The 72,089-nt window shown below is 40.4% G+C and overlaps 1 protein-coding gene across 1 annotated transcript; it reads right to left on the minus strand.

Moving 5' to 3' along the window:
- Positions 1–3,945: 3,945 nt before the first annotated feature.
- LOC124794972 lies at positions 3,946–54,692 on the minus strand. The gene is made up of 3 exons (XM_047258702.1): positions 54,563–54,692; positions 17,291–17,449; positions 3,946–4,810 (listed from the first exon to the last, which is right to left on the minus strand). Exons 1-3 carry the CDS (start codon positions 54,630–54,632, stop codon positions 4,584–4,586), a joined length of 456 nt encoding a protein of 151 aa, XP_047114658.1. The 5' UTR covers positions 54,633–54,692; the 3' UTR covers positions 3,946–4,583.
- Between the last annotated feature and the right edge of the window lie 17,397 nt (positions 54,693–72,089).

Consider the following 72,089-nt stretch of genomic DNA (forward strand, 5'->3'; position numbering starts at 1 on the left):
GCAGGATATGGATCGATGAAGAATCTTCAATTTCAAATGTAGTGATGATGATGACCATCACAATACTGATGTACTGAGAATACTGAGAGCAACCAACTTTGGGTGTTTATAAATATGGTGCCAGGTACCAACTGTACTTTTGTACTGGAATGAGACTATGGTGAGTTGTTTAGCTATTCTTGGACACTGGACCAACCTACTACGGCTAATGCTCAGATGTGATACTGCAAAGAGTTGGACTTTATAATGCAGCCACGTCTTCGTAGTTATAAGCTTCAATCATGCAACAACCTTTCCTTAACGATTTTCCCATTATTTTGTTGACAATTAGGGATATTCTTTACTCTTAGTATTACTAATGTTATGCATCTTCTAGCAAAATGATTTTAGAACATTTTGTATAGGAATGATCAGAGTTTACATTTGCTACTCACGCACCAGAGCACCAGCTTGCATGACAGCTCAATGATTTGTACTGTCTTCAGGATTATATTCTAATGAGTATATAATACCAATTATTCAGATTGTAAGTTCTGATGTAAAAAAATAATTTGCCATATATTTGGTGTCCATTGAACATCCAAACCGTATGGCAAATTTAACAAACCTTGCTGGAAGGTTATGTGAGGGATCCACTTATATGTAGAGCCCAATTTTGTAATATAACTTCATGAAAAATGACATGAAATGACTATCACATGTAGAAGAGATTGTATCTTTGACACCACTGAACCAAGGATGTTGCCTGAGTGGTAGAATCGATAGTAAGTAGGGGCGAGGGAAGTGCAGTAACAGGAGCAGTTGCCATTGCACTCTGTTAAAGGTAGGATGTAAGACTTTAAGCAGGTGGCTAGCTGTGAGAATTTAGCTATTGGCCTATGGGGGCAGCGTAATACAGTTTTTGTATATTTAGTTTGAAGTATGTAGCAGTGCAATGTGGATTTTGCTAATTATAATAGTACCATCCCTTGAATGTAGGAACCAAGTATCTTCCATCAGATTTAATGTATAGATTGATTAGGTATGCCTGATTTGTAATTTTGTGTGTTTTGTAATCCTAATACAGACAACTTTAATTTTGGAATCTGTTTTGTTAAATGATATTAAACTTTGTCATGTAACAATCCAAGTGTGTTTAATTACATCAGTAAGTGAGAACTGTAGAACAGTTGAGAAGTTCACTGGTTTTGAAGTTAATGTAAAATGATTCATGTTAGATTCTGTTAAGGATAAACTTAATTTTGAATACAATTTTTGAACTGAATCACTTGGTCTTAGCATATCCTGTTATCATTACCTCATCCTCTTCCATGTCGTATTTTTTTTTTAAAGAAAAGATTTCTCGATCAGAGTCAGTAAAATAGTAATGTGCCAGAAACAGAAAAGTATTTATGTTTGTAACAGTTGCAATGCAGGCAGCATTACCCAGTGCTAAGCCAATACTCAAAATTATCACTGTAAATTTGCAAGGTTATTCATTTATCAACTAATCTACTGACATTATTTGTATGAGGCTATTTTACAGCCGGCATTGCACGTCACTGAGCAAAGATTAAATATTTTGTATGCCTACTGTGGAGAGAACAGAATACCAAGATTTTATGTGTTGTGACTCAAGATCAAATTTAAATGTAGTTCATTGTTTATTTGCATAGGGAATCAGTTTATTTCACAGGGTCGTAGAACTCAGTGCTCCAGAGACTGAGTAAATTTCAGAGTGATTGATTTCGTTATAGGCATTACATACTGGTTTCCCAGATTAAGTTGTTTAATTTTTGTTTGGATTACAGTAAAACTGTTGAAACACACCATTTGCTCAACAACACATTACACAGTAAATTTGGATAACACATTTATTTTTTAAAGAACGTCACACTTAGATATTAATAAAGAACGTTACAAAGCTTATCGTATGGTACCATATGAATCACTTGCATAATGAGTCAGATTTACGGTTCCAGTTTTATGGCACCAGATGATAAGCTTGTTAATTCGAAATTATCATATGTGCCCTGAAGATGATACTATTGAGTTGCCGAAATTGGTAGCATTTGATATATAAAATAAAATAACCCAGAATATACGGCTGTTGGTAAAGTTCTTTGAATCGAGAAAGCATCCCACTTGTCACTTCACATCGACCTGCTTTTTTTTTGTTGATGAATTTGGTCAGCTGTGGGCCGCATACAACTTAAGACTGGACATAGTGTTCCTTTTTCTTCCTTTCTTCCTAGTACTTCTTCATTTTCTCTCCAACCGCAATCTCTTTGGTCGATGTTTTGGCTTATCTTCTTCATACATTATGTTTTCTGTTAGTAGCCTGAAGCGATTCCTGTCACGTATTATTTCTCCTGTAACACCTACTTTGTTTGTGTCTTTCTTCAGTGCTTGTATCCACCCTAGAGATTTCTTCAGTTTGTTAATCCAATCAAAAATTTTCTTTGTAATCTGCTCATTCCTTTCTTTTTAAATGTCCATACAATTTTAATCATATCTTCCTCACTGTGTTTGTGATATTTTTGTATTTTTATATATTATCTTTTTAATCCTTATATTTTTATTTTTCTCTCAGGACATAGCATTTTTCTTAGTATTTTCCTCTCTTTTTTTCTAGTCCGCCTTTCTTATTCAATGTTAGGCACTCTGATCCATATGTTGTTTCTGTCCTAATAAATCAATTATAATGTCTAATCCTTGCTTGGATTGATGTTGATTTCTTATTGTAGTACTTCTGTGTTAATTTATATGCGAATTCAAACTTGTTTACTCTCTATTTGTTGTATTCTCCAGTCCATTGGCGTGGGTCCATTTTCTGGTATTTAAATTTCTCAACTCTTTTAGTTTTTATATAATTCGTTTTCATACATTTTCCTCTATTGTGGTTTTATCATACATACTTGGCTTTCTCATGAGATATTTTTAGCCCAGTCTTTTCAGCAGTTTCGTGTAATAGATCAAGTATAACAGTTGTGTCTCTTCAGTTTTCAGTTATCAGTGATATATCATCCGCAAAGGATAAAGATTTTACTTCAGATTTATTTCTTTGTCCCATGTTAATACCTTTTATGCCTCTGTTTTTCCGATATGTTTTCCCCTGTTTTTACTATTTTATCTGAAACCAGGTTCAAAAGAATTGGGGACAGTCCGTCTCCTGCCCTGTTATGTGAGATCCTTACCAGATAGGATCAACGGAGTACACTGAGAAGGTTAAAAGGAGGACAGCACGGTTTGTATTATCGCGAAATAGGGGAGAGGGTATCACTGAAATGATACATGATTTTAGGTGGACATTATTAAAACAAATAAGGGAAATCAGAGCTCACAGGGAAAGATAAAGGTGTTCGTTTTTCCGCGTGCTGTACGCGATTGGAATAATAAAGAAAAATTGTGAAGATGGTTCGATGAACCCTCTGCTAGGCTCTTAAATGTGATTTGCAGAGTATCCGTGTAGATGTAGATGCGGCCATCATGCATAAATGTCATTCCAAACACTCGTCCATTCAAGGGTTAAAGTTAATCTTCATTCTATCCACGCCCCTGACGGTTCTTCTTCATGTTCTCCATGAAACTGGATGGGTGAAGGAGAGTTGGATGGTTTGTTATTGAATGACATCTTTGTTTTTAGGGTGGCACAGCCAGTAAACATTTTCTTGGCCAGGCTCTTTTACTTAGGCCACAGTTTTATAACTAATCTCAGACGCACAGTTAGTAGAGAGATAGGTCTCTTTCTTTGATTGGCTACATCACCACGTACTGAATGACGCAACTTAATGTAGTTACAGTTCACTTGAGAACTGCAAGTCATTAATTAATGTAGGATTTTCATTAAAAATTGAGTTTGGCATGCTGATTTGTGAATTAGAGTATGTTCAGGCACGGGATAACATTAGAGTTGCCACCATGACGTCTCTCTTCTTCTCCACTAGCATGGTAGTGGGTATTCTATGAAGTTTCATCAAAAATTTATTTATGGATTTATATATGCTTACATTACAATAGTTATAGTACAATTTATCATAATTTAATTGTTATGGTACAAATTGATATTAGAGTTGCAATTTATAAAACTTCTACAATTTCACCATCAACATAAATTTTCATGTCTTGCAAAACAGAAAAACAGTTTCAATGACAGTGATATCGTTGGGGTAAGGGGATATGTTCTAAACTGACATTCAGCTAAGTTCTAATTGAAATGCAAGAAACCTACTTACACTTTACGAATTGGTACTAAATATCCCACAAACAAGAACTTACACAGTGGATTACAAGTAAGGTACAAGTATTACAATCATCATCGAAAAGTTATGCGAGGTAGGAATATTAGCAGTGGTACATTCAGAGAGAATGTGAACGTAACAAGTAATAAGACAATGGAAACATATCACTGAGAAATAATCAAGCAGCAGTTTCTTACAACTTGAATAGTTAACAATTTCAATAAAAGATTCGCATAGAGGCTCACTTTACACGGCCATCTCGCGCTAAACTCACGTAATTGCTGTAGTTTTATGTGTAAATGACTGTACAACAATGAACAGGTGTTTCTAAAATGTTTGTATTAGCCTGAAGCACAAACAATTTTAATGAATGTGTGAAAGGATGAGACTGATAAAGCAAGGAAGCAACAACAGCAGGAAAGTCACTGCAAAGCGATTACTGTTGTTGCAGAGATCACCTTCGCACGTGCCACAGTATATAATAGTGTGTTGTGGATTCTCTCTGGAAACAGCTTCACAGGGATTCGGCTCCTCAGACGTTTCTGGTATACATCTTCGCAATAACAACTTCGCGTCACCGTGTATAATATCTGTGAAAACAAAATAGTACCATCTGAAAGTAGCTTTCTGAATAAAGGAATATCTGAAAGCGCATTAAAAAGCACATGGAAATCATTGTATGAGGTCACTGACTGGTTTGGTTTTTTTTCTCTTCTTTCCTTTTTCTTAAAAAAAAAATTTCAGTGTGAAATGATGGCTGTATGCCACTCATTATGAATCTTTTTAGTCTTAATCTACTATAACATTTCATGAATATATCCCAACCACATACATAGTACATATTCAGAAATTCTGCTATTTGGAATATAAGAAGTTGTCAAGTAGAAATGATTTCAATTTGTCTTTTTAAACAGACATCATAAACCACCATCTTTAATTCACAACATAATTGGTCACATATTTTTATTGTTGCATGCCCTGCTCCTTTCCGTGTAAGAGTAGGGTTAAATTTACGATAGTGGGGCTATTTCTGTTCCTCATGGTACATTTACAAATTGTAAACGCGAAATCTATGTTAAGATTTAGAAGCAGTGCCAGGACGAAATTAAGCCACAGTTCGCTGGCCAAAGCCCCTGCAAATGCAGCAAAGTCAGCAGAGGCGCCACTTCTGCAGTCGACGATTCTATGAGTCGAAGGGTGGGGACGTCACGTAACCATGGCGGGTTGATCGACCTGCTGCCGGTTATGCTACGCCCGGTCATCGCCCCGATGCCTGTGGCGGGCTTTCTATTAATAATGAATGAAATGGTGTGATGTGGTGTGGCTCTCAGCTACGTACCCTCAGACTCAGAGTTGAAATATTAAAAGTTTTGCTGGTTTCGTTGTCTAGGGGCTGGGATACGTAGTTGCCGCAGTACAAACCAAATACTGCTGAGTCTACAGTATACAATATGAATATACACATGAATCGAATGGTTATAGGTTCTTATCACTCGGCAATTGCGAATGTAATGTAGAAATTTATAAATGAAGATTGCAGTTAAGTAAAATCTGCAGGTACTATCTTAAGGACGTTAAATGATGAGTACGGTAGTACAAGTACTTCTGAGAATGTGGTATATTTCTGCAAAGACTTATTGGTGTCGATGGTCCAGCAATTAAATAAAATATACGTTAAATAACAGGGAAACAACAGATTCCTACTGCCCGTAATTAGTAATGAACAACAATATAGCTCCCAAGATATTCACTTCTAAACGCATACAAATCTCACAAGTCCACAAGTCTGCACTCCGAAGTACGAGGCGTGTTTTTTAAGTTAGTACCGTTTTGAAATTTAAACAAAGACGTGCTAAGATATCGCAATAATTCTACTTTTACATGAAACCCTGTACCTTAATCTACGCACTGACGCCATTACAGTCTGTTTCTTCCTTGTTTACGTTGTGTACTCAGTGTTTAAGATGCTTACGGTAATCGTGAGAGCCGCCGACTGTGAAGTACGGGCTGTTATAAGATTTCTTAGTGCTAAAGGCCTAAGAGCGTTCGATATTCATCGTGAGATCTGTGCAGTTTACGGAGAGAACATTATGAGTGATGGAATGGTAGGAAAGTGGGTGAGAGCATTTAAAAATGGCCGCACAAATGTGCATGATGAACAACGGAGTGGGCGTCCTTCGGTCGTTAATGAAAGTTTGGTGCAGCATGTGGACAATAAGGTGAGAGAAAACAGACGCTTTACGATTTCCTCCTTGCAGGATGACTTTCCTAATGTTTCTCGTAGTGTTTTGTATGGCATTGTGACCGAGCACTTGAATTACCGAAAATTATGCGCACGTTGGGTACCGAAAATGTTGACAGATGTGCACAAAACCAAACGTTTAGACAATGCATTGACTTCCCTTGAGCGGTACCACAACGGCGGTGATGATTTCGCAAGCCAAATTGTTACGGGCGATGAAACATGGGTGGCCTACGTCACACCAGAATCAAAGCAACAGTCCATGGAAGTTGATCAAGGGCATCGTTTCGCTGCAAGACAATGTCCGTCCGCATGTGGGGAATCAGACCAAAGATCTCATCACATCTTTTCGATGGGAAACTCTAGATCATCCTCCGTACAGCCCCGATGTTGCGCCCAGCGACTACCATCTGTTCCTGCACTTGAAGAAGCACCTGGGCGGTCAGCGTCTTCAAGACGATGACAAAGTCAAAACAGTGGTGATGCAGTGGTTAACAAGTCAGGCGGCAGACTTGTATGAGAAGGAATTCGATAACTGGTACAACGTTACGACAAGTGCCTCAATATTGACGGAAATTATGTAGAAAAGTAGCTTAAGGCACAGGCTTTCATGTGAAAATAAAATTATTGAGATATCTTAGCACGTCTTTTTTAATTTCAAAACGGTACTTACTTAAAAAAAAACACGCTTCGTATTTCTATCACCCGCGACCACGCGCCAGCCGCTCCACACTCTCCAAGTCTCTCTTGCGACTGTGCGTTCGTCGCGCCGTACTGTCCCGCACTTCCTGTGTCCTGTGCCGTACTGTCTCTGACGCTGCATTCTTCCGAACTCCTCTCGTGTCCTCTCCCGTACTCCATGCTCCTCCCCCTCTTTCATACAGTCTTTCCGTTAACGATGTGAGTGGCTAGAGTGCTCACGTCATATCTTCAAACGAACGCACACTCACAAACATATTAAAACACATTCGGAATACTGGATTTACATTTAAATCACTTTAAATTGAATAAATTCTTCTACGGCTGAACCATAAACACGCTCTAACACACATTATTAAATACATAAACAAATTAAATAAACATATGTCAAAGTAATAGCAAGCGAAAGTAGGACAGTAGCCTAATGTCTCTGTGCTTTCTAAAACACAGTAAATATTTGACCAATTTCTTCTTGAATAGCAAATATCGGATATAAACCAAGACATAGATGAATAAATATATTTATAAACATGCTGCCACCTTTTTTCGTGTAACTGTGGAGTACTTTTGGCCTGACGCGATCGATAGTAATTGGCCACTTTGACCTCCAATAACTGTGCGTTACATGTCTTAATTCATACCAATTTAGGTTTACACTAACAGCTTTTTAAAGACACGTCGATCGACAAAATCGGATGAACCATTTAAATTTTGGAAATCCATTGCTGGTGTTACTTGTATAATTTACAGTCAGATATTAAACTTTAAACTAATAAAGATATTGAAAATCTGATTACACCATCAGAATCATTGTGCAAATAATGGTAATGTACATGTTTCTTTTTGAGATATCATGATTCATCTGACTACTATTAATTTCTATATGAACTGTGAAAAGTCTACCCTTAGGGTTTCACAAAGTCCGCCATCTTTGACACTCCTGGCGTGTCTCATTCATCGACACAGCATCACCATGGAATTCCCAGCCATGCAGGTGATGGACCTCGGCTAACATTCGGCACCACGTGGCCGCAAACGATCCGCGGCCCGCCAAGAGGCCCCAACGCGGACATGCCAATTCCGAACATAAAATATTTCCAGGGCGCCACAATTCACCTGTTACCTCACACAGTGTTTTCGACGCAACCCTGAATCAAGGTTGTCTCACAACAGTCAGCACTGACCAGCAGTTTGGTCTGTTGGCTGATTTGCGGGACGGGACGAAACAGTGAAGTCATTGGTCCTATCAGATTAGGGAAGATGAGGAAGGAAGTCAGCTATGGCCTTTCAAAGGAACCATCCCAGCATTTTCTGACCAGCAGGTTTTAAGCCACCAGGTCCTGTGAGTTATCATTCAACTAGCTAGGCAATTATGTGACGCCCAATCTGTATCAATTGGAGCTATTGTCGTAAGACTGCAGCTGCTGGGCCGTGGACGGAGACCCTGTCCTTCTGCTGAGGCCGTACTGCTGACACTGCACCAGCTGCCTGCAACTGCTCTTCAGCATCGATCCAGGCTTCGACCACGGGCAACATCATTGCCTTGTAGCTGGGACACCACACCCTTTCACTAGAATGGTCAATCTCGCCACCCTCGTCCACCGCTGAAAGCCACGACAGGCACTTGCCTTCTGTTGTCAGCACAATAATGGCACGCTGGAGATACCAACACAGCACGCTGTCTCTCGAGCAGCTACATTGCCTGTCCCTAATATGCCAGAATAATATAAGAAGACAGAAATGCACTCAAATATCTGTATGAGTTGGTTGGAGTGGTCAAAGACGTATTGTATTCACCCTCATGCCTGTCCACAGCCCCTCCAAACTAGTTGCATAGAGGAGTCCGAGCTGCATAAATTAGTATAGAAGTAATAAAGAAGTTTTTGGTCCTCATCAGGTTCTTCCTCTGCTGCTGCTCGTCCATCCCATCTTTGGCAGAACGACGCCCATGCCCATCGAAACCTTTCTCCTCTGCAGAACGGTACTACTAGTTTAAAGTCATACCTAATTCTTCAAAACAAAATTGAGTCAACGTATTGTTAGGCTTTTGTTAGCACGCCATTATTTTAAGCGGTTGCCTCGTTACATACAAGAATAGACACCAGGGCTGCCCTGACGGCACACATCTGTGCAATGAATATTTTGGATCTATGTGTGGAATTCCACATAAGATTATTCCGTATGACATCAGTGAATACAAGTAAGCAAAGTAAGCTAATCATGCTTCGATCACCAAAATAAGCTAATCACAGAGAGGAAATGTTGGGGAACTCAGTCATTTTCAAAGATTTGCGATATGTGATTTCTAAATCAAGTTCTGATAAAAATGCGGACTCAAAAATTTTTAACACTCAGTTTTACGTATTTCTTCATCCCTGTGCTGTGTTGTCATTGATTATGATATGTTTTCCCTTGCAGAGAATTGTTTGTATTCATTTATGGGTTTGTATTTATTATGGATCCAACCACAGCACAAAAATCATTAGATGTAATATATTTTTATTTTGTAATTAACTATCAAATCTTCAAAAGAGTTGTGACACTAAACCTGTCTCATGCATATTTGCTATTATGGCAGCAGAAAACAGCTCAGTTCCTGTTTCTTGGTTATTAATGAAGTTATGAGAATGCAGTGCAATTTTTTTCATGATTCTCTGTTCAGTATTTCTCTAGGTGAAACGGAACGTAAATATCTTTATATGAGCAAATTAGAAAGGAGGTATTTCAACTTCGAAATGGAGATATTAACCCTCACATACAGCATGGTATACTACAGCGGTTTTAATGGGTCAAAAGTAGCTTGATGTGAAAAAGTTAATCACTTCACGCTGTACACGGCAAGAAAAACAGTGCCCAAGAAGTGAACCCTGAGAAATGCCATTAGCAATGCATTAATGGAGAACAAAGCCTGACAACCAACAGAAGTTGTTGAAAGAAAGCACGTCAATAAGGAAAAGGTTTGCTGTCACTGATGAAGTGACATGTGACAGCTTCCTTTGGTGAAGCAATTGGACTCTGTGGAAGTAAAATTAAGTAGTTCACATGATGAACTGACAGTCCAACACGGTACTAATTCTATTATATGTGTACATTTCATAAAAGAATTGAAAGCATGTAAGTTATCATTACAATTTTTGTGAAGAAATTGGAATTTTGGAACTGATTGTTGGATTTACAAATTTGTCATAATCCGCACCTAGTTGCTGTCTCCCAGTCGGGCTGATGGACCACAGGTGACTGTGGAGATGTGGGACATATATTACTGCAGACGTTGAAGATACGTATATCTTTTAGTGACAAGAGTTATTTCATACAGATATAGGCTTCCAGTATGAGATTTTCACCCTGCAGCGGAGTATGCGCTGATATGAAACTTCCTGGGAGATTAAAACTGTATGCCGGACCTAGACTGGAACTTGGGACTGTTGCCTTTCGCGGGCATGTGCTCTGCCAACTGAGCTACCCAAGCGCGACTCACGCCCCGTCCTCACAGCATAACTTCTGCTAGTACCTCGTCTCCTTCCTTCCAAACTTCACAGAAGCTCTCCTGCGAAACCTTGCAGAACTAGCACTCCCGAGAGAAAGGATTATGCAGAAACATGGCTTGAGTCGTTCTTGGGTAGCTCAGATGGTAGAGCACTTTCCAGCGAAAGGCAAAGGTTCGAGTCTCGGTCTGGCACACAGTTTTAATCTGTCAGGAAGTTTCGGAAATAGGCTTTCTGTAAAGATCGCAATATACATCATAATTGTAAACTGATTATTATGATGTATATAAACTGGTCTTCATAATTATAGGAACCAAATAAAAACAACATAGGAATTAATGTTAAATTAATTATCACTGTACAAAACATTTCAGTTACTATTTTTCCCTGAAGTAGTTTGTATATATTCAGCAACCAAATAAAATCAGTGTCAGAACGTTATACTGGTGGCTTTCTGCTTGAATGATATCATATATTATTTTTTGCCAACGAAGGCGATTTATTATAAAGTAAGCCGCCTAGGTGCTTCACTCTGCCACAGTATGAGCAGTACTCAAAAAGAACTAATTATCACTTAAAAATAATGTTACACAATTAATTTTCAGTTTGTATGTAGGTGCATATCTACAATACTGGTACACATTGATGTCCATTTGCTGCAGTATGCAGTACGCCGTTAGAACAGTGAAAACAGAATCATACAATCTACCTTCACCTTATAACCGGCATGCGCCATTTTCTTTTGCCTCAACTAGTAACATATTGTTGAACAGTAGAGCGGAGATTTCAATGAGTACCAGAACTGTAGATGTTAGCTGCAAAGGAAGAATACATTAACTATGTAACATCATTATTGGTGGTGATAATAAAAATTTTACGGCTGTCACTTGTATTTAGGCGATCTCCGGATTTACTACTTGCACATGTGTGCTGATCCACCATATTTTCATTTCTTTCAAGCAGATACAAAGTCTTATTCACAAATGAAATCATCCATTATACAATTATATGAACGGAGTAGGCGAATTCCCAGTTCTTTGAAAATTGGTTTTGTGATTGCATGCCTTCACTATTTGCTTTTGCATGAGAAATACTTTAGTGGGTTCTTCACTAGAAAGGGATGCAATATGAAATGACAGCGTTCATCTTAGTGAAGTAAATAATTCTTGTAATAGTCAAGTCACAACTTTCACTGAGCAGCCAAAAGGCATGATTTAATTTACTTAGCAGCTTTTATATGCAAATATTACACTGTAATGTCAGTCAATTTTCATTTACTATAGGTTTTTCTTCACTGGGCAAAAGATCATATGAGGTGTTTCATCTCTTTTGGGCCAAAGCTTATGACAGTAGAGCCAGTGCAAGAGACTGTCACTGTTGTCAAATAAGTTCTCATCTGCTGTGGAGAAATATTCAGAGCAAGGAGGTTTGTATCATCAGCATATCATTCAGAAACTGTTAATGTTAAGTTTTCTGATTTTCTGTTTGAATCTAGATTCTTTTCGGACTCCTGGGGTGACTGGTCTGAATGAAATTTTCTTCCACCACATGTTATTTCTATTAACAGCTCTCTGATTGACAGGTATGACTGAAATCACTCATTGCAGTCCTCCAATATATTACAGTCTGCTAGTTTGCTGAGTGCAGAGAGTCGTTGGCTTGATCAGTGGTCTTTAGGGAGTCAATAAAATGCTCAGAATCATAGTGTCTGTTGTTAAATGAATGTATTATATGAGCAGTAAATGAGAAGAGCGTTTTATCAATACATTTGATTATCCAAAAATTAAACTACTGGGAGATGAGGGGGCTGTATGAATGAGTGGTTTCAGCAATCTCAGGCGTCTATCAATAACAACTACTAGGATCATGGTTTAATGCTTCTCAATACATCGTTGTGCGCTCTTTCTTGTAGAAGTAATTGTTGGTGTTACTATTCTATCACGTGGTAGACCCTTTTCTCCTCTTTCCTCATCCTGATGTAGCTGAGAGAACAAACACAGGAATTCTACAGTGCTTTATAAAATATACTTAGCAGTCCTGTAGTGGTGAGGAATTCAACAACGATGATAGAATAAATTCACACCGAAAAATTCCCGTTTTATGCAGCACCTTTTCCAATCGAGATATCAAGTTCCCGACCTGTCGATTTATTGTTTCCAATAGTGGTACTGGGAGTATACACATCAATCCAATCCCTCCTCAGAATGTTTAAGGATGTAACATACAACTGAGTTGAAATTTGAAGTTTTCAGTTGCCTCCGACGTAATCAACTGTCTACCAAACGATGTGACTGTGTCATTATCCGCCAATAGGAGGAAAGGGAAAAAAAGTCTGGATGTGTTTGGAATCCGGGAATTTGGGGCTCGAATTCCGCCTAATATACCATTCCTAGGATCCTCCAGTAGGATGCAAGGAAAAACTGTCTCACACAGAGGATATCGATTTAATTAACTAATTAATTTTTCGGTCAGGTAGAGTGAAAGAATATTTGCAAGACGTCCACAGCTGGTGGTTTACCAGATATTCGCTACATTGTTCAAGACAAAAGAGGAGTGATTTACCAGATATTCACTACTTTGTTCAGGACAAAAGGGGGGTTAGTGTGGCACATGACAGACACTCGCTGCGCATGAACTTGCCACCTGAGAGAGAGATAAAGAGAGAGAGGGAGAGAACGCGTATGTTTCGGCAGGAATTTCTCAGGTATATCAAATATCAAAGGGTTGCCGGCACCTGAAGTTTGCTCTGCTATTACTGCAACATCTGTTCGGCATGCTGTGTGAGGTGTTTGGCGCATGATACGGCCACTGATGGACGTGTTGCTTCGATGGACACCAAGCGGCCTGCGCAAGCGGGAATACGTCAAGTAGGTGGATCAGTGGACAGTGGACAGCGCGTTCTTTGCGATTGAAAGATTTTCAAACAGTGTAATTACGCGCGATGTGCTATGTTGACGGTATTCCTTGCACGACTGGAAAAAACAGCGGAAAGTAAAGATTTATGTGCCTTCTATCCAACAGACGGATGGGGAAGGGGGTCGGGGTGGGATGGGGGAGATGTAGTGGCGTTGTGAACTGGGTCAGTTTGTCTCTGAACTGCAGTAAAACTGAGTGGAAGCCGCGACATAAAATTTATGTATAAACCGTAAAACTCAATGAACATTTTCCCTTTACATGAGTGGTATGCAGTTTTTTTTCGTGGGGATATACAGAGTGTTTAAAAATGAACATACCGGTTTTAAGGCGTCGTAGTATTTATTACGTTCTGTAACTAATACACCAAATGAAAGAGAAATCCAAACATTTCTTATCTGTATACCGGTGCGCAATGGGAAGAGTATGGCATGACAAACAGTGACTGAGAAATGTGCTAAACGAGTGCGAGTCTTTCACGCTTAGCTCCAAGAAATATTCCTGCGGAAAGTTTATGGGCCTTCCTGTAACTGATGTTCCTTATGTTGATGTTCTACAGATATGGCCCGTACCTCTATGGGAAGAAGCTGAACAACACATCTTTAGTTGGGAGCAAGATGGTGCGCCGCCTCACTGGCATAAGTCAGTAAAGGACTGGTTAAACGACGTTGTATCCGACCTGTGAATTGGGTGCAAGGGGCTGGTTGACACAGCATTCTAAAGCATGACCTCCACGTTCACACACAATCTGACGGGATCATGTGTATGTTCCTCCGATACCAGCAGATCTATCCGACTTCAGAAACAGTGTTATCGCAACTGTTACTGCTGACACACTGATCCAGGTTTCGGAACAACTCGCCTATCGACTCGATGTGTGACAGGTGTTCACAATAATTGTCTGAAAATTGTTTGTTTCCCTTTTATTTGGTGTATTATTTATAACTGTAAGATGAATGTAACACGTGCTACAAAGCCTTAAAACCAGTATATTCATTTTGAAACACGCTGTATATGTGGCGATATGGAACAACAGTCATCAGTTAAAGGAACGCACACATGTGCCACTCCTATTTACAAACATCTCGCTATTGCCCAAAAGGGAAAGTAGCGAAACCTTAGAGTCCTCATTGTCAAACTATTATGAAAATTAATAGGTAGGAGCAGTAGCACTAAAAGGGCACATAGAAAGTGCGGTTAGTTCAAAACCTGCTAACTAAAAGTCGACAACTAATCGAAGATTACATGAGGTAAGAGCTGAGGCGCATTTTACATAATGAAAGATAGGTAAATTTTAAACTAGTAGGGACACAAATAATGAAGCGGCAGAATAATGGACCATAGTCACAGGAAAAAATGAGAAACATGCGAAGTTCTGTTGAAAGAGGACCATTTTACAGCTATGTAAAATGAACTGGATGGACCTTGCAGACCTCAAAATAGGAAACAAGCATATGCTTTATATTCCGTAAGCCTAATTAAGGGCCACAAAAGTAATGGCGAAAAACACTGATTCAGTTAAGAAATATGCATGTATGGCGTAGAATAATTAGAAACCAGAAAGAGAAGGAAGTGAGGCTGGACTCTGCTTTAAAAAGAAAAGTTATTCAGCAGGACTGTGTGCTTAAGCGCAGTTTTCTCATTCAAAATGCCAGACAGATCACGGTAAATGCCGCTTAAGCATGCAGTCCTGCTGAATAACTTTTCGTTTTTGAAGCAGCGCCCAGCCTCATTTCCTTCTCCTTCTGGTTTCTGATTATTGTACGCCATACATGCATGTTTCTTAACTGAATCAGTTTTCCGCCATTACTTTTGTGGTCCTCAGTTAGGCGTACCGTACATACGGCATATGCATGTTTCCTGTTGTGAGGTCTGCAAGGTCCACCCAGTTCATTTTACAGAGCTATAAAATGGTCCTCTTTCAATAGAAATTTGCACGCTTATCATTTTATTCTATGACTATAGAGCATTATTGTGTTGCATCATTATCTGTGTCCCTACTAATTTAAAATTTGCCTATCTTTCGTGATGTAAAATGCGCCTCAGGTCATATCTCATGTAAGCCTCGATTAATTGTCGACTTTTAGTTAGCAGGTTTTAAATTGACCCCACATTTAATGTGTCCTTTTAGAGTTATTGCTCCTAGCTATTAATTGGCATAATAGTTTGACAGTGTGGACTGTAAGGTTTCGATACTTTCCCTTTTGGTCAGTAGCGAGATGCTTGTAAATAGGAGTGGCAAATCTGTATGTTCTTTTATCTGAGACAGTGGCGTGTTGTTCCATGTCGCCACATAGATATATCTCCACTTAAAAAGCTACATGCCACTCGTGTAAAGGGAAAAGCGTCATTGTGTCTTACGGTTTATGCATAAATTTTATGTTGCTGCTTCCACTCGGTTTTACTACAGTTTTGTACTGCCCTGTTCCACATGTACTTTAACCATGCATAATGCTCTTTTAACGTTTCTCACGTAATTTTTTTACGTAATGTTTCTTTCTTTATTCTTCGTTTTAAATGTTAATCACCAATTCAAATTGTTATCGGCCGGTCTAGAGGCCCATCATTCTTCTTCCCGTCAACAGATGGCAGTACTTTTGCCACTCTGGTTTACCAGTTTGCTTCCTCCTTCGCGCTCGTTGATATCACACCGTGTCTTGCACTTATCCACCGTGGCGCTCGGTGTCACAGCACCAAGTGTAAGTGCCCTGCTGTTCTTTGCATATTTCTTTACCCAGGCAGTCGCCCATAGTACTGTCTGGTGTCTCTTTGGCATTGACTTACGTTTCATATCACCTAGCCCGTCCAGCGGTTTTTAAATGTTTTTAAATTTTTTATGGATTTTTTTGGTTTCTTATGTGTGTTATTGCGCGTAAAAATTATCTCTCGTCTCTTGCTATTTTCAGTACGACACTTGAAGATGGGCGTATAAGAGCCTGAAATCGATCGTGTGTTACACAAAAGAACCTTACAACTGTAGCTGTATTTTCAATTTCTGGCAAAAGAGAACAATAGGTTAAGGGCTGACATGAAGTAGGACTATTTTTGTGCCCCTTTGTATATATGCTTGCCTCTGATGTGGACAACCCGTACTAACAGAACATGCTTGTGCTGTCATTACCCTACACAACAGAGTCAAATGAACATATAATTTAACAAAACAAAAGACATTTACGTTGATATATTTTCATTATTTTTTACAGAGGTATATCTTACCAATGGAAAATGTAATTTCGAATTCAAACTTTCCATAATTATAAATTTCAACCAATACAAGGACTTCGTAATTTGATGCATTGCTTATTTCAGATTTATAAAGCTGACAACAGTTTTTGGTTTTGAGATCTTTCAGAAAGTCTCAACTAACAAACCAGTCACTAAAATTGGGAAAAAATATGCATTTAACGCATACAGATCTCTGTTTTGTTGTCTCCGAGATCCTGTTTGACAGATGTACAATTTCGTAAAATGGATGGAGGGGATGGGTAAAAAAAGTAATAATACATAAAAAGTAGTATCATTGCTAAGTTTTAACTAAAGATATATGCCTTATTGTAAAATTGAGGTTACTCAAAAAATCGTTAACGCAAACTTTGAGCTACCTTGTACTTAAATATTTTATATTATTCATAAGTTCTTATTTTAGTCATGAAAAGAAAAAAGGAAAAAATAGTGCATATGCATTGAACAGAATATGCGCTATTTAAATAATAATAACGTGGAAAAAGTACCTTTATAAATGACCTTAATGCAGACAGGTTTCGCTTTAATCCGGACATCTTCACTGAAGAAGTAGTCAGTTACATAATCACAGTTCTCAGTCTTATTTGGATGGGTGTCACATGTTTCATCAAAGAGAGAATGACACCTATAACAGTGCAGTCCATCTCCTGCAAAACGAAGAGAATACAGTTAAATAATGTCTGTGCAGTGCTTATCATTCGTTAATGTCAAACTTTAAAGCAATATTGTTATCCAAATTAGAAGATAAATCGTGGTTTAAAAGCAGGTTGACATCAACGTCACTAAAAGAAGCTTGTTGTAACAAATGTCTTCAAATTATTGGGAAAACTATATGGGGCCATGGAAACAAATCCTTTCTATTAAACTAGGCCCAAGAGTTCAACTGCACAGAAAGCCATTAGGAGGATACCGAATGAATTTTCACTCTGCAGCGGCGTGTGGGCTGATATGAAACTTCCTGGAAGATTAAAGCAGTGTGCCGGACCGAAACTCTAATTCGGGACCTTTGCCTTTCGCGGGTGCTCTACGACTTGAGCTACCCAAGCACCAGTCACGATCCGCGCTGACAGCTTCCCTTCCGTCAGTATCTCATCTCCTACCTTTCAAAGTTCACAGAAGCCCGCCTGCGATCCTTGCAAGACTGGCTCTCCAAGAAGATTCGGAGATATGGCTTAGCCACAGCATGGGTGATTGCTTCCAGAATGAATTTTCACTCTGCGGTGCTAGTCTTTCAAGGTCTGCAGAAGAGTTTCTGTGAAGTTTGGACGGTAGAACATTAGGTACTGGCGGAAGTGTAGCTGTGAGTGTGGGTCGGGAGTCGTGCTTGCGTAGCTCAGGCGGTAGAGCACTTGCCCACGAAAGGTATTGGTCCCGACTTCGATTATCGGTCCGGCACACAGTTTTAATCTGCCAGGAAGTTTCATATCAGCGCACATTCCGCTGCAGAGTGAAAATTCATTCTGGAAACAAGCTCCAGGGTGTTGCTACAGTGCTAACCAAAGTCCCCCATCAACCCACATGACATAGTGCAGAAATGGTGGAACGATACACTAGAGTAATTGCCATAAACAGTCAGGATCTAGCATTTTAGAGCCAAAGAATTGTTGCTGAAAGTGACTGATGGAATTCAATGCCAGTGATGGCGAATCATAGTGGGAGCTGGATTGAATACTGTCTGTCGCTCGTGACACTTCATCTGTCACGATAGGGTCCATTACGTAAAATTGTAGTTCGTTACGGGTAGCACTTCGTGTGGGTGTCAATTTCCCAACTTTAATCCCTGTTCTGAAACCTCTGAAGTAATTGTGGCTTACCATTCCTGGACGTCTTAGTCAGAAGCAGAGCTGATGGTACACTGGGACACAGCATCTATCGCAAATCAACTCATACAGAGCTATATTTGCAGGCCACAAGTTGCCATCATCCTGCGCAACGCGGTAGTGTCCTATGCTCTTTGGTGCATAGAGCACATGTAGTCTCAGATGCTGACAGTTTACCTGGTGAGTTAAAACACCTGAGAACGGTATTCCAAGACAATGGCTATTCCGATAGGCAGATACGCCATGCATTCCGTTCCAAGCAAACTCAAAGCAGGGATGTAAATGAAGTAACGGAGGCACCCACTGCAACAGCGTTCTTTGCCCTATTTTGGCGGCATGTGTTCGAGGATAGAAAGAATCCTCAAAAAGCACGACGTCAAGTGTGTTTTTCGGCCACCAGCAAATCTGAGGAATTTATTGTTCTCGGTCAAAGAAGACCTTGGCCTCAGGAAACGTGGCGTGTATAAAATCCCATGCCAATATGGAAAATCTTACATTGGACAGACATGCCGAACCGTGCAAGAACGTTGCGTCGAACATTATCGTCATACACGCCTGGGGCAACCTGATAAATCAGGGATAGCGGAGCATTGCCTGGATACGGGTCATCGTACGCTTTATGAACAGACGGAAATTTTATCCCAAGCGTCATTTTTCTGGGACTGCGTTATTAAGGACGCCATACATATCAGCACGGCGGACAATCTTATCAACAGGGATGCAGGTTTTCATCTGAGCGCCGTCTGGAATCCAGCACTGGCTGCCATTAAATCAAAAACATGGAAAACAAGAATTTCCGTTTCCTGAAGTGACGCAGGAGCGCCCGCAGCACTGTCATTGCCCATAGCGCACGCGCGGGTGGCCTTTCTGCGGCTCCCAGCAGGGGGCACCAGGAGCGCCGCTTTCCTCCAACTACGAGCGTCTTCTTGCGCACGCGTATTGCCTGCTCCCGTCATGATAAATTCCGAGGCCGCCGCGCGATTATCATCAATCGCGCCTTGCAGCAGTGACAGCAGCAGCTACCACCACCTGATGATGTCGAGCAGTTGCATCGAAGAAATATTGTGCGATTTACACAATACAATCCTGCGGCAAACCCGAAAAGCGTATTTGCTCTGAAGTAGTTACCATAGCGCTGTCCTTGTTGAGTATGTAGGGCTGCCCCCTGCCTATTTCGGCCTCCACATTTACACTTATGTTTCGCTAGCCAGGTAAGGCCGCTGCCTCATCTAGGAGATTATTTGTAAACAGAAGAGACAAGATAATGCCTACATGCAAGCCGCCAGCAGTCACCACAGCGTCCGGGGGCGCCAGTCTCGCCTCTACGTGGTGTGTAAGTCACCACACACACCACTGCAGTCGCGGGCACTAATTTTCTTCCACACGGTCACATGCTCAAGTGATATTAAGCATGTACCCTTCCCCAAGCGTGTTCTTGTGTCGGCGTTCCGTCCACGGAGAGCTGGTTAAGTCCCGAGCTCCGATCCACCAACAGCCGCCTCATGCCTCCACTGCGGACAACGCCTGCTGCTGCCACTTCGCTGCCCGCCACCGTACCGTGTCACCCTCTTCCTGAGCCACGTCCGACGCCGCGATTCCGTCAGCCGCTCCGAGGGCACCGGTCCATTCTGTTTGTTGTGACTGCCCACGTCTCATTCCCTTGTGGGACCTTGTAGTTATCAGTAGACTGACTACGAGCTCTCAGACTCATAGGAACGTGTCGTCACAGCACCTGCTGCTTGTCAGGAGGCTGTCTGCGAGTTATCAGCCTCATGGGACAGTGTCGTTGTTAATCTTCTCTCCTCCTCAATACACTGCTGTTCTCCAGTTTAGTAGACAGTTTAGTTTAGTAATATCATGTTCCGCAGATCATTTTCACGATTATTTTATCGATATGATGTGGAAAAAGTCAGATTACAAGATATATATATATATATATATATATATATATATATATATATATATATATATATATATATATATATACACACATGAACAGTGCTAATATTAATATCATTGAAATTTTTAGTTCTACACATGCAACAGCATTTAGAGGTACAATGTTTTTTACCAGTTCTGAAACAGAAACTCGTCCATGGTATAGAAGGAGTTGTCCAAAAGAAATGATTTTAAGCTAGATTTAAAACTTGATCTGCTACCTGTCAGACACTTTATGTTGTTGGGCAAATGCTCAAAGATTTTTGTTGATGAATATTGTACCCCTTTTAGAGCAACTGACAGCTTCAATAACAGATAGTAAAGGTCATTTTTCTCTCTAGTGTTGTACATGTTAACATCACTGTTCTTCGCTAAATGAGATGGATTATTTGTAACGAATTTCATTAGCGAATATATGTACTCTGACGGTGCACATAAAATACCTAACTCCTTGAATAGGTGCTTACATGACGTCCTTGGGTGAAAACCACCAATTATTCTCACTGTTCTCTTTTTTGCTATCAGTACTTTGTGTCTAAGTGGTGAGTCACCCCAGAAAACTATTCCATAAGGCATTATTGAGTGGAAATGTGCAAAGTACGTTAAGAGGCTGATCTGTTTATTACCAAGACTAACGAGTATACGAAGATCAAAAGAAGCTGAACTTAATTGTTTGAGAAGCTCAGTAATATGCTTCTTCCAGTTCAAGTTATCATCAATGTGAACACCCAAAAATTTGGAGAAATATACCTTGTTAACTGAGCCATGTTCATATGCTACATCAATTGTCAATATGACTCTATTCGGTGTACAGAACTGGATATAGTGAGTTTTTCAAAATTAAGGGGGAGTCCATTTTCTGAGAACCATTTAATAAATCTGTGAAAGTCATCCAAAACAATATCTTCAGCTGCTTCTTCTGGAATGGGATTTATTATAACACTCATGTCATCTGCAAAAAGTACTGGTTCTGCTTGCTAAACGTTAAGTGAGAGGTCATTCACATGAATAAGGAACAGCAGAGGACCGACAATGGAATCCTGTGGGACTCCCTTTGTAATAACTCCCCATTCACTAGAATTTACCACCCTCCCAACATTATTTGAGTAATTTAGAACAACTTTTTGCTTTCTTTTCGTTAAGTATGATTCAAACCAGATGTATGTGTAGCCTTCAATTTTTTCTAAGAGTGTAACATGATCCACACAGTCAAATGCCTCGGAAAGATCACAAAAAATGCTAACTGGGGATAATTTGTTATATAGGGCTTGTACTATTTGATGGGCAAATGTGTAGATAACATTCTCAGTCGAGTAACCCTTCCGGAATCTGAACTGTGACATGCTGAGAACATTATTTTCACTTAAATGTGAGACTGCTCTTGAATACATAACTTTTTCGAATATTTTAGAAAATGAAGTCAGCAATGAGATTAGTCTATAATTATTCAAGTCACTCTTGTCCCCTTTCTTATGAAGAGGTTTGAAAATTGCGTATTTCAGTCTGTCTGGAGAAATTCCCTGTGTCAGCGAAGCATTACATATATCACTAAGCACCCCACTTATTAAATTAGAACAACACTTCAAAATTCTGTTAGAGACTCCATCAACACCACATGAGCCCTTGTTTTTCAGTATATTTATAAGTCCCTTAATTTCAGTGGGGGGTGCTGGTGCTATTTCTAAAGGCCTAAAGTCCTGGAAATGACATTTTTAACACATTTTCTTGCTTCTTCAACTGAACCCTTTAATCCTATTTTTGCTGCTACATTCAGAAAATGATTGTTAAATATACTTGCAACATATGAATTATCACTCATAACATCATTGTTTCACTTTATTGATATGGTATACTTTGCACTGTGAGGCTGCCCCGTCTCCTGTTTGACAATATTCCATATAGTTTTAATCTTATTATCTGCATTATTAATTTCTGTCAGAATGCAAAAGCTTCTCGATTTCTTAATGACTTTCCTTAAAATATTACAGTATCTTTTGCAGTAAGCAAGTAACGTCAGATCCCGACTTATTCTGGCCTGAATATATATTTCCCTCTTCCTCTTACACAATATCTTAATTTTTTTGGTAATCCATGGCTTACTTGACTTTGTAATGTTTTTTTTTTGGGGTATGTTTCAGGGAAGCAGCTCTCAAATATTGAGACAAATGTACGGTGGAATAAACATATATTTACACACTTGTAGTTAGAGGCAATCATTAGATTTACTCCTGGTATACAATACTTTTTTTACAAATAACTTAGTAAATAATGTAATGCCACACTGTTCACTCATATCTCACTATCACTCACTGCACACACTATACACACATTGTTTCATAACACTTCACTCACTGCACACACACACACACACACACACACACACACACACACACACACATGCACACTTACACACACACACACACACACATTACTATAGAAGTATATTGCAGTAGCAACTCACAAGCATATGCTTCATGGATCTGATCTACACGAAAACTATTTGTTTCAATATTTTTGACTTTGTGTCAAGTTTTTATATAAGTAGTAACTCCTCCTTTTTCCATGTTGACTCTACATGAATAAGATACTAATCTGTAATCCCTTAAATTTAACTTCTCTATCCCTGTGGCTACACGGTATTCAGAGAGACACAAAACATCTATACCTTCAGAATTTACCTCATTTTCTAGGTATACAATAAGCTCAACTACCTTATTCTTCAATCCTCTAATGTTCTGATGAAACACACAAGTTTTATTTCTTTGGATACTGCTGCAGACATTATGGCACTGTTCTGTTTTATCCATTTCCATGCTCTCTATCTGTAACCTGACTCTAGCCTAAAAAATGTGTCCCTCTGACTCCAGTAATCACAGGTATTTTGTCTTGTGTGCATGTGGCCCCCTTACACTTTCTGCAAGAAGATCAACTAATCTATCCTTCCCACTCCTATTTAGGTGCAGGTCATGACTAGTGTAATACTCCCAATTGCATCAAAAGGAACAGCACAGATATGAGATTTAGTTTCTGCCAACAGAAAAACCCCTCCCCCCCCCCCCCAGCTCTCTGTTAACACAGTTAACAGCCGTATTAACCCAGGGCTGGTCATGGCGCTGCAAAACATCCACAAACCCCACAAGAGCGTGAGCTGTTGCTCTTCCTATTACATCTAGGTCACACCTAACACTATAGTCCGAATTGCTAGCCAGGGCGTTTCCTGCTCCTCCTCCTATAAGAATAGTCCTCACCATCAAAATCTTTGCACAAGGCCCCTAGACTTTCTGTAACCTAGCTAAGTTTAGCACCAGGTTCCACAATGCTTGTGAAGTGGTACTCGACTCGTAAACTACCCTGTAGCAACTGGCCTACACCTCTCCCATGACTGCTACCTAACAGCAGGACTCTTGTCTTTCTGCTTGACTTTACTCCCGACCTAGCATTGCAATTGTTACTACGAGTCTGCTGCACCCTACTTTGCTCAAAAACTGTTCGAGGCTCTTCTGCTTCAGGTAACAAATCAAACTGATTGCTCACTGGAATCTGAAAACTGATTTCTGAGATTTTCTCCTTCCGACTGCGACTTATTACCTGTTCCCGGCTCCCATTGTCTCGTTCTCCCTTCAGCCTGTCTAATTCGAAGTACGCCATTTCTAATTCAGCCTGAAGGGCACAAATCTTTCTTCCCTGTTCCAAGATTTTCTTGTCACGGCTACATAATATACAACTCCATTGGCGAGCCTCATCTGGCACTATAACAGCTTCCCCGCAATAATTACCCCAGTGAAACACCATCCCACAATCCTGACATTTCACTCCCGTGTTCACTAACCTACAACAACATCCACATTTGTCACACATGACGCAGAATAAGCAATACAAATTACACTACAAACAATTCCGCTACACCAAGAAATAATTAGTAGGAAGGAGCTTACCTTCTGGTGAGATGAATAGAGAACTTCTGGACGTCAGGGGAATGTAGCAGCAGGCGAATGTAAACAGCGTGAAGTTAATTGCCGACGTAGGTTATAGAGGCGGAAATCATGAAACGAGTAAGAAACTGAAGAGGCTCGATATGTTCTAAAGACAAATTGAACAGGCGCTATCACTGCATTATGTATAAATCCTCTAATGGAAACAGAAACACCATTTAACGACTTTACTGCAAATTGACGTTCCCCTCGGAATATGAACACAATATGGAAAATTAACTGTACGGAAGTATAGAAACACAGAAAACACAAACCGAATGCAAACTACACACGCACGATACTCTTCACAATAAAGGTACACAGACACTACCTGGAAATTATTGAATAATCACATAACTTGCTGCGGACGATAACGAAAACAAACCCACGCCAGCGACTTGCACTCTAGAACAGTTATCTTTTCACGAAAACTACGCAAGTAAAAGCGAACTTTCAATATATAGATCACAATACATACTAATTTACTTATTTAAGCTACGATATTGCCCTAATAAATTGTTTTTCCCCAAGTAAACACTTATATTTAAAAGGGCACTGAGTAAACACACACGCCTGCTCCAAAGAGCTTCATGTAATGAGGTGCATCTACAGTCGTTAATGTGAGGTAACCTATTTGCCTGAGTACTGAGAGTGAGGGTAATATGAAGCGGTGTAGCACACAATGTTGACTTTGCGATCAGTTGGGTTCCCCGCTACGTCGGCAGCCCCGTCCAGGAGGCGATGTTCGCTAAGCTGCTGTCGTCGCCCCGCCTGCGGCTAGGCTTTCGCCACGCATGGGCCTCGACTGCGGGAAACGCGTCCCGGTTTCCGCATGTCATGAGGGGCTGCTTGCGCAGTTCGCAGAAACGTGCGGTTTACGCGCAGGCTGTGACCAACAGCGACATTATTCTCAGAGGTTGTATTTAGCTAAGTTAATATTATAAACAGTGATACTACAAAGCATATGTATCACTTCAGCGAGTCTTGCTCCTGTAGGAGAGGATAGAACAGTCCTCACCAGTTGTGTAGGGAAGACATTGGATAGTTAAACCCCCTTGTCTGGATCTTAGATCGTTCGCCTCCACTCTACAGGATGCGCGTAAGTAGCTGGCTTTCTTGTGCAGGCTTCGTCTAATAGGTTGACATTGAGAAGACCTATACTGCATGGAAGCATAATACCCTCAGGCACCTCCATGAATGGAGCTCCTGACAATGTCCTCCTACCCTTATACGTATTTCCTCTCCAGACTGACTTTTCAGTATCGAACCGGTGATATCCTATTGCGTCAACCGTAAGAATAGCTACTGAGTGTTCAGTATTTGTGGACGAGTCTTTGGTGGTTTGTTCCTCTTTGAATCTTTCAGAAATCCAATAAACACAACTAACAGTTAGAAGGTACGAAGAATGGACGGGAAGAAAAGATTTTAAATTTTATTATTGGAACACGTGAGGCAATACTGACCCTACGACTTATCTTAGAAGCTAGATTAAGGAAAGGCAAACCTACGTTTCTAACATTTGTAGACTTAGAGAAAGCTTTTGACAATTGGAATACTCTCTTTCAAATTCTGAAGGTGACAGGGGTAAAATACTGGGAGCGAAAGGCTATTTACAATTTGTACAGAAACCAGGTGGCAGTTATAAGAGTCGAGGGACACGAAAGGGAAGCAGTGGTTGGGAAGGGAGTGAGACAGAGTTGTAGCCTCTGCCCGATGTTATTCAATCTGTATATTGAGCAAGCAGTGAAGGAAACAAAAGAAAAATTCGGAGTAGGTATTAAAATCCATGGAGAAGAAATAAAAACTTTAAGGTTTGCCGATGACATCGTAATTCTGTCAGAGACAGCAAAGGATTTGGAAGAGCAGTTGAATGGAATGGATAGTGTCTTGAAAGGAGGATATAAGATGAACATGAACAAAAGCAAAACGAGGATCACGGAACGTAGTCGAATTAAGTCGGGTGATGCTGAGGGAATTAGATTAGGAAATGAGACACTTAAAGTAATAAAGGAGTTTTGCTATTTGGGGAGCAAAATAACTGATGATGGTCGGAGTAGAGAGGATATAAAATGTAGACTGGCAATGGCAAGGAAAGCATTTCTGAAGAAGAGAAGTTTGTTAACATCGAGTATAGATTTAAGTGTCAGGAAGTCGTTTCTGAAAGTATTTGTATGGAGTTTAGCCATGTATGGAAATGAAACATGGGTGATAAATAGTTTGGACAAGAAGAGAATAGAAGCTTTTGAAATGTGGTGCTACAGAAGAATGCTGAAGATTAGATGGGTAAATCACATAACTAATGAGGAGGTATTGAATAGAATTGGGGAGAAGAGGAGCTTGTGGCACAATTTGACTAGAAGAAGGGATCGGTTGGTAGGACATGTTCTGCAAGGAATCACCAATTTAGTATTGGAGGGCAGTGTGGAGGGTAAAAATCGTAGAGGGAGACCAAGAGATGAATACACTAAGCAGATTCAGAAGGATGTAGGTTGCAGTAGTTACTGGGAGATGAAGAAGCTTGCAGAGGATGGAATAGCATGGAGAGCTGCATCAAACTAGTCTCAGGACTGAGACCACAACAACAACAACAACAACAACGAGAAACCTGCGCGTGTCGCTTCTAACTGATCAGGCTTTGCTTTTAACGATCCAGAACGGATAATTATGGCCACTTCTTAATTTTAAAGATACATGATTTATTGATAAATTATACAGTAAACAGATCCTAACACAAGTATTAAAATTATTGTATGTAAAACTGCATGTAAAGTCCAGTACTTAATAAAGTTAATACCTGTATTAAAAAATTGTCTACTGTGTGAATTGTTAATCAGTTGTGTGCAACTATTTTGGCTGTGGTTGTCCTAGTTTTAGAGTTATCTGCAATTTTAAAGAAACAGCAACGTTTCTAGGCGTTACACCTGATTTTAAGCTTTCCTGCTTGCCACGACTTATGAAACTGGAGGCATAATCCCTAAAAGCGCTAAGTATTTTGAAATGCATGTGTTACGGTTCATGGAGAGCAGACCAAGTCTGTAGGCTCAGGATTTACAGAGGCTTAATTCGGTCCCGAACTGATTCAAATGGTTCAAATGGCTCTGAGCACTATGCGACTTAACTTCTGAGGTCATCAGTCGCCTAGAACTTAGAACTAATTAAACCTAACTAACCTAAGGACATCACACACATCCATTCCCGACGCAGGATTCGAACCTGCGACCGTAGCGGTCGCTCGGCTCCAGACTGTAGCGCCTAGAACCGCTCGGCCACACAGGCCGGCCCCCGAACTGATAATGGGTGCATAGTGTGTGGGTCAGCAAGACCCTTCTGGTTAAGAAATGTTGGACTTGGCACACCACTATGGAGTCTATCTGGCCATTTGCACCTTTAGGACTAGTCCTGTTCTGGAGCTCCGTCCTAAGCCTGGTTAGCTGCCACTTAATATCAAAAGACGGCTCCCTACATACAAAACAATATCCACGTGAAAGAGCCTGAACACCATATCTTTGTTTGCTCGTGCACCAGTGAAGAGATTTTCCAACAGTCGACTGCAAATAACAAGGCCCTCTTGGCGTTCACAAGAAGTTATGCTTCTTAGAAGCAGATGTGGCTGGTTTTCAAGTTTTACACTAATGTTGGAGGAAATATCCTTCTTCTCTTGTTAAGATGGCCCAGACCACTCATAATTTTGGTAAATGTTAAAGAAAAATGCATCCCAGAATTTACTTTAATGTCCATACTTTGTAACATTTTAGACATATGCAGGTGCTAATGTCAGCAGTTTTGACGTCTACAGTATACTGATGATATGTTGATAATAGATTTATTTTTTGTCTCATAGTTCAAACAGTATCTATGAGCAACTTCAGCATCATAGCTTCATATACCCTATCAAAACATAATATTTACCACAGAGAAGGAGAACTATGGTTGTTTGTTGGTTTTGCATGCCTTAAGGTGACGTAAATTGACAGTACTCTCAGACGTAGATGTATTAAAAGATCACTCACATAGCTCTGTATTTACGAACAGTTACCACCACCAGATGCAGACGACTGGCGTCCTCGTGATTCTGACTGACTGAGTGACTGAGGCCACATCGTCTTAGATGCAGTAGTCTCCAGATGGAGCTGAAACATGAGCTGACTGTCTTACTACGTAATGGATTTTCGTCTCTTCTTATACAGACGGTGCTACAGACGTGTCAACAACAGAACTAAGGAGAGCAACAGAACTAGGGAGAGTACGAGACCGTCATGTGACAGATTAGCTGCAATACCATTGAAGGTTACAATATCTGTGTTTTTTTATAGAGTGTCTATCCTTACAGTACAATGTACTTCAGACATGCATGCATGTCTGAAGAAACGTAAGCTGTAACTGACGATTCACGCATGTGTGAAGGACACTGTATTGTGAACATACAGACATTGTATAAAAAAATACAGATATTGTAACCATAAATGATGTATTAGTGCCTCGACAGGCTAAAATTGCGATATAATATTTGTCTCCTTTTGCAGAAATCATGAACTGTACGTGTACAAGGCTTTTGACTACGTGGCTTGTGGAAGTTTGGATCGGTCATGGAGGTATGCTCGAATAACTCAAGTTGTTAACGGGATCGCTCACGATAAGTGGGAAATCCGGTTTCGTGTCCCAGTCTGGCACCAATTTCCATGTTAGACACTGTCTTGTATGAGGGACAACGGCGGTCAGACGTAAACATTTTGAACAATAACCGCTTGGCTGCTTTTGTACATGATTTCCTTCACGACACATGGAAGTTTACTGAGGACCAGTTTCGTAGCCTAGTAGCCACATCATCAGGTTTAATACGATGAATCATAGCATTAAAGTTGCAACTTTTGAACATTTCTTGCGTTATTTACTCATAGACGAGGAAAGTTCGTTCCCATCCATGTTGCATCTTTAATGCCATGGTTCACCATATTTAACCTGATGATGTGGCTTCTAGACTACGGAACATGTTGTTAAATAAATTTTATATTTCGCAAACTGCTAATGTCAGTGCATTGTCCGAGATGCAAATCTGGTTCGTGACAGCTGCAATGTATTGGAAATGTTTACGTGAAAATAAGGTGAGTACTGAGGAAACTTCATGTCAGGCGCTATTCACAGTTACAATCTCTCGGGCGGAGCCACCTCAGGGAATATACACTGATCAGCCAGGACGTTATGAGCACCTACCTAACAGCCCGTATGTCCGATTTTGGCACGGATAACACTGGCGACACGTCGTTGCATGCAAGTAATGAGGCCTTGGTAGATCGTTGCACACACAAGTCGCCTAATTCCCGTAAATTCCGAGAAGGGGGTCGATGAGTCTGACGCCACGTTGTCACGTCTCAGAATTGTTCTATCGGGTTCTAATCTAGGGATTTGGGGGAGGGGTGCCGAATAACAATTGGAACTCGCCACTGTGTTCCTCGAACCACTCTATCACACTCCTGGCCTGTGACATGGTGCAATATCTTCTTGTAAAATAGCACTGTCATTGGGGAAACGATCATTATAAAGAGGTGAACGTGGTCTGCAACCAGTGTACGACACTACTTGGCCGACATGTATGCCGTCTAGAAGGTTCAAAATACTTCAAATAGCTCTGAGCACTATGCGACTTAACTTCTGAGGTCATCAGTCGCCTAGAATTTAGAACTAATTAAACCTAACTAACCTAAGCACATCACACACATCCATGCCCGAGGTAGGATTCTAACCTGCTACCGTAGCAGTCGCTCGGCTCCAGACTGTAGCACCTAGAACCGCACGGCCACTCCGACCGGCTTTGAAGGTTCCCCAGAGTATAATGGGGCCGCCGCCAGCATATCTCCGTGCTGCATTATAGGTGTCAAGGGAATGTTCCTCTGGAAGATGACAGATTCGTGCCCTCCAATTGGCATCATGAAGGAGGTATTGCGATTCATCAGACCGTGCAAAGTTCTGCCGCTACATCAACGTCCACTGCCGATGGTCACGTGGCCATTTCACTTATAGTTGCCGATGTCACAATGTTAACACTGACAGATGCTTGTGTCGTCGGCTGCGAAGGCGTATCGTTAGCTGTATTCGGTGGACTGAGGGTTCACACACAGTTGTGCTGTGCCTAGCATTGAAGTCTGACGTTAGTTCCGCAACGCTTCTCTTATTGTCTTGATTTACCTGTTTACCCAGCCTACGACGTCCGGCATTTGTTATGAGCGATAGCTTTCCACCCCACGGCGTCTGGAAGTGGTTTCACCTTGGATTTGCAACATGTTGAAGACACTCACCACAGCACTCCTCGACCACCCGACAAATCCTACAGTTTCGGAAACGCTCGTGCCGAGCGTCCAGACCATGGAAATCTGCCCTCGGTCAAACTCAGCTAGATCGCGCCCCATCCCCATACTACATACTGACAGGACGTTCACTGAAACTACATGCACCGTGAGTGTATCTGACTAGCAGTGTTTCCCCGCCAAGTGACGGTGCTATCACCTGGACGGGTTTGTGTAGATAGTAGGTATCCTTGAATAGTGGATTACAGACTTCAAATTATCAGGAGCATTTCGAACATTTCCCATATGAACATTCAGATAATGACGATCAACGTTTCTGGAACTGTTGATATCGAGTGACGTTTGGAAGTTCCTTGAAATGATGGTTAGTACCTTAAAACAGAGGTTTTGGGACGTGGTTTCTAGAGAGTGCAGCCCTTACAGGCCTCCCTAAGCCTTAGTCTCTTCCGCCTAGGTGTCTACGTCATGACAGAGCGATTTTAGGCGCTTCAGTCTTGGAACCGCGCGACCGCTGCGGCCGCAAGTTCGAATCCTGCCTTGGGCATGGATCTGTGTGATGTCCTTAGGTTAGTTAGGTTAAAGTAGATCTAAGTTCTAGGGGACTGATGACCCCAGATGTTAAGTCCTACAGTGCTCAGAGCTATTTGAACAATTTTTTTGTCTACGTTACGTCTATGTCATGACGACGTCACAAGCAGAACTTTGGAGCCGCCATACCTTATTTCGTACTTATCGGTTGAGGACTACATGAGATGGGTTGGAGGAGGAGGAGGAGGAGATTAGTGTTTAACGGCCTGTCGACAACAGCGTCATTAGAGACGAAGCACAAGCTCGGATTAGGAAAGAACGGGGAAGGAAATCGCCGTGCGCTTTCGAAGGAAGGACCGCAGCACTTGTCTGAAGCGATTTAGGGAAATCACGTAAAACCTAAACCTGAATGGCCAGACGCGGATTTAATCCGTCGTCCTCCAGAATGCGAGTCCAGTGTGCTAATCACTGCACCAACTCGCTCGATGGTGCGTTGTGTATGAGGGCTGTCCTAGAAGTACCTCACGTAATAAAGGAAACAAAAAAGTTTGAGAAAACATTTTTATTTCTCTTTATATTCCCTTTTCATCTCGAAACACATTTCCCAGCAAAGTTCAATAGCTTCAATAGCCATTTATCGTGAGAACTGATAAGCTCTGCAAAATAGCCATCAAGTACTAACCTCCTCCTCCTCATTTTTGGTAAATCTTTTACCATAATTTACCCAAGTTTTGAAACAGAAAACTATGAGAGGGGGTTAAGTTTGGACAACAGGGTGCTCGAGGTATCAACTGGAAATTATCAATTTTGCCCATGATGATAATGGATATGTAAACTAATGCATTTTCTTTAGGGAACAAAACTTCCTTTTTCGCTAAATGTGGCTCTTTTTACCTGAATTCATCGCTCAAAGGCGGCAATAAGGGAGCACTATACTCATCACTGATTTTTTCCTGAAGATAATCGGCGAAAGTTAACCCACATAATCGCAAAACACTGACGCCATGAGCTCGCCTGCAGATGAAGCAGCCTTCACCTTGTTTGGTGCCATTCTCCCCCTTCAAAACATGAGATCGACTGCAGATGGAGCTGTCTTCACCTTGTTTGGTGAAATTCTCCCCTTTCAAAACATGAGCTCACCTGCAGATGGAACTGTCTTCACCTTGTTTGGTGACAATTCTCCCCTTTCAAAACATGAGCTCACCTGCAGATGGAGCTGTCTTCACCTTGTTTGGTGAAATTCTCCCCTTTCAAAACATGAGCTCACCTGCAGATGGAACTGTCTTCACCTTGTTTGGTGACAATTCTCCCCTTTCAAAACATGAGCTCACCTGCAGATGGAGCTGTCTTCACCTTGTTTGGTGAAATTCTCCGCTTTCAAAACATGAGCTCACCTGCAGATGGAAGTGTCTTCACCTTGTTTGGTGACAATTCTCCCCTTTCAAAACATGAGCTCACCTGCAGATGGAGCTGTCTTCACCTTGTTTGGTGCCGATTCTCCCCTTTCAAAACATGAGCTCGCCTGCAGATGGAACTGTCTTCACCTTCTTTGGTGCCAGTTCTCCCCCTTCAAAACATGAGATGGTCTGCAGATGGAACTGTCTTCACCTGTCTTGATGCCAATTCTCCCCTTTCAAAACATGAACTCACCTGTAGATGGAACTGTTTTCAACTTCTTTGGTGCCAATTCTCCCCTTTCAAAACATGAGCTCGTCTGCAGATGGAACTGTCTTCACATTTTTTGGCGCCAGTTCTCCCCCTTCAAAACATGAGATGGTCTGCAGATGTAACTGTCTTCACTGTCTTTAGTGCCAAATTTGCTCTCTTAAACGTGATCTCACCTGCAGATGGAACTGTCTTCATCTTCTTTGGTGCCAGTTCTCCCCTTTCAAAACATGAGCTCAGCTGCAGATGCAACTGTCTTCACCTTCTTTGGTGTCAATTCCCCCCTTTCAAAACATGAGCTCGCCTGCAGATGGAATTGTTTTCACTTTCTTTGGTGCCAATTCTTCAAAAAATGAGCTTGCTTGCAGATGGAACTGCTTTCATCTTCTTTGGTGCCAGTTCTTCCCTTTCCAAACATGAGCTCGCCTGCAGATGGAACTGTCTTCAACTTGTTTGGTGCCAGTTATATCCCTTCAAAACATGAGATCGTCTGCAGATCGAACTGTCATCACCTTCTTTGATACCAAATCTCCACTCTCAAAACATGATCTCGCCTCAGATGGACCCGTCTTCATTTTATTTGGTGCCAATTCTCCCGTTTCAAAACATGACCTCACCTGCAGATGGAACTGCCTTCTTTCGTGCCAATTCTCCACTTTGTCTGCTGTTCTGACTGTCCCTTCCTCCGAGATGTGAAGTGATGAACCCATGTTCCGTAATATCGTTATTAACTGACATAAAAAGTGACATTATTCCATTGAAACATCGCCAAAACTTAACGGAAATACCCTCACGACGCAGTTTTTCTTCCATTTTGAGTAAACGCAGCACCTAGCTTTCACACAGCTTTCCCACATCCAAAGTTTTAGTCAGTATGTGACGTACAGCACTTTATGAATTGACTACGATTTGTGCTTGCTTGCAGAATTTCAGTCGACGGTCACGCTACAACATTTTCTTTGCAATTTATTCTATGGTCACCTGATTTAGTCGACCACTGCAATGTTCCGGCAGCTCGTACGGTTTCATGCTGTAGTACTACGGCTCTGTATTTAGTTGGAAAATGATTGCTCTTTAACAAAAGTAAGGGAAAGAAGCGTGGAAGCGCCACAGGGGATCATGTTAGCAGCCACGGGTCGGTAGCCGCAAATATGGCAACATGTAGGTTACAGTAACAGACACATTAGTGGATTACGCAGCTAGGATAGCCGAGATGAGCAGTAAGCACGTAGCGACTGGGCATCTGTTACCACACTGGAGCGAGTCTCTTGTTTTGGCAACGTGACTAGGAGGTAGGTTTTAGTGAACCAAATGGGCACTGGAGAAATGTAAATAAATCTTGATTTTAAGGCAGGTGCACATGTCATTGACGGAAGCCAGCAATAGCAACACGACACCAGAGCGACGCCGGACAGCGAGATGACTGGGCTGCGCCTGTCGTCTGCATTAACACGCCTCTCGCTTAGTAATATACCTCCAAGGGTGTCCACTCACAAAATTTGCTAAGTGCAAAGCCAGAACTTGCTCACGAAAATAAAAAAAAATGTCTCGAGGAACCTTTCGAAAAGGTCGATGATCATAGCTCATCCGATGAATAGAAAGAAGAAAAAAAATTGCAAAATTAGAATTGTTAATATCCTGAAGGCTTACTCCACGTGAAAAAAGGATGCAAAAGGTTAAAAAAAAGGGAATATTTATCCCAATGGAAAGAGGAAATGAAAAATGGAGGCAATCAATTTGATAATTGCGCAGCAATCAATCCTTCGACATATGATCGTTTCGTTGAAGCCTGAGAGAATTATCAATAAGTAACTTATCGGAATTTACACCAGTGGGCTTTAGCAGTATCACAACAATTCACAGCTTTAGCGTTCAAAGCCTCCGACACTAGGTTCATAAATCCAAAACTAAAAACATGACATTTGTCAACGAAAAGTAACTAAATCTGTTTCAAAAAAAGAAACACCAGTCATCGAACAAACCTTGACGGCCCTAGACAGTTTTCGAACCCAGACATTCAAACTGATCCGAATTTCAACAAAGATTTTGTAACCAACACTGACCTGAGAGGCAGAACATTGAAAAACATTTACAAATTAGTTTATCTTCCTATTGTTACGACTCTCTACGGAAATACTTCAGTTTCAGTTGTTTTCTCTTTCCAGGATGTCAGTATTAGTCGGTGTAATACAGGACTGGTTGGCGAAGGAAACAAAAGTATTTTTATGAAAAGGCGCAATACGACTAAAGTAAATGTAAATGTCGTGCGACTAAGGCCTCCCGTCGGGTAGACTGATCGCCGGGTGCAAATCTTTCGATTTGACGCCACTTCGGCGACTTGCGCGTCGATGGGGGTAAAATGATAATGATGACAATAACACAACACCCAGTCCGTGAGCGGAGAAAATCTCCGACCCAGCCGGGGATCGAACCCGGGCCCTTAGAATTGACGTTCCATCGCGCTGACCACTTTTTTTAAATCTCATTTTGTTTGGGGTGGACGTACCATGATGCTTGTTTAAATTCGTCGGTGATCGATTAACTAAATTTTTTTTATTTCAGAGGGCAGCTAACCCCCACTCAACTACCGGGGAAGGACACGAATAAAGTGATGCATACATGTCCCTCTCGGTATGCTCTTACTCTGTCTGAAAAAGTCCTATCTCAAATACTTGTTTGTTTACAAGAAGCAACCGGTAATTTTCGCCCCCAATTCTAAAAACAGTAAATCAGTATCGGTGAAAATATAAAACTGTCTTAATAACGTCTTCTAAGCTAGCGGCAGGACTGTATACTGACTTCCTGAACCGTGTTTATAGTCTTATGTAGGAAAAGAAAAGTTTGTATTAATTATTCAGTCTAGGGATGGGCGGGCAAAGTCTGAATTATTTGAAGAAATCTTTCAGGATGATGATATATCAGCCACATGTAAAATTAAAGTGATAACTCCAAAATTTACTCCTCTTGTTCAGTGCTGCAACGTCTATATTTACAGACAGGTAAAAAAAGGTAAAAAATCGAATAAAGGGTGCACAAAATTGCGCTTATCTAACTAAAAATAATTGAGAAATAAATTTCCCTGAAGACTGTATAAAAATACAATCAACAGTGCATCATCAACTGCCACCGCCAATTTTTACTGAAGAGACGTTTTCACGAATATTAACGAAGTACATTTTCCAACAGATCCATTAAAAAGAGGTTGTTCGTGTGAACAATCGTCCTTCATAAACTGTGCAAGAAGCGAAAATAGTTTTCTATTTTCATTGTTTTTATGATAATTATTATTCTGGTGCTCGTAAGTAAAACACGAAATAGACAAATAAAGTTGATATTGTAAAAAAAATTATATTATTACAATCCTTCCCGAAATTTTGTTGCAGCTGTAATTGAAAGATTATTATTTAATATCAGTAGGCTATTGAAAACACCCGCTGTGCAGTTCAGGTTTTGCTTGTCCGTTTACTGTGACTCTGTAATATTCGTACTGTCCTTTGTTTCTTTCTTCTGCTGGCAAAGAATGCCTTACATTGATACATTCTGGCAGAACCATTTTTCTTATCACATCTTTTCCACCGATACACACTGAAAGTATTTGTACCTGAGTTCAAGCAGTACCAGTTCGAAGGATTCCCCATCGGGACTGAAGCATTTCTTGCTCCCTCTGCAGCTAGGTAGTACATTTTGTTCAAATTCAAATGGCTTTGAGCAGTATGGGACTTAACTTCTGAGGTCATCAGTCCCCTAGAACTTATAATTACTTAAACCTAACTAACCGAAGGACATCACACACATCCATGCCCGAGGCAGGATTCGAACTAGTTTTTTAGTATTTAGAGCTGGAATCAGTCAATATTTCATGAGTCCGCCGCATCTCTTATCTTCTGTAATAGATTGAAAATAGGTTTTCCGTTCATTTTCTGGAATGTGGTTATTAAGATGCCTTAATTGTGTGCCACCCTTTGCCTCTGGGCTACTTGCTGCATTTTACAATTATTTTATGGCCTTATTTGAAATTTCAGAGGTAAAGATAATCAGATGCTAACCATCATAAACAGTCCCTGAAAATAAACCGAAAATAAACACTCAATATTGTCTGTTTTCGAGGAAGTCACTAAGAAATGAGCAGCTAGCCATCTTTTTCCACGCTAACCCCGATGTCCTAATGCACCACCACGCAGTACATTTACCTATCTCCGGACAGTCATCCATAGTTCTGTGGTAGTTCATGTCATGTAATTTCTCAATATCGAGTACGGTTCTAATACATATGTGATGCTTCGCAGCCGCCAGTGCTTACCATTATTTTCAATCAGAATCGGGTAGCTCTGTCAGGGGCTGTTTCTGATGGTTAGCATCTGATTATCTTTACTTCTGAAATTTCAAATAAGGCCATAAAATAATTGTAAAATGCAGCAAGTGGCCCAGAGGCAATGGGTGGCACACAATTAAGGCATCTTAATAACCACATTTCAGGAAATGAACGGAAAACCTATTTTTAATCTATTACAGAAGATAAGAGACGCGGCGGACTCATGAAATATTGACTGATTCCAGCTCTAAATGCTAAAAAACTCGTTCGAATCCTGCCTCGGGCATGGATGTGAGTGATGTCCTTAGGTTAGTTAGGTTTAAGTAGTTCTAAGTTCTAGGGGACTGATGACCACAGCAGTTAAGTCCCATAGTGCTCAGAGCCAATTCTTCTTCACTTTCACTGAGGGCAGTAACGGCATTAGCCGTTCTGTGTCGTTGAACCAAGTGGACATGGTTCACTGTCGGAGAAGCTGTACTGAAGATATTTTTGGGAACACTTGACCTCACTGACTCCGAACGATAGAATAACGACGCTCACTGTGCAATGTGACTCGTAGAGAACACCCAGGGAGTTCTTAACAACAAAACAATTCAATAACTCATCTAGAGGACAATTTGCTTGTCAATAGCCAACACATCGGGACAGTAGCCACTGCATAAATGGAACAGGCAGAGGGGTTCAAAACCTTTGTTGACAGTAGTCCGTAGCTGCTGCATGGGAAGTCAGTCAGTATCGCCGCCATATTGGGAATAACTAAAGCTGTACAAATTATTCTCTATAACACACTTGCGCCTCAGATACATGTCAATTAATTAGGACTGCAACATAAACTCACCCTAGTCTGATGTCTGCCGAAGTATTTCTAAACGTCTTAAGTAATATTACCACTCAACTAACAGCTCCGTTGCAAATGCTTTATCGAGTTAGAGAATCTCTTGCTCCACTATCACGTCACAGTTATTCAATAACTGTCTCTGCATAATAATAAACACAGTGTAAAAATGCGTTTACCCATCACTTGTTGCAAGTGACTTCGAATGTTTCTAGTTGAACGCGTTCACCGTAGCATAGAAAATCCTTTCTAAACACAACGGTTGTCAAACTCATGATTTTTTAATCATTAGTAATGATCGTCAGACGCACTCAACATTGCTGAAGTACCTCCAGTGCTGCTTTCATGCTAAGAAATACCTTTGTCCTGATATGTTTTTTTGAGATCGGAACCCATGGCTGTGAAATTGCTCTCCAGTTAGTCGTAATTTACAAACTACCATGCTCCCTGGTAGTAACTACAGCGCAAGGTCCAGTATTTATCTTCGTCAGCAATAGTCAGCCGTACACCATACTTACACCACTAACCACGACCGTAATTTGCTATGACCATACTCTTCTTATTAAGTCTTACCACTTCACCGTAACCGAGAATGGTCTATTGTTTAATAGTCCACAGTGTGATATATTGACACCTACTGTTAATCTTCCAACTCAGCTGGAACATACTTTCGGTATAACCACACAGTCCCTTTTTTCTTTACCTGCCTGATTTTCCATTTGAGCTCCATCACCAGGATAAATGGTCAATGCTGCCCAAACTTACTAGTACCCATCTGCTCCAGCCAACAGATCGGTTAATAGCCGATGAAATTGAACAACTCAGTTTTCACTCTTACTGGCGACTGGCACCAACAATACTACATTTCACAGAACACACACTGACTCTATTTCTACACTCATATCCAATCTCTTACTAGTAACAATCGTGGGAAACAAGTACAAGAAGGGCTATTGTAAGTGATTCCTAAACTCGCCTAAAGAAGTTGTCTTGCACCGCAACCAGTCGGTGGTTATCGTGAATACAGATCACATGCACATGGAATGTGTAGCTTCAACCATTACCACATACCTAGCAGGTAAGACTCAGTTATCCACATGCCTCTTATTGCGCATTTTGTTAGAAGTCCTATGCCTTAAGATCAAGTCACAACGTGAGCTGCTGCAAAACTGCAGGTATTCCATCTGTAATGTAGTACATACGATAAATTTCATGTACATTTGTTGCAATGAAAGAACTATACATTGTTGTAAACTTGTTATTCTCTTATTATATTTGTTTAACTATTATGGGTGACACAACAGCGTTCTATGGTTGCTGCATTTAGCAGGCCAATCTCAGAACAACTGAAGACCAAATTACGATTGAGCATCGTAGGAAATTGTAACGTTAAGCATATATATACGCGATTTACTTTGCTGTCTAATATTGGTAGGAGGTAAGGAGATGAATTTTTTTGTATGACCGTACTCTTAGCTGCGAGGCACAGGGTTTGGTAGGGCCAGCCTGACCGAACATTGGTTGGCCTGTTTACAAAGGCTGTCAGCATAGTATGGATGGATGTAGGTAAATCACGATATGGGGAATTTGGACAGTAGTCGGTCACTTGAAAGAAGAGACTATGCACGAGCAATGAATGAGTGTCACGCAATATGAAAGATGGCTTAATAGAGCACTTAGAAATTCAATAATAATAAAGCAAATCAGCGATCCCAAATAATTTAGACGCATCTACTGGCACCAAAATATTGTATTTCTTTAATGTGGGAAGTAGTCAAGTTGAGTCATATTATGTTTGTGGAACTTAAGAACGACGGGGTTTTGGCGGGGATGGCCTTCAGCCAATGGAAAAGCAGACAGTGATGGAACACCACTGGAGTCAAGTGAAGATGGACACTTTTTGAGTGAAGAGCAGAAGGTAGTGATTCTGCACAATTTTTGTTTAGATCTTGAAGAAGATTTTATGTGGAGTTCCTCTGTGGTATCATTTGGTATTTTATCATTTGGTGATAGATTCTGTGTGGTGAACGGCTGATACAATATTCTAACTTTTTCCAGTTGGATTATGGAACTGAAAGCAGATGGATTATGTGTTTCTACTCATCATCTAACGTGTGTTAATTTGCGAAACATCATACTGAACTCTGAAGTATTTTGAACTGGTGAATATTTCGTGTGTTGTGGTCACGAAATGGAATTAGTTTACGTTCATCTTGGATGACTATTTGGCTTAGGGATGCTGCTGTCATTCTTGTAATGCTCTCAAAGCAACTTTACTGCGTTTGATTAGGCTATTTTCTGTTTCTTCTTTAATTGGATATTGTAATACCACTTTCCATTTATTTGAGATATAGTTTCTTAAATAAACATAATACAACATAATTTTCTGTAATGCATTGTAACAACAGACATTATAACAGAACCATTTTAATTAAATTATTCATTTCTTTTATTTTATATTTCTGTGTGTATTACTTATTCGCAATTCTGTCCAATGCATACACTACAGATTATTACGCTGAAGAGCCAAAGTAACTGGTACCCCTACCTAATATCGTGTAGAGTCCCCACAAGCAGGCAGAAGTGTCGCAAAACGATGTGGTATGGACTCGACAAATGTCTGAATTAGTGCTGGAGGGAACTGTCACCATGAATCCTCCAGGGGTTGTCTATAAATCCGTAAGATGGCGAATGGGTGGAGATCTCTTCTGAACAGCACGTTGCAAGAATACATCCCAGATGTACTCAATAATGTTCATGAGTGGGGAGTCTGGGGGCCAGCGGAAGTGCTTAAATTCACAACAGTGTTCCTGGAGCCACTCTGTAGGAATTCTGGACGTGTGGAATGTCGCACTGCCCTGCAGAAATTAGCCAACTCCGTTGGAATGCACAATAGACATAAATGGATGCAGGTGATCATACAGGATGCTTACGTATATGTCGCCTCTCAGAGTCCTATATGAACGTATCAGGGATCCCATAACACTCCAAATGCACGCACGCCACGCCATTACAGAGCCTTCACCAGCTTGAACAGTCACCTGTTCACATGCAGGTCCATGGATCATGAGGTTTTCTCCATACCCGTACGCGTCCATCCACTCAATACAATTTGCTACGAGACTCGTCAGACCAGGCAACATAACAGTCCAACGTCGGTGTTGACGGGCCCAGGAAAGGCGTAAAGGTTTGTGTCGTGCAGTCGTCATGGGTACATGAGTGGGCCTTCGGTTCCGAAAGCCCTCATCGATGATGTTTCGTTGAATGATTTGCGCGCTGATACTTGTTGATGTCTTGCCTTTGCCAGTTTCTTTGGTGCATCAGTGTATTTGCAGGGAGTTAGCTCCTGGGCATGAAATCAGACGTTTGCAGCTCTCCCCCATGACAATATCGAGCTTTTTTCTTTTAAACAGGCCTGTGTATCGTCCAGTTACCAATGGCGTGAGCAAATACTGTTCATATTTTATTTTGCTCATTTATTTAATGAAAATTGTTACTCATCCACCTCTTTGATTATAATGTTAATGTTAGAATGCAGTACCACCACACTCTCAAACAGTAGGTTCCCTCAAACACCTCCATTTTCCTACATTTATTTATTTCTGTTTATCTTATTGATATTGCTCAAGTTCCTTATGTATTCTGTAGTTACACTGATAACTGTCTCTTTAATTGGTTGTGTATCTCTCCTCCTGATGCAGCCTTGTCTAGTACTAATTTAATTTTATTTTATTAGTTTTGTTTATTAATAGAAATTGCTATGTAGGCATGCTATTCCCATTTTGTGCTAAAGGTTTTCCTGTCTACTCTATTGTTATTTATGCCCTGTTCAGTTTTTACTTTTTCATTGCAAAGATGTTACTTACTGTATGTTTCTACTTCAGTCTAGATGTGTTACTTCTCTTCCAGTGTTGTTTGCTAACATTTAACTTCTTTGGTGATATGCTCAGTGAATGGCTGAAGATGGCCTAGTAAGCCGCAAACCAGTTAACAATAAAAGTAATATTGTAGGACAAAAGCAAACTGGTGCTTTTCATTTTTTAAATCACAATTGGTTAGCTTGTATGGACTGCTGGTTCAGAGCATCTACTCAGCAGAAAATCGATAGGGAACGTCGCAAAATGAGCTATTATTGTAATTGCCTTAGGTAGGAAACAGGAGATAGTGAAAAAGGGAGAAAAAAAGGACGTGTGATTACTTTGGAACCAGAAAGTAGTATAGGCCTCAGTGTTCATGCAAATGTTTCCATAGTTTCCGTTTGTCTCGCCAGAGAAAATACTAAGCAAATCAAATGACTCCAAGCACTATGGTACTTAATGTCTCAAATCAAATGACTCCAAGCACCATGGGACTTAACGTCTGAGGTCATCAGTCCCCTAGGCTTAGAATTACGTAAACCTAACTAACCTAAGGACACGACACACATCCATACCCGAGGCTGGATTCGGACCTGCGACCGTAGCAGCAGCGCGGTTTCGGTCTGAAGCGCCTAGAACCGCTCTGCCACAGCGGCCGGCGAAAATACTGAAGAGGCCATCCTAGCCTCATTGTGGATAATTATGAATTATTCTGAACAACTGCTAAAAATGATCTGTAACACAGGCTTACCTAACAGCATTCCACATTGTTCACAAACTTTTCTTAGAATCCAGTGTCACAATCACGACTTTGGAAATTATGTGTTAAAACAAATAGGATCTTGACCCTGTGATAGCTCTCAGCTCAGTGAACTGAAGTATCTTTTATCATTCCTTATTTTCATTTACTCTTGATTTCATTTGTTCATTTTAATACTGCTTAGCTACCTGATATGTAGGGAGTAAAATATCCAAAATTCTATATTGCTGAATGTGGTTTACGCTGCAGTTTCAATACAAAAAATTTATTCGTACATCAATCAAGCTTTTCATTATAAGAAACTCTTGTGACAAAACTGGAAGTTACATTTTATTTTAGCGGTTATTTTCAGTTTGTTTCAAAATATGAAATCTATCATAGTGCTCTTCCCACATCAATCAATGGACATTTATTCTGCCTAACCCACCGAAAGCAGAAAACATGAAATACATAATATAATGTAACATAATTTCAGTTTTCAGGTTAACCGCTTTAAATTGTTTTACAATTTTTTATAAGATCTTCAGCAGTTTTGAAACATGAAAATGAGCATTACTCTTCTGCCTAATCAGTTCAATGTCATTAATTTACTAGAGATATTTTAAATGACATGCATTTTCTTAGTAAAAACTGAAATATTTGTAAAGAGGTGTGCGAAAGGTTCTCTCTAAATTATCTCCCTTCCTTTAAATTGGTATTGTTGTTTCAGTAAATAAGTCCACCCTGTTGTATCACAAGCTTTCTACACATCCTCTAATGGCTGTTGCAGGCGCTTAACCACCGACCGAGGTGACGCAGTGGTTGGAACATTGGACTCACATTCGCTGGGACGACGGTTCAAAACCGCGTCCGGCCACCCTGATTTAGGTTTTCCGTGATTTCTCTAAATCGCTTCAGGCAGATGCCGATCCCCGATGTTTGGTCCCCTACCCTATGTCAACCAACCGACCAGACGCTTAACCACAACTGTCATTCGTGATGTCCTGCTGCTGTGAGATACACTGCCACTTCAGTGCAGTTCCAATACCATGGATCTCCGTGGACCATGTACGCCACCTCAGGAGCACAGCGACAGCTATTCAATCCAGCCACGCCAAATTGAAGCATTTTTTGTTATACCTATGATTTTTTGAAATATCGATTGTAAATTACATCTTGAAAGAGGTGAGTATTTCTGACCATTAGCAAAAACCACATAAACATATGAAAACCTCCAGACAATGTCATCACCTCTTCCACGGAAAGTGAATGGGTTATACAGGTCACCTCCCGTTTGGATTGCTAACAGGAGTAATTCATAGCCAGGTGAATGACAATGTAGAATTTTCTTTCACATTCCGTATTACTGTCTGTATTAGTACGCTTTCCATGGTCTACGCGTCAGGTAGGGTCGCAGAAAGCCCAAACTTCGGCTAGCAGTGTCTTCAACAAACCTATTGAAGGCATGGGAGAAAAGTTATGTGTGGTGCCAAGACGTGACCAGTGTGTGAGGTGAATGTCGTATCGTCCAGAGATCGCAGTGCCACGCCAAATTTGCCAACGTGAATCGATATCACAGACGTTCCCGAGGACTTGGTGAATTCTGCAACTACCAGTGGAAGGGACTCCTGAACACCTTATAACCCTACCACTACTATTGTTAATTTAGTGCGCTTTTAAATAAATAACAGAAAACCCTGTCACTATGTTGCTACATGTAATCGTTTTACTAAATTTAGATTAGTTTCTAAATAAACTACACTATGGAAGGATAGTCTGTTAACAGGAAAAGCATATCAGAAGAGTTGCCCTTCTTATAGGATTTGACCGTGTGTTGTTTCTAATGGATAAGTAAATCAGAGTATTCAATTCCTTTCTTAAGATATTACCCAGCGGTTAGAAAGAAACACAGGATGAATAGTATCATATTGAAGCAAGGACAACTCAATTCAAATATCATTTAGTGGTTTAAAATATGTGCTAACGGTCTCCAGCCTATAGAGGCAATGGAACAGTGAAGTACTGGAAAACCAGAAGTATGAATTTTGTCTACTTTCTTGCTACTGTTTAAGTCGCTTCTTCAAATAAATATTACTCCACGTAAACAATGTTGGTGCAGATACTGGAATTATTTGAGTACTACACCCTTATACATCACGTTTTTGACAGAAAAAAGACCAGTAGATAAGTTAAAGGAAGCTAAAAAAATTGGCCAGGGCGGACCTTTAGAAAATAATTTTTCATAACTTTTATTTTTTATTTATTTATTTACACTTCAAGTTCCGTGGAATCAAATTGAGGAGCAAATCTCCAAGGTCATGGAAAGTGTCAGTACATGAAATTACAACATGAAGGTAATAACACAAAAATAAAATATTTATGAACCCGAAAAAAGTCAATCCATAAGCAATCAACAATACCACAAGAATCAGCTTAATTTTTCAAGGAACTCCTTGACAGAATAGAAGGAGTAACCCATAAGGAAACTCTTCAGTTTCGATTTGAATGCGCGTGGATTACTGCAAAGATTTCTAATTCGAATGGTAGCTTATTGAAAATGGATGCAGCAATATACTGTACACCCGTATGCACAGTTTCTCTATACAGATGCAGGTTTGATTTCTGTCGAGTATTAACTGAGTAAAAGTTGCTTATTCTTGGGAATAAGCTCATATTGTTAACAAGAAATGACAGTAAGGAATACATATATTGAGTGGCCAATGTCAAAATACCAAGACTCGTGAACAGGGGTCGACAAGAGGTTTGTGAACTTACAACACTTATTGCCCGAATCACCTGTTTCTGAGCCAATAATATGCATTTAGTATGAGGAGAGTTACCCCAGAATATAATTCCATACGACATAAGAGAATGAAAATAAGCAAAGTAGACTTTTTTGTGTCGAACGATCACTCATATGAGATACTGTTCGAGTAGTAAAAATAGCATCATTAAGCTTTGGAATAAGATCATGAACGTGGGCTTTCCATGACAGTTTACTATCTATCTGAACACCGGGAAATTTGAACTGTTCAGTTTCACTAATCTTATGCACATTCTATGAAATGAAAACATAAGGTTTTGTTGAATTGTGTTTTAAGAACTGTAAAACCTGAGACTTACTATGATTTAGCGTTAGTTTCTTTCCTACAAGCCATGAACTTAGGTCATGTACTGCACTATTTGAAACTGAGCCAATGTTGCACATAACATCCTTAACTACCAAGCTAGTGTCATCAGCAACCAAAAATATTTTAGAGTTACTCGTAATACTAGTGGGCATATCATTTATATAAATAAGGAACAGGAGTGGTCCCAACACTGATCCCTGGGGCACCCTCCACTTGACCGTACCCCACTCAGACCCCAAATCAGGGCCATTCTCAACATTGCGAATAATGACCTTTTGCTGTCTGTTGCTAAAGTAAGAGGAGAACCAATTGTGGGCTACTCCCTGAATTCCGTAATGATCCAACTTCTGGAGCAATATTTTCTGATCAACAGAAGCAAACGCCTTAGTTAAATTTAAAAAAAATGCCTAGCGTTCGAAACCTTTTGTTTAACCCGCCAGTACCTCACAGAGGAAAGAGAATATCGCATTTTCAGTTGTTAAGCGACTTTTAAAGCCGAACTGTACATTAGATAGCAAATCGTGTGATCAATTATCCTTACATACACAACCTTTTCATTAGCTTTAGCAAGCACAGATTGCATATAGATAGGTCTACATTATCCCTTTCTCCCTTTTCATAAAGCGGCTTTACTACTGAATACTTTAATCGTTCAGGAAACTTACCATTCCTAAAGGAAAAATTACAAATACGGCTAAATATAGGGCTAACATGTGCATCACAGTACTTTAATATTCTGCTAGGCACTCCATCATAACCATGAGAATCCTTAGTCTTCAGTGATTTAAGTATTGACTCAATCTACCCCTTGTCTGTATCACAGAGGAGTATTTCTGACATAAATCTCGGAAAGGCATTTGCCAACAGAGTTATATTACTCCCTGTAGAATATTTTTTTTTACTTCACTAGCTATGCACAGAAAATGATTGTTTAATACTGTACGTATATCTGATTTAACAGTAACAGAAATATTTTTGATGCAAACTAACTTTATATTGTTGACCTTGTGCTGCTGACCAGACATTTCCTTCATAGCTGACCATATGGTTTTAATTTTATCCTGTGAATTAGCTGTTCTCTTTGCATACCACATACTTAAGCACCTTACAATACCGTTTGCAGCTTTATTGTGACCACTTGTAACATATTGATATAATACCCACTTTGTTCTACATGATATCCTTATTCCACTAGTCAGCCACCCAGGCTGTCTATTACTGCTAGTACCCTGTTTAGAACGTTCTAATGGAAAGCAAATCAAAAAGAGCATGAGAAATGTGTTAAGAAAAGCATTATATTTATCTACGTAATCGGTGCTATAAACACCATGCCACTATTGTTCCTTGACAAGGTTTAAGAAACTCTCTATTGCTGTTGAATTAACTTTCCTACATAGTCTGTAATTACATGTGACGTTTGTTTGAGTACAAAAGCTTTTTAGTGTTGAAACTTGTACATCATGGTCTGAAAAGCCATTCACGCTTCTACTAACAGAATGTCCATCTAGTAATGAGGAATGAATAAAGATATTGTCTATGGCTGTGCTACTGTTCCCCTGCACCCTAGTTGAAAAAAAACACAGTCTGCATCAGATCATATAAATTTAGAAGGTATATCAACATCATTTTTGTTGTTCCATCATACACGAAATTAATATTGAAGTCACCACATATAACTAACTTCCGGTACTTTCTACAAAGTGAATCAAGAGCACTCTCTAGCTTGAGCAGAAATGCTCTGAAGAGTTAGGGGATTTAAAAACAACAACAATTAGAAGTTTAGTTTCACTAAATTCAACTGCCCCTGCACAACATTCAAATATCTGTTCAGTGCAGTGCCGTGATACGTCTACGGACTCATATTGAATACTGTTTTTTACGTATATAGCCACTCCCCCATCCCGCAAAGAACTCCTTGAAAAACATCCAGCTAATCTGTGTGCTGGTAATGAAAGCCTCTGAATTGTCAAATTATGTAAATGGTGCTCTGATATACCAATAATTTCAGAGTCAACGTCTTTAAGCAGTTCACTAACTTTATGTTTAATACCCCTCATATTTTGATGAAATATGCTAATTCCTTCTCTACTTGGAAACATTACATCTTCTGAAGGTGAACTGTTACTTAGAGGGACTTCGTTTAAGCAGGTATACCCATCAGCTGACTTCAGTCTAAAAAAGTTGCACCTCTAACACCAACTACTACAGGAATTTTTCCATGAGTGATCCCACCACCACACAGTGCACTGTCACCTATAAGGTTTGCCAGCATCCCCTTCTCATATCTATTGGGGTGCAGGCAAAGCATACTGAAACCTTATCTGCTGATAGACCAAACTAGTACCACTGAAATGTGATCCATGCCCTCTGCCATCAGTGCCCACTCCAGCCCCATGTTAACGCGCCTAACAGCCGCATTAACATGAGGCCGATCATGACGCTGAATCAGTTGCACGAAATGCACATTAGTGCCACCAGTTTGAGTAGCTATCTTTACCAGGTCACCACCTACATCATATTCCACGTCCCTATCAAGACTGCTCCCTGCTCCACCCACAATCACTACCTGATCCTCCTTTGTAAAATTCCTACATAACTCCCCTATGCTGTCAGTCACCTGAGCGAACCCTACAATAGGCTTCACAATGCTGGTGACCTGGTACTCACTCCCCAACACTTCCTGCAGCTGCTGGCCCACACCTCTACCGTGCAAACTACCTAGCAGCAGAACCTTTTTTTTTCTGTTTGAGTTTGCAACTAACCTAGGCCTCCTAACTGCCGAGGACTGCTGGATGTTCCCTACAACCACAACCACAAGAGGCTCCTCTCCACTCAACTCTGACAGTTGGTCAAATCTATCGCATGTGCGCAAAGTATAACTGTCTGAATACCTCCCCTCCTAGCTTCCTTCTTGTTAACTGCCAGTTCCCATTCCCCACCACACTTGGCCCTCCGCAACCTATCTAGTTCCTCCTTTGTGCGTTGTAACTGCACCTGAATGGCACAGATTTTACATTCCTTCTCCTCTATCAACTTATTTCAACTACAGATTCTGCATTCCCAGGAGAGGATCTCGCTAGAATGCCCACTGGCTTCCCGACTAGATTCCTCCCAACGAAAATACTTTGAACAAACTCCACACCGTAATCCACTACTCACAAACCTGCGACAGAGCCCACACTTTTCACTCACGATAAAATTTTACAGTTACTGAAGAAAACTATAAGTCTATGTTACCTAAGTTCAGTTACACCAACAGAAATATTTGTAGAACTAACAATAGCGCTCTAGAAATTCTCTGTGTACTAAGAAAGCAACTACTTGTATTAATACCAACAAACTTAGACACTAAAATGCTTAGATACTAAAGCACACTACTTTTATACTATACTAAAAATTGCATCTAGATATATAACACTAATAATGATACAGTGCAACAGTGCAATCCAGTTGCATTACAGCTACAAGAATACATATGATGTCATGATATGTGACTAGTTGTGTTATCATCATGGCTCTTTAGAGTGTGCTGTGTAGCAGAGAACTGTTTACAGGTACAGGAAAAGTTGTTTTTTTTTCTTTTTGTAACAATTACTGTTAGTTCAGTATACATATTGCAGAAAGAGAGCTACATCATTTCCCAGGGAAGCACAATAATATCTACAATGGAATCAAACGCATATTAGAAACTATGGAGAAAATGTTGATCTGTTGTATACAGAAAATAAAGTACCACTATGCGACAATTTTCGAGCTAAGAAAATTTTAAGAGTTTAGATATACCATAAACACATAATGTTATAGCAATACCTCCCTCTCACTGCAGCACCAGTCTCATGCTGAGGTCAATATAGTGTCAGTTATACAAGAGCTCACCCCAGTTCGCGACGTCATCGGAAAGAGTTAGCATCAGAGTGTAGGATCAAAGTTTCTGATGACCTCCTTGTACTTTAGTAAGTTTGGAACATTGTACCTCAAGGGAGCAGTTTGTTAATTAATGTGTCAAGTAATGCTTTGCTAGTCAATGAAACTTTTAAATTATACAGCAATCATGTGGCGAAAAAGTATGTCAAAGTCAAGTTGATCTTTTATTCATTTATGATAAATAGTGAACGAATGTCACGTGTTCTGGTCTGATGAGCCATACTCTAGAGCAGTCAAAGAAACCCACAGTTACAGCCAGACGAAAGCATTTTCTTTTGGTCTTAATAGTGAAGAGGTTACGATACCTCTGTTTACTGTTCAGATAACACGCACCTCACCTTCCTGGTCTTATCCTAAATTCGGTTCGACCCCTTAGATGAGTGGTCAGCACTTCTGATCGCCTCGCAGTGGGCCCAGGTTTCATTCGTGGCGGGGTCGGAGATTTTCTCTGCCTGGGAGTGAGTGTTGAGTTGTCCCCATCATCATTTCATCGACACGCAAGTCAGCCAGTGTGGCGTCAGCTGAAAAGACCTGCAACTTGGCGGCCAACCTTGCCCAGCTGGGGACTCCTAGCCATCAGTACTATACTTTCATTTTTTCTAATTTTGATCGACCACAATAGCTCCACCAAGTGGGTGGTGGGATGTACGCCATCCTCTGGCACATCCCTCTGAAACCAGATGTCGAATGTATTGATATCAAGCTTTTACCTATTAATGGTGATTTGTTACTTCTAAATTCCTGTGGACAACCACATACTTAATTCCTAACGATTCTTGCTTACTTAGCCCTTACACACTGGGACAGGAGAATAGTGGAATCAACTTCATTCAGGTGGATGAAGCTTGTGGAACAGATGCGTGATACGAAAGTAGCTAAAAGGAGTCACAGAGTCGGAGTGACCCGAGAACCACATGGATTGATGGATTCGCGAAGGACGTGAAGGTAGTGGGTTATACAGGACGAGATACGCGAGTGGAACGTCATAACCGGTGGGCAACTGTTTTAAGAGACTGAGGTTCACAATGACCTGTATTGTGAAAGAGAAGAAGTCGCCGAGCTGATCTCTGCCGTTGTTGTTTGGCGCTTGAATATCGTGCTTCGTCCAGATCGCGTAACGCTCTTGCAATGATTCGCGTGGATGCGGGCGGCGTGTTCGCTGAGGTCATGGCTGAGCCACCGAGCGCAGGCCTCTTTATCTCTGTGCGGCGGCAGCTGATCGCCGCGCCCGTTCAGCGTAGGAGCCGAGCAGTGCGTCACAGTCAACGCGGAGGAAAACCAGCTGCGCAAAGAAACCCTGCCGAGCTGCGGCCGGCGGGCATGCAGGGGAATTCTGCCGAAGGCTGCCGATTGTCCAGAAATGCGCCAGTAGAGACTGGAGATTAGGTGGGGAGCTGTGCATCGCAGTTGGCACGTAGCAAGTGTTGTCGTAGCAGGGCTGGCCGCACACCGTGATAGCCAAATAGACAGCTGCTTACAGAAGCGGTCGGCAGCCGGTCAGTGGAACTCTCACATTAACCCAGACGTTATAAATTTTGTTTCTACACCGCTGGCCATTAAAACTGCTACATCACTAAGGTGACGTGCTACAGACGCGAAATTTAACCGATAGGAAGAAGATGCTGTGATATGCAAACGATTAGCTTTTCAGAGCATTCACACAAGGTTGGCGCTGGTGGCGACACATACAACGTGCTGGCATGAGGAAAGTTTCCAACCGATTTCTCATACACAAACGGCAGTTTATAAAATAAATAAATAAATAAAATAAAATATTAGTTATTGTATATGTATGATAGTGATTGGATGTAATTAATATTTGCTTATCTGGAACGTGGACATTTAATTATTTGGTATCAGACGCTTGACAATGGCTTTTTCGTAAATGCAATGTTATTCGTAGTTGACCGTGAAATGTGATTCAAATAATCGGACTTCGTATTTAAATCGTTTCCAAAGACTGCTGCGGTAGGTGCGGACTCAAATCTAAATCTCAATATTAGAATAATTTGCCAGCCATGTCAATACGTCGTACAGAGGTGACTGTGTACTAAACATAAAAAGTTTACACGGTTAGTTAAATCGGATATATTCAACGAATAAGCCTACAGTTAAATAATTCTACTTACTTTCATAAATATAAATTCTTTACAGAATCGAGTGCCTAGTAAGATTGCAACTCGCAGTGTTCTTATATAACTTCAAATATGGCGGTGTGCCAGTTAATAAAATATACGTGCTTCCCGCACCAGTTGTTCTGCAAGACATCCTTCTTCTTGTTAATGAAACATAAGAGTGTCCTAATTGTATTTTGTTTTATCAGCGACATAGCGCTACAGTTCTGTGCCATAGGCTTTATTTATTTGCAGAGATTAATTATTTAATTAAGATTTCGCGTTTCCGAGGAAACTCACGCACGGCATGCAAATGTGCCTTTATAAGTTGACCGGCGTTGCCTGGTGACACGTTGTTGTGATGCCTCGTATAAGGAGGAGAAATGCGTACAGTCACGTTTCCGACTGTGATAAAGGTCGGATTGTAGCCTATCACGATTGCGCTTTATCGTATCGCGACATTGCTGCTCGCGTTGGTCGAGATCCAATGACTGTTAGCAGAATATGGAATCGGTTGGTTCAAGAGGGTAATACGGAACGCCGTGCTGGATCCCAACGGCCTCGTATCACTAGCAGTCGAGATGACAGGCATCTTATTCGCATGGCTGTAACGGATCGGATTGTTTTGAAAAGGCACTAATGACTGCTAGCTTTTTTGATTTGTTCTTGGTCAAGTGGTAAAGAAATGACTCTTAATGGTTGAAGTAGTCAATAAAGAAATTGTAAATTGCAACTTGACAGAAACCACCTAATTTTGCCTCGTTCCCCAACTGGGGGTTTTCCTTGATTAATCGTGACATCCGTCTCAGTAATAGGGTCTATTTATGTTCCTGCCTTTTTCCAATTAACCTATGAGAATTATTTCTTGGGACTCCTAGCAGAACAATGACCATCATCTTACGAGCTGACAAAATGGTCTTTGCCTTCTCCAGTGCACTTACACCAGGCCCTTGTCCATTGTTGTGACTGCCGTATTACTCTGGTGTGTAACGATACATCCAGGTTTCATCAACAGTCACAAATAGGTGCAAAAAGTATTGCGGTTTCCGACTAATCATCGCCAGCCGCAGTGATGAAATGTGTCGGACGGGCTTTTGGTCGACTGTGAGCAATCGCGGCATCCACCTCATACCCACCTTCTACGTCGCTAATTCACCGTGCAAAATAGCACGCACTCTCTCAGTTGAAATGCCTACAGCCTCAGCAGTCATACGAATTTCTGTCTGGCGGTCTTATATTACCATATTACGGATTTTGTCAATGGTTTCTTTTGTGGCGACCTCAACTGGACGGCCGAAACGCGCTTTGTTTTCGGTGCTTGTCAGATTAAATTCATTAATCCAAAAGTAAACATTCTTCAGAGATTATGCAGAGACCACGTGAACTTATTCAGTTCTGTTTTGGTTCCTGCAGCAATCCAACCCTCCCAATGAAAATGTTTAATAACATCACGAAACTCGGTATTCTCCATTTTCAGTCGCAGTCGATACACAGGCGATCATGGTTATAATTACTGTAGCACAGTACTGTACTGAGCTCAATCTATCGCATCCAAAAAGTCATACAGCAGGTAAAAATGACTTTTTACTTAAACCGCTGACTCGACGCGTTTCGTATTTTTTCCATCATCAGATATCCAACTGCACAGAGGGTCATAGGATACTAGCGTAACTAGGTGTGTGTGTAACATAGACTGACAGACTACTACTGTCAACAGAGACTCTCCGGGCAACAGTGAGGGTGTCCTACGAATTCCACAACGCTAGCACCAGGTTATATACAATGATAGCGATTAATTTGGAGTACATTAGAACTATGAAACACGCATCTATTTTTGTATAAGTTGCAAAAAAAAGTGCCACTATTACACTCCAACTAACGTACCCAGGGAGCTAGATTACTTCCAACGAAGATGAGATGAACAGGATTTCTAATAGGATCATGAGACAGGACTAAATATTTTTACCTGGAAGGAAGGTGTGGAACGAATGGAACAAACATGGATTTCAAAGATGGTCGTACAATACAGATCCAAAATAAATATCGACACAGGACGCCCATTTAAAAGATGGAACTGGGGTCAGAACAGGTCGGAGGGATAATCTGTGAAAGGCAGAAGAAGAAGAAGGAGAAGAAGAAAAAGAGCAAGAAAACTTATTTATGTTTACCCTACCGCACTTCTCACCCTGTGGACTGTTATGGCAAAGTAGCGACAGTACAAAAAATTTTAGACTCTTTTGTCGTCTGCCAAGAGGCAATCAGAGAAAGAATACTGGCAAGATTTCAGAAAGGACGGAGAAAGTATTTGCTCATGGCTTTTGAGAAGATATCGTAGTGAACAACCATAACTTGGTACATTGTATAGTGTTTACCTGTTTATCCACGCTAGGCAAATAAAATTTTGCTACTTTATTCGTCCCACTACTGTATAATGTCTCGAAATCAAAAAAGAAAGTAATCGATTCAGGCCTCTGAGAGCGATACCTTGCTTACTTTTCTTCCACCGTCCGTGTTTGGGCAAAATAGGATACCATGTCTACCAACGTTTTGTTTACAATCAGTAGCAGATGGTTTGTGAACTGAAATTGACAACGGAACAAAGCGCGTAGCAAGCCGTCACTCACCTGGGCGCACGATGGCAGCGACCACCAGCAGCGCAGCCGATAAATGGAGGGCGGAGGTGTTACGAGTCATCTCGAAGGTTTAGGAGCGTCCCCGTCACTCCAACGGATGAGAACTGTCTGCCCGTATATTTTCTACAGGCCAGTAGGCCGTTGGCGGCATGCCAGGAACTTGAAGATAAGGTAGCGGGTAAGTAACTTTGCTACAAATTACGCAATAAAAACACGTGACTCATTCTTCTGCGAATGATCAATGTATAATGCAACACAAATCAGCAGCTGCGATCGTCTGAGATGCTTCACTGTCCACGACAGTATTAAAAGTTTATATTTCGTTGCCCTCATATTCATTTCATAAAATGATGTATGCATTGTATGCACACAGTGTAGAAAAAAGTGGTCCAACTGAAACATTCATATTTCTTTACGTACTACACGAATATGTAATAAAAAATGGGGGTTCCTATTTTAAAAAATGCAGTTGATATCTGTTTGACCTATGGCAGCGCCATCTAGCGGGTCAACCACATCGCCATCTGGTTTATCCCTTCAAGCTAGACAAGTTGCGTTCCTTGTAGTCTTTTGGTTTGACGCTTATTTCGTGAGATATTTGGCCCGGTCACGATCAATGGACCACCCTGTATATACTGAGAGGCAATGTCAAAATACCCAGACTCGTGAACAGGGGTCGACAAGAGGTTCATGAACTTACAACACTTATTGCCCGAACTACCCGTTTCTGAGCCAAAAATATCCTTTTAGAAAAGGAAAACTTACCCAAAAACATAATACGATACGACATAAGGGAATGAAAATAAGCAAAGTAGACTAATTTTCGTGTAGAACGATCATTCATTTCTGATACCATTCGAATAGTTAAAATGGCAGTATTGAGTCTTTGAACAAGATGCTGAACGTGGGTTTTCCAAGACAGTTTACTACATTTCTGAACACCTGGAAACTTGAACTGTTTAGTTTCACTAATCATATGCCCGTTCTGTGAAATTGAAACGTCAGGTTTTGTTGAATTGTGTGTTATAAACTGTAAAAACTGAGTCTTCCTGTGATTTAGCATTACTTTATTTTCTACATGCCATGAACTTAGGTCATGTACTGCACTATTTGAAACCGAGCCAATGTCACACACAACATCCTTTACTGCCAAGCTAGTGCCATCAGTGAACAGAAATATTTTAGAGTTACCAGTAATACTAGCGGGCATATCATTTATACGAATAAGGAACAAGAGTTGCCCCAACACTGATCCCTGGGGCACCCCACCCTTGACTGTACCCCAGTCAGACCCCACATAACAGCCATTCTCGACAATGTGAATAATGACCTTTTGCTGTCTGTTGCTAAAGTAAGAGGTGAACCAATTGTGAGCTACTCCCTGTATTCTGTAATGGTCCAAGTTCTGGAGCTATAGTTTGTGATCAACACAATCAAACGCCTCAGTTAAATAAAAAAATACGCCTAGCGTTCGAAACCTTTTGTTTTGCCCATCCAGTACCCCACAGAGAAATGAGAATATAGCACTATCAGTTGTTCATCGACTTTTAAAGCCGAACTGTACTTTTGATTGCAAATCCTGTGATGTAAAATGATCAATTTCATCAATTATCCTTACATACACAGCCTTTTCAATAACTTTTGCAAACACTGATGGCATAGAAATGGATCTAAAATTACCTACATTATTCCTTTCTCCCTTTTTATAAAGCAGCTTTACTGCTGGATACTTTAATCACTCAAGAAACTGACCATTCCTAAAGGAAAAATTACAAATATGGCTAAATACAGGGCTAACACGTACAGCACAGTACTTTAATATTCTGCTAGTCACTCCATCACAACCATCACACTCCTTAGTCTTAAGTGATTTAATTATTGACTCAATCTCCCTCTTGTCTGTATCACAGAGGAGTTTTCCAGACATCAATCTCGGAAAGGCATTTGCCAAGAAAGTTATATGATTTCCTGTAGAAACTAAATTTTAATTTAATTCAACAGCAATGCTCAGAAAACGGTTGTTAAATACTGCACATATATTTGATTTATCAGTAACAGATATATTTTTACTACGAACTGACTTTATATGGTCGACCTTGTGCTGCTGACCAGACACTTCCTTCACATCTGACCTTATGGTTTTAATTTTATCCTACGAATTAGCTATTTTATTTGCATACCACATACTCTTTATCTTCCTAATAACATTTTTAAGCACCTTACAATACCATACCTTGCAATACTGTTTGTAATGGGCTACTGTAGCTTGATTGTGACTACTTCAAACATTTTGATATAATTCGCACTTTGTTCTACAAGATATCCTTATCCAACTAGCACACTGGACTCGCATTCGGGAGGACGACGGTTCAATCCCGTCTCCGGCCATCCAGATTTAGGTTTTCCGTGATTTCCCTAAATCGTTTCAGGCAAATGCCGGGATGGTTCCTTTGAAAGGGCACGGCCGATTTCCTTCCCAATCCTTCCCTAACCCGAGCTTGCGCTCCGTCTCTAATGACCTCGTTGTCGACGGGACGTTAAACACTAACCACCACCGCCCGCCTATCCAACTAGTCAGGCATTCCGGCTTCATGTTACTGGTAGTATCCCGTTTAGAACGTTCTAATGGAAAGCAACTCTCAAAGAGCATGAGAAATGTGTTAAGGAAAGTATTTTATTTATCATCTATGTTATCGGTACTATAAACATCCTGCCACTCTTTTTCCTTGACAAGGTTTAAAAACTCTCTATTGCTATTGGATTAACTTTCCTACATAGTTTGTAATTAAATATAACATTAGTTTGAGTACAAAAGCCGTTTAGTGTTAAAATTTGTGCATCATGGTCTGAAATGCCATTCACTCTTTCACTAACAGAATGCCCATGTAGTACCTAAGAATGGATAAAAATATTGTCTATGGCTGTCCTACTGTTCCCCTGCACCCAAGTTGGAAAAAACACAGTCTCAATCAGATCACACGAATTTAGGAGATCTACAAACATTCCTTTTCTTGCACCATCATATACGAAATTAATATTGAAGTCGCCACATATAACTAATTTCTGGTACTTCCTACAAAGTGAATCAAGGGCCCTCTCTAGCTTGAGCAGAAATGCTCTGAAGTCGGAGTTAGGGGGCCTATAAACAACAACAATTAGTAGTTTAGTTTCACTATATTCAACTGTCCCTGCACAACATTCTTATATCTGTTCAGTTCAGTGTCGTGATACGTCTATGGACTCAAATGGAATGTTGCTTTTTAGGTACATAGCCACTCCCCCAACCTGCAAGGAACTCCTTGAGAAACAGCCAGCTGATGTGTATCCTGGCAAAGGAAGCCTCTGAATTGTCAAATTATTTAAGTAATATCTCTTATATTTTGATGAAACATGCCAATTCCTTCTCTACTTGGAAACCTTACATCCTCTGAAGGTGAGCCGTTAGTTAGAGGAACATCCTTCAGATCTATCAGCTGACTTCAATCTAAAAAAGGTATAGCTCTAACACCAACTACTAGATGAATTTTTCCATGAGTGATTCCACCACCACCCACTATACTGTCACCTATAAGCTTAGCCAGCCTCCCCTTCCCATACTTGTTGAGGTGCAGGCCATGCCTAGTGAAACCCGATCTACTGACAGACCCAACTGGCACCACCGAAATGTGACCCATGCCCTCTGCCATCGGCGCCCTCCCAAGCCCCATGTTAACGCACCTAACAGCTGCATTAAGGTTAGGTCGATCATGACACTGAAACAGTTGCACCAAATGCACATTACTGCCACTAGTTTGAGTAGCTTTCTTTACTAGGCCAACACCTACATCATATTCCCAATCCCTATCAAGATTGTTCTCTGCTCCACCCACTATCACTACCTGATCCTCCTTTGTAAAACTCCTAAATAACTTCCCTATGCTGTCACTCACTTGAGCCAACCCTGCACTAGGCTTCACAACGCTGGTGACCTGGTACTCACTCTCCAACATTTCCTGCAACTGCTGGCCCACACCTCTACCGTGAGAACTGCCTAGCAGCAGAACCTTCTTGTTTCTGCTGGACTTGGCAACTAACCTAGGCCTCCTAATTGCTGAGGACTGCTGGATGTTCCCTACATCTACAGCTACACGAGGCTCCTCTCCACTCAACTCTGACAGTTGGTCAAATCTACTGCATATGTGCAGTACTCACAAACCTATGACAGAGCCCCTACTTCTCACTCATGGTAAAATTTTACAGTTACTGATAAAAACTATATGTCTACGTTACCAAAGTTATACCAGTAGAACTATTTATGGAACTAACAAGAATGATCTCGAAATTCTCTGCCTACTAAGAAAGCAACTACTTGTTTTAATACTACTACACCACAGCTAATACCAATACCAACAAAACTTCACAAAATTATTAGCTAAAACCAAAAAATTCAAACGGCCACTGGAACACTAAACGAAGTTAAAAGATTGAATGAAAATTTCATTGAAATATTTCATTAGAAACTACAAGAAACGTCAGTTGAAAACTAGAGGACGAAATTTTCTAAACAACTTCAACGCACAGAAAACTCTAAAAATCACAGCGAGCGATCGGTTCCAAAAGTTTGTAAAATCGTTATTTCGCCACAAACCGAACGAAACATCGCTGAAAACTATTAAATTTAGTAACTGTATAACAGTGCACAAATACGTTTGTCAGTACTTAGCTTTATAACCACTATAGCTGCAGTGCAGTGCACGCCGCAAAATGTCCTCCGCCACTACCTCTACCTGAGTATAACAGAGATAGTGGCGGAGGATGGCAAGGAACACATGCTTTACATGCGGCAGACTCTGGGAAAACTCACATTGTGTCTACTGACAACTACACAGAAATTTTAATGTATTCATTTGAGGACACACTAGTTTGAGGTGTAAGCAGACTCAGAGACTACCTACATACATTATGCCCACAGACACCCAAACCGATTGTAGTGTGACGCTCCTTTTCGTAGTCAAATAAAGATACGAAACAAAAGTAAACCTTGTTAGGTACCAAAAAATTCATGATAAAATCACAAAAATATTGAAGTTGTATCTCTTTGAGAAAACAGGTTCTCGTAATTGACATACAAGATCAGAAGTCTCATATATGACAAACAAAACGAATGAGTTATACTGAACAAGTTATGTAGATTTAAGTATTAAATGTTCATCATATGAACAGGCACATAAGCTCAGCGCTGAGTAAATGACTCAGAATATGTATGGGCACAATGATTACAAAAGTGAGGCAATCTTGTTGAAATTCCCTTGTTATATTATTTCCAGGACAACCACACTATGGCAAACAAGCAGTACACAAATACATTTTCTGATGCTACAGTATACAGAGTACCATGAAGCACTTGTTTTGATGCAGAACGAGCAAGATGTGTGATATATAACATATATGAATGACATCCAGATTTATCCAACGACGTCAATGGAGACTTATTGCGAAAATGTTACAATTAATAGTGGATCCCAGCTTTGTTATGTACTTGGTAATTACATGTAATTCATGTTATCATACAAATAGAAAATTATCATTCCTTGAACGTGCATTACCAGCCTTGGTGGCCGAGTAGTACTAGGCGCTACAGTCTGGAACCGCGCGACCGCTACAGTCGCAGGTTCGAATCCTGCCTCGGGCATGGATGTGTGTGATGTCCTTAGGTTAGTTAGGTTTAAGTAGTTCTAAGTTCTGGGGGACTGATGACCTCAGAAGTTAAGTCCCATAGTGCTCAGAGCCATTTGAACCATGTTTGAATGTGTATTCAGCTACACGGTAAGAATTGCAGATAAACAACCAAAATATGAAGTTCATATAATCTAATTTCTGTGGCACATATTTAAAAGAAATACGTGTAAGTATACATTTAATTTCTTGATATACATTACAAAAGCCTAGAGATCAACTAAACCTATGTTGGATTTAGTAAAGAATACAATCTCTTATTACTGCCTAATAATTTCAGTTTTCATGATTTATTACACATTTAATGATTGAATATTGGGTTACTGATTATCACAAGTTCTTACTTTTTATTACAGTATAAATATTTCATTTCTGAAAAATCATAATAATGTTAACTTAACAAGGTCAATGTTGTCAGATCTCAAATGTGTGTGGAGACAGAATTGTATTGCCATAAGTAGTTAATCACACACACATAATAAATGCATCATTCAAGAGATGTATCTTATAAACAAATTAGTAATTACATAATATATTCTCAGATATAACATGAAAAAGATTTTTTCTTAAACTGTTCTCTAGAAGCTGAAAGAAATGGTTTATTAACCCAAAATAAAGCAAACAACATCTCTTGGAGCTTCAGAATTGTTTACTGACAAGAAAAAGTTATCTTCTTACAATCATAAACTTACTGTTCTCGAGTTGGTACTACATCACTACTGTAGCAGAAGCTACATCTTCATTCATCATTCATTCATTCATTCACCATAAGAGAAATTCAGAAAGAAAATTGTTTAGACAGAAAAACGCTGAAGTACTGAAGTAACTTACTTTACACAATTACTTACAACATGCATAAAAATGTAGCTGATCAACTTGCATCAAAGTCTAAAAATACTACAATCTGAAAAGAAAAAAGATGTGAAAATGCAAAACGTATTTATATAAAAGTCGTTGATCAATGTTTTTAACACGACTGAGTCTTCTGGAATGTGTAACACTCCGTAACAGACCACTGCAACACATGCATTGTTGGAATGTAATTCACTCACCGCGGTTGTGACGCTCTGATCTGGAAATACAGATTATCCGTAGTTCATTTAAAAGCATAGTTCGAAGTTTTTTATTACTTCCGTATCAGAAAAATTCAATTATGACCATGGCACATGCAAAAAATGAAGTACTGAAAATGTAAACGCAATAAATAGAGAAACAAAATTTTTTAACTGAGACAGTTTTACTCCAAACCTCCGCCAAGGTAGAAAATTTATTTCATACCTACATCAATAATCAAGCATCAGAGACAAAATATCTTTGTAAACCCGTTCATGCTCATTATTCGACAGATACATCCACATATCGACGCTCATCTCCAAATAGGTGAAAAGAAAATGTATCATCTGCAGGCACTGGTGTTTCACACAGGTAAAAGTTTGGTTTTTTGTTGAGCTTAGAATGGATATAGCAAGTATGATCGGTTTCTCAATCTGTAATTCGTGTTCTTTCCCTAATTGACAGCACTTTCACGTCATAACACGTCTCGTCAGTTTCAACATAACTTCAGTAGTGCTGTTCGCGTAGGAATTCATTCATGACAAAAAAAATCTCTCTTAAAAATATCACTGTGATTCAATATTCGAACAAGGTGTGTACAAACTGAACCTCCATGTACCTAGTACAGCTGTGGGTCGCTTCGTTTAAAGAGTGTACATTCCTTACCTTGTCCTGTTCCATAAACAGTTGCAAAAAATCACTTCTTCACTAAATCATATCTAATGCCTCGTGTGTCTTCTTTAAAACAACTTCTTTCATTAGCCATCAGCATAACGCCCCACAAATCATAATCCAGTTCACATAATATACCATAATTGCACCAATAATATACCGTAGTTACACTACAATGAATAACATCATAACATTCACACTTCAGTACTTAATCAAAATTAGTCATCATATTCCATATCTAGATGGCGCTGTATTTTCTAGATGCATCATGTCTGTGTATATAACACTGACGTACTTCCTACATAGTAGAACAAGCATTAATAACAAATGTTCCTAGTTAAACTTCTGCCATCAGAAATTCGTTTCTCAATTCATAACCACTCTTACACAGTCTCTTGTCCAAAATCAAGTCAGCAAGTTGTCTATACCTCTAAAATTCATAATCTACTTCACTAAATGTCATCTAAGCATTTTCCTCTAAAATGAGAGTTTTCTCTTTGGTAAAGATAAAACAAGAATCCACAAATTGCCATAAGTCACTAAAAACTTCATTACATGTGCAAACTATCTTCCTGGAGAAAAAAATGATTATCTGAGAACAGCAAAACCATGTCTACTTTGTTGTACCAAGATCTCAACAGGAAAGTTTCAAACTCAGAAATAAGAGAACGTATTACCTTTCAATCAGATACTTCACCAGTAAACTCAAAATAATACCGGCTGAATACAATTTGTTGACAGATGGCTTACGATTTTATATTGTGAAAAAATAGATGCAAAATCATTGTCTACTTCTTCTGTATTATCAACCTGTGAGGCTAGGCTTAACAAATTCAGAGAACTTATCTTCAGACAACACAAATCATAAATAGTCATGTTTTATAAAATTCCTATTAAGTAGGTTACAAGTGAAAAATACATTAACCGATATACAAATTAGTTGAAGAGCATGACACAGTGCTGAAAGCTAAAGTAAGAAAATGCACTGTAACATCTCGGGCACCTATGCTCTCCATCGTATACGTTTATCAAAGTACAGTAGACACTACAGGGTAATATTCTTTGTATACCTTAATGTTTGATATATGGTGAAGACTAGTGATTTATGTGTGCATGTGTTTTCAAGTTCCACAGTACGTGCTTGTATGGTTCAGTGTATGCGAAAAGCAACTCTGTACCCCAAGGAAAACTTGCTACTTGAAGACTTTCCTTTATGAGCTAAACGATGCAATTCAAGCAAGACTTTTTGACCAACTATAAGTTCTTGATGTTCACTCGTCGGTTCTGTAATTTCTCCCGTTTCTTTGCGTCTTTCTTGATGTTTCCCAATACCAAATTCATTATTTCACAATGTCTTAAACGTCGTTGTGTAGGGAAGGGTATTAATTGTGTTATACGATCTGCTGGTGGTTTATTCTTTAATACAAGGAGTGGGGGGCAAATTGTAGAGTCACTTGGTAGTTAGTTAACGATGTTTTTAAAATCCAGCAAGTGCAAATCCCAGTTTCTGTGTTGGCGACAGCAATACAGTCTGCAATATTCACAGGGCGATGCTTTCATAACGCGATCAGAAGGGTTACACGATAGCATATAACGTGATATAAATATTGTTTAATGTTTCTCTTTCTCAGAAATTTTTGCCATGTATTAGTACGAGATTGTGGGCCATTATCAAAAATAACTTAGTCAACATGCCCTACTGCTTTCAGATAATTCTTTATGATTGCTATAAAACAGATTTTACAGTCGCTTTCCGTGAGAGTGTTAATGACATTAGTTTAGAGGTAAGCTAAATAGCTACAAAAAGAAATGAATGATCATGTTCAGATTTAGTAATTGGACCGAAAATTCCCTCAGTTTCAGAGGAATGACCGGAAATAGTGATGTTCTATGCATGACGGTAGGTGGTTTTGCCTTTTGGCACAGTTTTCATTTTGCCAAGAATGTACGAATTGGCTTTTCCATATTCTTGAAGTAACTGGTATCCAGTAATTTCTGAAGACAATTCTTAGCACCGAAGCGTGCATAACTAAGATGTGCGTACCAAATGAATTTGTTGACGAGTCAGTGTGGGATACACAGAACCCAAATAGAACTGTCAGGACATCTGCGTCAGAATGAGATGTTGTTACGTAAAAGGTGAAAATGTCTTATCGCAGTATTTGATTTGTTAAACCGTTCCTCTTTTATGTCCTTCCAGATTGGTTCTTTATCCTGTTCATGAGGAACATCACATAATGAAGATGAAGTTAATTTTTCTGAACCCTGAATGTAAATCACAGTGAAACTGAATTCCTGTTTTAACAGAGTCCAACGTCTCATCGATCATGATTTAATTTAGATGTCTTAAGAGACAGAAATTCCCGACGATCTGTATATGCCTTAGTGTGTTTACCTAGTAGAAAGTAATGAAATTTATCAAAGGCCTACACTATTTCTTAAGGCTTCTAGCTCGCTGACGGGATAGTTACGTTCAGCTTTGGTTAAAACTTGGCTACAGGAAGCTACACTGTGCGATAATTCCATTTTCTGCAACTTCTTGAAACAAGTGTACATCAAGACCAGATTTGGATCCATCTGTCGAAAGACAAAAATCAAGAGATAAATCAGCATCTGATAATATGGGTGCATTAAGGAGTACAGTTTTTGTATAGTGTTTCGAGCGATCTTTTGTAATCTCAGACCAGTAAGCGGACAAGCATGCGTGATAAAAATCACCGTACGAGTGACATTGACGTGTTATCGGTCTCATTCTTGTCGTAGGTTCTCCTTCGAGGTAAATGGAAATGAACTGAAGTTTTTGTGACCGACTGGCCATGTTGGTAGCAAAGGATAGTCAAATTGTTTTAATCTCTCCGTTGGGTGTATTTCATTGCTAGCACAGTAAAAGATTTTAAATTTCCTAACTGTGGGAAATATATGTGGTCAAATCCATCGTTTTTCTGAACCGATGAGTTTTTCTTTCATAACGAAACTCGCATTCCAGTCCAGGCACCGTCCCGTAAGGTAATGTAACAACGCGTCACCGCACCTAGGCCATGTTGCGTGAGAGAATTGTGTGTCTTTCATTCCAAACGTTGTCATCCAGTCAAGTAAGTTGCTTCGCCTCTGCGCCATGTCGCGAAGAGCATGACCCACTGTTATCAGCCAGTACCAATCTCCTGCAGGTTGTCACGTTTCGTAAGCAATGGCTGAGAATTATACGGTAATTTAGGGGAGTTCTTGCCTGTAAATGTGGTAGAAGTTGGGCGTGACGGTGGGGGGGGGGGGGGGGGGGGCAGGAACGAAGCTTTGAGAGCGCGTTCCGTGTAGTAACGTAGGCGCTCTGCCTCGTCACGGAGACAGAGGTGTTTGCTCCAGCTTTGATTCAGTACACTTCCTGATTTTCGAGTAAGTTTCACAGTTTGTGTCTGCGCTAACACTGATCCTTTTACTTCACAAATGTCAGCAGAGCAGATTAGGAGAGCTTATCCCGTTTCCCCAGCAGTCTCCTAGATAATTTTTTGGTGTCCTCCAAAGCGTTAACGGCACATACAGTATGTATCTGACCTACTAGTAAGCCACCCTTTGCTTAAACTTTACAATAATTAATGTTCGTTCGCCAGTAACTCAACATCACTCATTTCGAACTTTATTGTTAAACGCAGAGTTGCTTTGCGTTCCCAAACTTAATTGTTCTACAACAGATCCTAACTAGGCGATCCTTAAATAATAAGTGTAATCAGCCCTTTGGTCATCTAATTCATTGTCCTGTGACGCAGTTCTCATTGCAAAACAGATGTTCTCACTTTCGAACATTCAGATTTATTGACAGAGATTAAAATTTGACACCTTTGATTGATGTCGAATGAGAATTGTACTGAATCATATAGCATCTGAGTGCTGTTTAGCCAACAGATTTATTTACGCGTGTTACTTGTAATTCGTTTATTTGATTTGTAACGAGCATTTCGCTCACTCTTACAGCATCTTTGTGTTGGTAAATGTGGTAAGTGGATAGCACACACCACTGCCGATCACCAGAACGACAGAATCATACGTAACATAAATATTTCATGGCAACCCTTATCCAGGATTCTAATTACTATAATTGTCTGACACTTCGCAGATAGAACACCATAGCGAGACGTATCTTAGATTGCAAAACATTTTGTAGCCATTATTTGCGATCCCAGTTTCGCTTGCTTTATTATTCCAGAGCTGGGGTTTTTATTTGTGATATATTGCGCTTGAAGAATTATTTCTTTGGCATGTGAGGATTTTTGTGAATTTAGGGTATTTACATGCATGAAATTAATTCGTATTTTCGACTGATCGCTGAACAGTACGTTCTCGATCCTCGCTGATTAAAGTGGAGAAAGCTAATCGAAAGCGTTCTAGAGAAGCTACAAAGATCACTAGAGAGTATAGTTCAGTAGTATCACAGGCGTTCGGTACAGAATGTTACGAGGGACAGGCGGCAGTAGCAGTTACTTTGCCTTGTTCACTCAAGTACGAGCAGCCCTTGCGGCTCGCCATCTTATTTACAACTATTCATGACGTCGCCTTTCCAGCGTAGATTTTTTTAAAATGTGACTTGTAAGTACTGCATCCCTTCCCAGTCAGTATAAACTTTAAATTTATTAATGTATTATATACCTAATATATTTTAGAATAGTTTAATTCTGAAGACGACGCTCATAGTAGCGTCGAAACCTGGTCAATTTTGACTTAATATTTGTGACCGAGGGCTTATTTGTTCTAATATCATCAGAGATCCGTTTTTCAACGCAAAAGGCACCCTTCTGAACTGATTATGTTCCCACAGTGAAGCAAAAGCTATCTTTGGCCAGTCTCCTGAAATCACTTCTAGCTGATGGGGTCTACTATTATAGCCCATAGTCGACAAATATTTGCACTGTCCCAGACTGTATACAGTTATCATAATGTTTGGCAAAGAGTAGACGTCTGTTATAGTCTTGACAGTCAGATGTCGATAATCGCAACAAAACCTGTATTTTAATCACGCATCCATTGTTTTTTTTAGGCATGACGAAACTTTCTGCACCCTCTGGGCTATTACTTTTCTTAATAAGCCCTTGGTTGATGGTTAATGAACTCATCTGGTATGAGCTGTAACTATCTCAGTTCTCCACGTGGTATGCAGTACATTGATGATTCGCCCTCCATTGGTGTACGATGCCGCGTAATACGTGTCGCTGACAACGAGTCGCTTGAAAAAAAATCTTTAAACTCCAGCAGTAAATGCTTCTTACCATTTTCTTTCAGATGCTTCCCCTTTCTTCATGATGCAGTTTCAGTGGCGTCTGGCAACTGGATGTGGCCAACACTTCCCTTGTCCTTCTCATCCTCATCCAGGGTATCCACGCTAGCGATTAACAACCCTTTCCTTAACTTCTAATCTTCAGCGCTAAAATGATTTATTAATAGGTAACACTTTTTCCCATTCATCTCTTACACGTGTAAAATACATCTTTTCACGAAAAAACTTGTTGGATCCAATACGTCATTTCCTTCTAATGGTACCACCACACGCAATTTAGATGTTCAGATGTGTGTGAAATCTTATGGGACTTAACTGTTAAGATCATCAGTCCCTAACCTTACACACTACTTAACCTAAATTATCCTAAGAACAAACACACACACCCATGCCAGAGGGAGGACTCGAACCTCCACCGGTACCCGCCGCACACTCCATGACCACGCAATTTACCTATGGGTCAGTTAGACTCAACATTACCCCAAAGCGTCTTCCCTTGAGTACGTAGTTATGTGAATCGAGTTGGAGTACATTTGTTCGCGGCTTGATTTGTTTGTCACAAATTATAGACATTCCCACGCTGGCAATAGTTTCGCCTAACTGAAATATCGTTCCGTTAAGCTCTACTGTGTGTTGCCAAAGGTCGAGTTTTGCACAATGGTGATGTAATAAATCCAGACCTAGAATCAAATCATAGTCCTCACTTACGTGTGGCTCAATTTCTACACTTTGACTGAATGGCACTGCACCCAAACAAAAATCTATGTCACAGTGGACATACGATGATGAATTTCGCAAACTCTAGCATCCTCTGCCACCATACTCTGATCATTCTTGCTTGCCTCTATGTCAACAGCTACATGAACACACTGTAGAAGTCTGCCAACAACCAACGTCAAAACCCAACAACTACATGCATCTGCAGTGTAAAAATATGCTACTCCCTTACCACAGTGGAGACAGTATCAAAACGCAACAACAGTGAGGCTAACTGTCTCGTGGAATGTGTATTACGGTGGGTGCTCGTTGGTGTGTTATGGTGGTGCTCATTTGACTGATCTGTATGCACTCTTCATAATAGCAAACTGGTTTATCGATTTACTGCAATGTAGGTCGTAGTTTCGGACGTCATCAGTGAATCGTGTCATTGATATACTTTAACATTGAATTTTAATTCCACTCTTGAACCATTCTTGCTAAAAAGATGACGCCTGTCACTCTGGCACCATTTGTGAAGAGCGCCAACTAAAGGGATGTCCTTGTTGATGCTACCATAGGGTGTCTGTAGATGGGTGTATTGGCTGGACACTTGGTGGCACCAGTCCACTAATACTCAATAATCTTTATTATTCCATCTTACTACAGGACAGTACAGGTTGGCAGAGACTAGACAGAGGAATTACTCTACCTCGACTATTGTTGATGCCCAGGATTGCTGACAGAGTGTTACATTGGCCAGTTATGGCCCTCATGATGCAGTCTCCTCCACCAGCGGCGAGTCTTCATGCTCATTGCCCCTGCAAGGCATATGTGCTGAAGCAGCATGCACCTTGCCCCACCTCCCTCTATTGCTTGAAGGTGGTAGACCAGTGACATAGCAGTCAGTGACCCACTGTCTCGTGCTGGTGGTCAGCGAGCTGCTACCCTGGAACAGCTTAAGGCAGGTGCCCCAGTATGATGTGAACTGTGGTTCTCAATCAGGATCCCATATAGTGGGCAGTTGACACAGCTACCATGGTGGTAAAGATGTAGTGTTGAAAGAAGCGATTGTAGTGCAGACGACTTTGGTGTAGGTATATTTTGTTCTGTGCTGTGGGTATATGTCCTGTGCTACTCCTTTTGGTACATACATTAAACACTTCAGCCGCCGCCATTGTGGAAAGGCTCATGACACATTACTACTAAGTATATTTCTGTGCTGTAACGGCTACGTTACGTTTCACAAAGCACAACAGCCGCAGTCACCTGCTGCTCGTGCTGCTACAATCTCCTTTTAACTTCATAGTTGTATGTCCAAATATGACTGCTGTTGTACAGATCTAAATTTTTCCTTGAGGATTGTTGTTTCTAATATTTCCGTTTTCTTACAATGATATTTAAGTGCTATGCATTGACTTGAGCAAAGGAACTTCGGTTTCACTACGATTTCCTAATGCACTGTTTTTGCATTTATTGAGATGCACCTTTTATTGTAATTATGTTTTGTACTTCTGTTCAACTTCATTGGTCTCTCTTTTCATTTCTGGTAGACTACTGTGCTCAATTTTCATAAATTACCTGTACTTCATGCCCGAATATTTGTACCATTTCTGTTTGAACAACTAATTTTCCCCCATGGCTTCACCAACATATACATTCAACGTATATACTGAACACACGTTCTCCTACCCATGTCCACCTCTTCCTCCCTCTGTCTGTCAATCTCATCCACCAACCACTCTCTGTCTCTTTTTCTTTATCTCCTCGTCCCATTCTCCTCCACCCCCTCTGAGAATATCATCCTGCCCCACCCTCTTATCATATACCGATACCCTCTCTTTTTTCATCACCAACACCCTCTCTTTGTTTTTCACCAGTTGACTACCCATCACCAGCTTCCACTGCCTCATGCACTTCCCCCTCAAGCTCCCGTCTCCATGTCCGTTCCGTCTTGGGCCAATGTCTGTCCGTCCCTCCTCTATTCATGTCTTAAACGTGTAGCCTCTTCAGTGTAGTTAAAAAAACAGTTCGATACTACTCCCACAACATGCCAGACATGTAGCGTAGGTTACACACCAGGGGCCTGAAAATAATGTATTTGCCCCTGATACGCAGGTCGCTATAAAAAGGTAGATAGAATAGGCCCTTAGTTTTCCAACATAACGTGCAAGTCATGGTCAGCAGCCTACATTTTGGGGCCTGGGAAACTGTTTCTTATCCCTGATATGTAGGCTCCACTGGAAAGCACGCTGATCTGGCAGGCCAATACTGTTCCCACAGAACATGCCTATCGTGTACAGAAGCATATATTTCAGGGACTGGGAAATATGTTATGGTCCTTATCTCCGCTCTTATCCGAACTGGGTACCGATAGTTTTGGGGTAGCGTCGTGGACTAGTTATCAAAACATCCTCAGTCCCAGGTTCGAAACCCATCAAGGCTGAAATTCTGATTAATAATCAGCACTGATGGCTGAAGGCTTCCAGCTGATAAGTCATCCTCATTCTGCTAAAGGCCTTGCCAAAGAGGGTGGAGGAGTCAACAGAGAGTCCTTGGGATGTGAAACTGTCCCTAAAGGAGGAAGAATCAGCGATGATAAATGGTTTGAAGATGCAGAAGTCAGTGGAAACCACTACATTAAAGACGCATAACGTATATCTACAATGTAATTGAAAAAGTGTCATGATGATCTCCTAGTTGACAAAAGATTCCATAATAGTCCCCCACTCGGATCTCCAGGAGGGGACTGCCAAGGGGGAGGTGACCAGGAGAAAAACATTCGATAACCGACGAAAAGATAACGTTCCACGAGTCGGAGAGTGGAACGTCAGAAGCTTGAACATGATAGGGAAGCTAGAAAACCTCAAAAGGGAAACGCAAAGGCTCAGTCTAGATATAGTAGGGGTCAGTAAAGTGAAATGGAAAGTATACGCTAATATCAACAGAGTTTGTGTTACTGTGAACAGTTCATTGATAGGGTTGTTCTTATCAGAATCGACAGCAAAGCAACACCGACGTCACAAGCTGAAGATGAAGAGTTAGAGAAAGTGTATGAGGGTATTGAAAGGGTACTACAGCACTTCAAGAGAGATGAAAATCTAATAGTCATGGGGGACTGGAACGTAGTTGTAGGAGTAGGAGTAGAAGAAAATGTTATGGGAGAATATGGGCTTGGGATAGGCAATGAGAGAGGAGACACACTAATTTAGTTCCGTAATAAATTTGATCTGATTATAGCGAATAACCTGTTCAAGAATGTCGAGAAAAGGAGGTATAATTGGCAAAAGCTGGGTGATACAGGAAGATTTAATTTAGATTACATCAAAGTCAGACAGGGATTCAGGAATCAGATACTGTATTGTAATGCGTACCCAGGAGGAGATGTAGACTCAGATCACAATTAAGTAGTGATGAAGAGTAAGCTGAAGTTTAAGAGATTAGTCCGGAAGAATCAATTCGCAAAGGAATGGGACACAGAAATACTAAGGAACGACGAGATACGCTCTAAGTTCTCTAAGGCAGTAAGGAACTACTTATTAGGCAGTGTACTTGAAGAGGAACAGACTCCTCTAAAAAGGGTAATCACAGAAGCTCAAAAGAAAAACATAGGCATAAAGAAGTTAACTGTGAAGAAACCACGGATAACAGTAGAAACACCTCACATCGATGAAACAAGGAAGCACAAAAATACAGGGGGAAACTCAGGAATACACAAATACAAGCCGCCAAAGAACGAAATAAATAGGTGTATGAAAGCTAATGCGAAATGGCTACATGAAAAATGTAAAGAAATCAAGAACAAATTATTGTTATAAGGACTGACTCAGCATACAGGAAAGTCAAAACAAACTTCATTAAAATTAAAAGCAAGGGTAATAATATTAAGAGTGCAACGGGAATTTCACTGTTAAATGAAGAGAGCGGATAGGTGGAAAGAGTTCATTGAAGGCCCCTATGAGGGGGAAGACTGGTCTGATGTGATAGAAGAAGGAGCAGAAGTCGATTTAGAAGGTAGGCCTATAGGGTATCCAGTATTAGAAACAAAATTTAAGACAGTTTTGGAGGACTTGAATAAGGGAGAAGGGATCGACAATATTCCACCAGAATTCCTAAAAT

The sequence above is a fragment of the Schistocerca piceifrons genome, chromosome 4 (assembly GCF_021461385.2).
Source record: "Schistocerca piceifrons isolate TAMUIC-IGC-003096 chromosome 4, iqSchPice1.1, whole genome shotgun sequence".
In the NCBI taxonomy this organism is placed as follows: Eukaryota; Metazoa; Arthropoda; class Insecta; order Orthoptera; family Acrididae; genus Schistocerca; species Schistocerca piceifrons.

Coding starts and splice junctions, on each gene's coding strand:
- LOC124794972 (XM_047258702.1), bottom strand. CDS start 54,632: ATGACTCGTAACACCTCCGCCCTCCATTTATCGGCTGCGCTGCTGGTG. Junction 17,450..54,562: donor CGCTGCCATCGTGCGCCCAG/GTGAGTGACGGC, acceptor TTCGTTTTGCAG/GAGATGGACTGCACTGTTAT. Junction 4,811..17,290: donor CATTAAGGTCATTTATAAAG/GTACTTTTTCCA, acceptor TTGTTTTCACAG/ATATTATACACGGTGACGCG.